General features: G+C 40.1%; 1 protein-coding gene and 1 pseudogene across 1 annotated transcript; one reads left to right on the top strand and one right to left on the bottom strand.

The window, feature by feature from the left end:
- Positions 1-19,146: 19,146 nt before the first annotated feature.
- Positions 19,147-34,857, bottom strand: PGRMC2 (progesterone receptor membrane component 2). Its single transcript, XM_065877732.1, has 3 exons — positions 34,391-34,857; positions 21,778-21,933; positions 19,147-20,358 (listed from the first exon to the last, which is right to left on the bottom strand). The coding sequence occupies exons 1-3, from the start codon at positions 34,806-34,808 to the stop codon at positions 20,261-20,263; spliced, it is 672 nt and encodes a 223-aa protein (XP_065733804.1). The 5' UTR covers positions 34,809-34,857; the 3' UTR covers positions 19,147-20,260.
- Positions 34,858-50,594: 15,737 nt separating this feature from the next.
- On the top strand, positions 50,595-51,349 carry LOC136123101 (14-3-3 protein zeta/delta pseudogene; annotated as a pseudogene).
- The last annotated feature ends 20,740 nt before the right edge of the window (positions 51,350-72,089 follow it).

Below are 72,089 nucleotides of genomic sequence, written 5' to 3' on the forward strand. Positions count from 1 at the left end.
ACTTCTCCTTTTTCATTTCTAATTCTGTTGATATGAGTCTTCTCCCCTTTTTTCTTGATGAGTCTGGCTAATGGCTTATCAATTTTGTTCATCTTCTCAAAGAACCAGCTTTTAGTTTTATTGATCTTTGCTATTGTTTCCTTCATTTCTTTTTCATTTATTTCTGATCTGAACTTTATGATGTCTTTCCTTCTGCTAACTTTGGGGTTTTTTTGTTCTTGATTCTCTAATTGCTTTAGGTGTGAGGTTGGGTTGTTTATTTGAGGCTTTTCTTGTTTCTTGAGGTAGGAGTTTATTCCTATAAACTTCCCTCTTAGAACCACTTTTGCCACATCCCGTAGGTTTTGGGTCTTTGTGTTTTCATTGTCATTTGTTTCTAGGTTTTTTTTTGATTTCCTCTTTGATTTCTTCAGCGATCTCTTGGTTATTTACTAGCATATTATTTAGCCTCCATGTGTTTGTAGTTTTTACAGATTTTTTCCTGTAATTGATATCTTGTCTCATAGTGTTGTTGTTGGAAAAGGTACTTGATACGATTTCAGTTTTCTTAAATTTACCAGGGCTTCATTTGTGACCCAAGATATGGTCTATCCTGGAGAATGTTCCATGAGCACTTGAGAAGAAAGTGTATTCTGTAGTTTTTGGATGGAATGTCCTATAAATATCAGTCAAGTCCATCTTGTTTAATGTGTCATTTAAAGCTTGTGTTTCCTTGTTTATTTTCATTTTGGATGATCTGTCCATTGGTGAAAGTAGGGTGTTAAAGTCCCCTACTGTGATTGCGTTACTCTCCATTTCCCTGGCTGTTAGCATTTGCCTTATTATTTTGAGGTGCTCCTATGCTGGGTGCATAAATATTTACAATTGTTATATCTTCTTCTTGGATTGATCCCTTGATCATTATATAGTGTACTTGTTTGTCTCTTGTAATAGTCCTTATTTTAAAGTCTATTTTATCAGATATGAGAATTGCTACTCCAGTTTTCTTTTGATTTCCATTTGCATGGAATGTCTTTTTCCATCCTCTCATTTTCAGTCTGTATGTGTCCCTAGGTCTGAAGTGGGTCTCTTGTAGACAGCATATGTATGGGTCTTGTTTTGGTATCCATTCAGCCAGTCTGTGTCTTTTTTTTTTCTGTACGCGGGACTCTCACTGTTGTGGCCTCTCCCATTGTGGAGCACAGGCTCCAGACACGCAGGCTCAGCGGCCATGGCTCACGGGCCCAGCCGCTCTGTGGCATGTGGGATCTTCCCGGACCAGGGCACGAACCCGCGTCCCCTGCATCGGCAGGTGGACTCTCAACCACTGCGCCACCAGGGAAACCCTCAGTCTATGTCTTTCAGTTGGAGCATTTAATCCAATTACATTTAAGGTAATTATTGATATGTATGTTCCTATTACCATTTTCTTAATTGTTTTGCGTTTGTTTTGGTAGGCCTTTTCCTTCTCTTGTGTTTCCTGCCTAGAGAAGTTCCTTTAGCATTTGTTGTAAAGCTGGTTTGGTGGTGCTGAATTCTCTTTAACTTCTGCTTATCTGTAAAGTTTTTAATTTCTCCATCAAATCTGAATGAGATCCTTGCTGGGTAGAGTAATCTTGGTTGTAGGTGTTTCCCTTTCATCACTTTAAGTGTGTCCTGCCACTCCCTTCTGGCCTGCAGAGTTCCTGCTGAAAAATCAGCTGTTAACCTTATGAGGATTCCCTTGTATGTTATTTTTTGCTTTTCCCTTACTGCTTTTAATATTTTTGCTCTGTATTTAATTTTTGATAGTTTGATTAATATGTGTCTTGGCATGTTTCTCTTTGTGTTTATCCTGTATGGGACTCTCTGTGCTTTTGGACTTGACTATTTCCTTTCCCATGTTAGGGAGGTTTTCAACTATAATCTCTTCAAATATTTTCTCAGACTCTTTCTTTTTCTCTTCTTCTTCTGGGACCCCTATAATTCTAATGTTGTTGTGTTTAATGTTGTCCTAGAGGTCTCTGAGCCTGTCCTCAATTTTTTTCATCCTTTTTTCTTTATTCTGCTCCCTGGCAGTTATTTCCACCATTTTATCTTCCAGCTCACTTATCCGTTCTTCTGCTTCAGTTATTCGGTTATTGATTCCTTCTAGAGTATTTTTAATTTCATTTATTGTGTTGTTCATCATTGTTTGTTTGCTCTTTAGTTCTTCTAGATCCTTGTTAAATGTTTCTTGCATTTTCTCCATTCTGTTTCCGAGAGTTTGGATCATCTTTACTGTCATTACTCTGAATTCTTTTTCAGGTAGGTTGCCTATTTCGTCTTCATTTATTTGGCCTTGTATGTTTTTACCTTGCTCCTTCATCTGTAACATATTTTTTCGTCAATTTATTTTATTTTTTTTTGATGGGTATATTCCTGTCTTACTGGTTGTTTGGCCTGAGACGTCCAGTACTGGAGTTTGCAAGCAGTTGGGTAGAGTTGGGTCTTGGTGCTGAGATGAGGACCTCCAGAAGGCCTCACTCTGACTGATATTCCCTATGGTCTGAAGTTCTCTGTTAGTCCAGTGATTTGGTTTCGGAGCTCCCACCACAGGAGCTCGGGCCCAAACTCCAGCCTGGGAACAAACATCCTGCAAGCTTTGTGGCATGATAAAAAAAAAAAAAAAAAGGAGCAGAATAAAAAATAAAATAGAATTAGAAAGATAAAAATTATATTAGGAAAAATAGAACTATAATTGAAACAACTGCAACAAGGTAAAATAAAACCACAACAAAAAAAAGGAAAAAAAAAAAGGAGGGGTGGGTAACAAGCCAAAAGGAGAGAACATTAACAAAATATAAAGAATAAAATAAATTAGAAAATAAAAGATTTATTAGGAAAAATTAAAATGTAAAAGAATCAACAACAGTGAATCAACAAGGTAAAACAGAACCCAGATCCAGTTGCTGGGGGTTCCTCCCGACTCCTTAGGTGTCTGTGATCCCCCTCCAGTCGGTGCCTGGTAGGTGCCCTAGTTGTGAGGAGACGCGAATTCCGTGTCCTCCTAGTACACCATCTTGACTCTGCCCCTCGAGATTTAAGAATTATTTCTTTTTAGAATAGACATTACATTCACACAGCTCAAAATTCATATCAGTATATGGAGGAAAGTCTTTCTTCCCCCTTGTTTCTTCCAGTTACTCCATTTCCTGGGTACCCTTCCAGAGGGTTTCTAAACATGCCCTTTAAAAACAATAAAATAAGATTATTTTTCCTAGAGCAGTTTTAGATTTAAAACAAAACCGAGAGGTAGGTATAGAGATTTCCCATATGTCCCCTGCTCATACACATGCACAGCCTCCCCCGTTATCAACATCACTCACCAGAATGGTACGTGTTTTACCAAGGATGAAGTTATATTGACATATCATAATCATCCAAAGTCCATAGTTTACCTTAGTGTTTGTTCACTCTTGGTGTTGTACATTCTGTGGGTTTGAACAAATATATAATAATATGTATCCACCATTATCATGTTATATAGAGTATTTTCACTGCCTAAAAATCCTCTGTGCGCTACCTAGTCATCCCTCCCCCAACCCAGGCAACCACTGATCATCTTACTATCTCCATAGTTTTGCCTTTTCCAGAATGTTATATAGTTGGAATCATGCGGTACGAAGCCTTTTCAGATTGGATTCTTTCACTTAGTAATATGCATTTAAGGTTCCTTCATGTCTTTTCATGGCTTGAAAGCTCATTTATTTTTCTTGCTGAATAACAGTCCATTGTCTAGATATACCACAGTTTATTTGTCCACTCACCTACTGAAGGGCATCTTGTTTGCTTCCACGTCTTGGCAATTATGAATAAAGCTGCTACAAACATCCAAGTGCAGGGTTTTGTGTGGACATAAGTTTTCAGCTCCTTTGGTTAAGTACCATAGAGGGTGACTGCTAGATTGTATAACAGTGTATTTATTTTTGTAACTTCCGAACTGTCTTCCAAGGTGAGGTGGCTATATCATTTTGCATTCCCACCACCAGTGAATGAGCATTCTTACTGCTCCACATCCTCACGTGCATTTGGTGTTGTCAGTGTTTTGCATTTGGTCATTCTAACACCACTAAGTGTTTGTGTCTAGAAGGAGTAATTGCAGTTTGACTTATCTGACCAGATTTGGTCAATCCCATTTCCCTTGAGAGGAGGGGCTTTCAAAATGATCTGATTTGTAATAAGATTAAGAACATTCTGGCGTCCTGAGAAGGAGGATTACTATGCTTTTGCAAGAGTGGTCCAGTGAAGTTGGGGAAGGGGCACGGGCCCCTTGGGGAGCAGCTGTCTTCCTTCCCAGCTGCCCCTCAGGTTGCCCCTGAAGGAATGGTTAACAGAGGTTGCAAGAAACACCTGATGTTAAGATGCCTGTCCTCTACCCAGTTGATAGCCTCCAGAGAGCCTGAGACTGGTCAGATAAGTCACTTTTGTGGATAACATTCTTATCCTGAAAACTGAAAAACACTAAATGGAGTGAAAATTATCTGTCAGATATAACTCACCAGCTTGGAAGACCATATGGTTATATTATATGAAGATTACATTCTAGTTCAAGAACTCCCCAAAATATCAATTTTTTTGGTATTTTAAAAATTTATATTTGCCTACTTCATTCTGTAAAGGAATTGAAGTAATTTACAAGAATTTTAACCTTATAATAAATGGAAATGTAAAAAAACAAAGGGTTTAAAGCTAGGATAGCATGAAGATTTATAGATCATAAAGTAGTTTATTGTTCTTAAAATTGGGCTGCCAGTATTTTTTTGAGCTGCCTAATAGCCAAGGTAAAACGAGAAACATGATAGGTTAAAACTTCACATTTCACTAAAGCAATAATGATTCAGTTTCTTAGGAGAAAGGAAACTTTTATTGTTTCTTAGGTCCGTAAGACATTTGTGTGGGGTTTCATGTGTTGGCATCAAGTGCCACATGGACATCTTTAACAACATTCCTCAATAAACACAATGGTGGATCCTGTCAGAAGTTTCCTCTACCATTCCTCTGTGTAAACCAAAGATATAACAGTATGCATAATTCAAAAACGTGTTCTGAAGGAAGACAGTAGATTCCATATGCAACTCTGTGATAATCCAGGGAATAAAAGTGAGCCGTCTAAGGGGATGGAGTAACTGTATGTTCTTCAAGATGGATTCCTTACATATTTCCTTCAGTTGGACTTTTGATAACAGTTGAGCAGGAGCCTGGTGGATGTGTTAATTAACTAGATGTGGGAAATCCTTTCACCGTGATGACCATTTTAAATATCTTACAATTTTATATGTCAACTATACCTCAATAAAGGCTGCATTTTTTTTTTTAAGTTGAGCAGGAGAGAATTCAATGCATAAAATTTTACATAGCCTGACATTCAAATATTCTCTGTAGTTGTCTAAGAGAAGATCCATAGACTTTCAGAATCAACCAAGAATGGGAGGATGGCAATCTTTATAAAAACTGAGGGCCTGGTGTCGTGAGCGCAATTTTGATTGCAACTTCCAGGAAACCAAAATAGCTTAAAGGCTTAGTTAATTTAATATTTATTTCCTAAAAATTTATTTAAAGTTATAAATTTCCTTTTAGTATTGCAAAGGTGAATCTCATAGTTGTTTGGCATATACATAGTGTTTCCATTATAGGGCTATAAGTGTGACTCACATTTAGTAATATTTTTCAGTTTCTAAACACAAGAGATTTTTAAAAAGGTATCCTTTGGTAATTTCTAAGTTTATTATATTATGGCAAGATAATTAAGTCTGCATTGTAATCCTTCAGAATTATTTAGACTTCCATTTGACCTAATGCATGAAATATTTTTGTCAGTTTTTCATGTGTTCTTGAAAGTGTATTCTCTGTTGAATGTAGAGTTTTATATAATAGCTTGAGCTTATCAAATTTGTTCAGGTCTCAGATATAGGATTGTATGGAACTTTACATGCCACTTCAGAGAGAAGGCTGTGGATGAGGAAATTCTGAATTGATTGAATTTAAATCAAACTCACTTTTCTGGAATTGACTACAATTATGGTTTCAACCACCAGGGTTGTATCAGTTATCTATTGCTGCATAACAAGTCACCCCACACGTTAATGGCTTAAAAAGCCATCATTCATTTGCTCACGGTTTCTATGGGTTGGCAATGGACTGGGCTTAGCTGGAGTGGCTCTTTTGCCATTCTTGCCTGAGATCACTCTTGCAGCTGCAGTTATCTGGGGATTGCATGAGGCTGGACCATCCAACATGGCTTCACTCACAGGGGTGGTGCCTCAGATGGGATGGCTGTCTTCTCTCTCCAGTCTCTCTCCAGTCTTCTTCACAGAATGCTGGAAGCTTTCCAAGAGGATAAAAGAAGCTGTGAGGTCTCTTGAGCCTGGGCTCAGAAGTCCCACGGCACTTCTACTACATTCTGTTGGTCAAAGAAAGTCACAGGGCCTTTCCAGATTCAGGGAGTGGGGAAATAGATTTCACCTCAGTGTGAGGTGCTACAAAGAATTTGGGGCCGCTTTACATCCATCACAAAGGGAAATGCAAGTTCAAAATAGAGTTTGAATTGGGTTATAGGGTTGTTGAAAGAGAGAAGTTCTATATATTGTATTCTTGAGTGCACGGTTTGAACATGTCACTGCTCCATATGGTTGCAAAGGGGCTGTGTTGAACAAAGTGTTCATGTCCTTGGGAGGCATGTTTCAACAGGACTGAGAGCTTGCAGAGAGGGTGTCTGCCTGACTCTTTCCAGTGAGTTATTTCTTGGCTGCTTCAGCTCCTGGCGGATGCCCAGGTAAGAAACCCATGTTTAGAGCCCCATAAACTTAGGCCCTGCTTTGTATGAGGTGATATATAAAGAGTATGACTTTTGAAAAGCCTAGGGCCATAATTTATCTAAGGCCTAAATGGGTAAAATTTTTGTGACATTATCTCTTCTTTATGTGAAGTTCACAGTATGTGATTTGTTTTAGCAAGATAAAGCCTGGCTGAAGGTAACTACAAGGGAAATCCTGGTGACTGCCAGGTTAATGTACAGGCATGAAGCTAGTGTAGAGGAAACTGTTGAATGCCCTTATTCTTTTTTTTAAGATTTATTTATTTTATTTATTTATTTGGCTGCACCAGGTCTTAGTTGCAGCTTGTGGAATCTTTAGTTACGGCATGTGAACTCAGTTGCAGCATGGGGGATCTAGCTCCCTGACCAGGGATCAAACCTGGGCCTCTTGCGTTGGGAGCACGGAGCCTTAGCCACTGAACTGCCAGGGAAGTCCCTGAATGCCCTTATTTAAATACCACATCCAGAATGACATGGGGCAGGATGGAATTGGAATTTGTAACATCCTCTGAAGAATCAATGCCAAAGAGTTTGGAATTTACACACTCAGCTCCTGTGATCTCACCAGGAAAGTAAAAGTCTCTGCTCCTAGGAATGAAGGTAGGGGAAGAATTCTTCATTTGAAAAATGCTGTTTTGGCCCTTTTCCTCTCTTTGAGTTGCCTTTCCTTCTACCCCAACAAATCAGATCAGCCCTGTCCTCCCCAGGAGTCTCTGGGAATTCATATCTGGTGTATGAAATGGATCTGGACCATCTAATCTACTGCTGACCTCCTTTCTGCCAACTGAGCTAGACAAATCTGAGCACTGCAAGGTGTGGTAAGCAAAAGAAGCAATCGTTTGCTAGCACACCTTTTTAACTTTCATCCCATCTCTTAGCTCTCACATTCACAGTACCATCCGTAAAAGTGAAAAGTTCAGTGTCTTTGCTGGCCCCACTTGAATGTTCTGTCCTATTCCTTTACTGGCTACATTTGGATGAAGAAACATACTATTCATTTGGCCTTGGGATCCACTTGAAAACTCTCACCAGGACTCAGATTTCTGTTCTTCTTCTTTTAAGGCACAGTATATGTCTGTCAACCTCTGAGCACCCTGGCGAGTGTGCTGACGGTGATGTTATTCTCTAAGAGTGCAAACAGTGTTTTCCGCCTGCACGGCTTCACGCTCTGTCTCCCACTGGGGCCTGGTCATGCACGCTGTGTGTATACTTCTTGAGAAGACTGATTGTTGTGAAAACCTTTGCCACAGAAACAGAAGTAAGGGATTAGGTCTTTCAGATGCGATCCCCAGCAACTTTTCTCTTATAACCTCTGGAACACCATTGCATCAGTTCAGACACGTGACTGGGAAGAAATATCAGCTCAGAGACCATCTGGTTAAAAATGAGGAGTACTTCCCAGCTTGGTGGATGGCAAAACAACAAAATGCCCCAGGTACATCTGCCTTGTTTCCCAATTCCTGCAGGATTCACAGACTGGCTAGTTTTGACCCAGCCTCACAAAGGTGGGTTTGCCTTGGAGGAAGCTGGAGTGACCCTCACCTCAGGTCTTAGGCCTTTTGGAGCAGTCTCAGGGGCTTTTGTGTTTCTGGAGTTAACCTAAAGATTACTGTTGCTTTATGACAAACCTAATTTAGCCAGAATCATTCATTCACTTGTTCATTAATATTTATGAGCAGATACTGTCCTACAGCTAGAGACACAAAGATAGATGAGATTCAAGTTCTGCCCCTTAGAGTTCATGCAATAGGGTGAGGATCTAAGAGGGGAAGGGAGGAGAGACATCAAAATAGATGCTGATAATACAGAATTCTTTCCCCCACCTTTTTAAAATGTGAACCACACTTTGTCCTGCTATGGCAAGTAAAGCTTTAATTGATTCATTTATTTAATCAGCAAACATTTGCCAAATGCCTGGTTTGTGCCAGGAGCTGTACCAGGTGCTGTGTCTACTTAAACAGCAGCCTGAGGATATTGTTAGGAAGATCAAAGCAGAAGCCTCCCTCATCTCCCTTTGCCCCTCTCCCTTGCCCTTTCACCTAGCCCTCTGAGGATGGAACCCAACAGCACCAGATGTGTGGCAGCAGTTCCTAATCCTTTTTTGGGTCGAAAGGAGGAGATGCCCTCAAAAGGGAACTTCAAAAGGAAGCAGAACTGCAGTGTAAACATCACCTTCAACCATGTCAATCATTTGTCCTCCCTTGCTTTTCTTTAAACACACATGCAGCTTCATTCAAGGCAATGAGGCAGCAACCCAACTGGAAGAAGGGAAAAATAGAACAGCCAGAGTATGGTAGCTTTGCCACTGACTGCTTACATCTTTGGTGAGTCACCATCTCTAGTAAATGGAAGCAAGCCTCAAAAATGAATGGAGGCTACCAAGGTTAGTAATGGGTATGACCCAGATAAGGCAGAGTCTTATCTCCTTCCCCATTTGATACCCAGTAAAGACATCTATACAAATATTTCCATAATGCTTTCTAGTTTACCAAACACTTAAAAAGAGAAAAACTATTTGGATAAATAAACGTAGATATTACTTCTAGGTACTGAGGTTGAAATCATTATATGGAAAATGAGACTTGAAATAGCTGAAAAAAGAAGCGGCAGATTTTATTTGTAATATTATGGAAATATTTCCATAATACATGAAGGGGTTAAACAAATTTTCAAAATAACATACAGTAGTAGGATGCCATTTATGATAAATAAAAGAGGTGAAAATGATAATAGCTAAGGGATTTCCCTGGTGGCGCAGTGGTTCAGAATCCGCCTGCCAATGCAAGGGACACGGGTTTGATCCCTGGTCTGGGAAGATCCCACATGCCGCAGAGCAACTAAGCCCGTGTGCCACAACTACTGAGCCTGCGCTCTAGAGCTCATGCTCTGCAACAAGAGAAGCCACTGCAACAAGAAGTCCACTCATGGCAACGAAGAGTAGCCCCCGCTTGCCGCAACTAGAGAAAGCCTGCGAGCAGAAACAAAGACCCAAGGCAGCCAAAAATAAATAAATTTATTTTTTTAAAAAAAGAATCTGCCTTCCAATGCAGGGAACCCAGGTTTGATCCCTGGTTGGGCAATTAAGCCTGCACGCCACAACTAGAGAGCCCACATGCCGCAACTACTGAGCCTGCACACTCTGGAGCCCACGTGTGCCACAACTAGAGAGAAGTCCACGGACCACAACTAGAGAAGCCTGTGTGCTGCAACGAAGAGCCTGTGTGCCTCAACCAACGATCCCACATGCTGCAACTAAGACCTGAGGCAGCCAAATAAATAAGGTTTTAAAAAATGATAATAGCTAATACTTTATAGTGCATACTACATGCCAGACACTGTTCTCAGTGCTTTACATAGATGAACTCATTTGATCCTCAAAACGTCTCCATGAATTAGGTACTGTAATTATCATCCCCGTATTACAGACTTGAAAACTGGGCATGGAGAAGTTGAGTGTCTTGCCCTAGGTCACACAGGCAGTTCGCCTATAGATTCTGGAACCTAAGCTTTGCAGTATTTCCACAGGTACAGCTATATGAATGTAAATGCTTAGAGAAAAGTTTAGAAGGATATACACTAATCTGAAAATCATCACTGTCTTTGGAGAGCAGTCAGGAATTGGAGTTCAGGCAGGTCAAATATTCTAACAGCTGCAATGTGTTTTGTTTTCCCCCAAAGATAGTTCCCCCAAGATAATGATTTCTTGTTACTTCTGTTAAATTAATTAAAAATGATTTAAAAATATTTTTTAAAATCTTGGGGTCAATAGGAGTGATTATTTATTTTTGGCTGTGTTGGGTCTTTGTTTCTGTGTGCGGGCTTTCTCTAGTTGTGAAGAGCGGGGGCTACTCTTCGTTGTAGTGCACGGGCTTCTCATTCCGGTGGCTTCTCTTGTTGCAGACTGCGGGCTCTAGGTGAATGGGCTTCAGTAGTTGTGGCACATGGGCTCAGTAGTTGTGGCTCATGGGCTCTAGAGCGCAGGCTCAGTAGTTGTGGCACACGGGCTTAGTTGCTCTGCGGCATGGGGGATCTTCTCAGACCAGAACTCGAACCCGTGTCCCCTGCATTGGCAGGCGGATTCTTAACCACTGCGCCACCAGGGAAGACCCAGTAGAAGTGATTTTGAGTCAGATTACTAGATTATGCTCTTCTCCTAAATTTCACATTGACTTTGGTATCTTTGGGAGCAGAAGGATTAATTGTGTTCATCTTTCCTCTTTGTCAGTCTCATGACCTTTGATGACCTCTATTTCAGAGATTAGATAAAATCCTATTTCAGATTTTATCTGGAACAATGGGAGACATATTGATAAAAGTAATATATTTCATGGCTGAAATGTCTTTCAGAATTAGAAACTGAAGCCCAGGTAGCCATGTCAGATCATTATTAAGTACTGAACTAAATCAAGAATGGATTTGTCATTTAATTACAAAAATGAAGTAAAACTTTTAAAGTCTCATATGTACTAATAATTAGAAAATAGTGTATTAGAGTTCTCCAGAGTAACAGACCAATAGGAGATACAAATAGATAGAGATATATGTAATCTTTGAACATAGATCTAAATCTATGGAGATTATGATAGATATTGAAAGAATATTTTATTTATTTGGCTGTGTCGGGCTTAGTTAAGGCACATGGGATCTTCGTTGTGGCACATGGGATCTTTCACTGTGGCATGTGAGCTTCTCACTAGTTGTGGCGTGTGGGCTTCTAGAGCGTGTGGACTCAGTAGTTGTGGCACGTAGGCACTCAAGTTGTGGCGCGCAGGCTCCAGAGCACATGGGCCTGGTAGTTATGGTGTGTGGGCTTAGTTGCCCTGTGGCATGTGGGATCTTAGTACCCCGGCCAGGGATTAAACCTGCGCCCCCTGCATTGGAAGGTGGATTCTTTTTTTTTTTTTTTTTACTTATTTATTTATTTTTGGCTGTGTTGGGTCTTAGTTGCAACATGCGGGATCTTTGTTGTGGTGTGTGGGCTTCTCTCTAGTTGTGGCGTGTGGGCTCCGTAGAGCGCAGGCTCAGTATTTGCAGCACACAGGCTCTGGAGTTGTGGCATGCAGGTTCAAGAGCACGTGGGCTCTGTAGTTGTGCCACATGGGTGTGGTGCACAGGCTCAGTATTTGCGGCGTGTGGGCTTAGTTGCCTCGCGGCACATGGGATCTTAGTTCCCCGACCAGGGATCAAACCCACATCCCCTGCACTGGAAGGCAGAGTCTTAACCACTGGACCACCAGGGAAGTCCAAGAATAATTTATCTTAAGGAATTAGCTTACACAATTGTGGGGGCTGGTAAGCCTGAAATCTGTATGGCTGCCCAACTGGAAACTCAGGTGAGAGTTGATGTTGACTCTTGAGTCTGAAATCTACAGGACAGGTCAGCAGGTTGAAAACTCAGGCAGGGTTTCTATGTTGCAGTTTTGAGGCAGAACTGCTTCTTTTTTGGAGAAATTAAGTCTTAACTGATTGTATGAGGCCTATCCACATTATGGAGGGTAATCTGTTTAACTTCAAGTCAACTGATTGTAAATGTTAATTACATATACAAATACCTTCACAGCAACATCTAGACTAGTGTTTGACCAAACAACTGGGCATCACAGATTAGCCAAGTTGACACATAGTTAACCATCATGAGTAAAGTCTAATTTGAACTTAATTCTGACTGCTCAAGAATGTACGTTAGGGGGCTTCCCTGGTGGCGCAGTGGTTGAGAGTCCGCCTGCCGATGCAGGGGACACGGGTTCGTGCCTCCGGTCTGGGAAGATCCCACATACCGCGGAGCGGCTGGGCCCGAGAGCCATGGCCGCTGAGCCTGCATGTCCGGAGCCTGTGCTCCGCAACGGGAGAGGCCACAGCAGTGAGAGGCCCGCGTACCGCAAAAAAAAAAAAAAAGAATGTATGTTAGAGATACATGAGTCTAGTGATTTTTTCATTTAGGATGCCTGAAGTTCTAATTTGCTTTAAGAGATGCAATCATTTGAGGAAAATACTGGAACAGTACATTCACAATATATTTAGCCATTCTAATCACCAGTTTTACTTAACACAAGCTAGGTTGTGAGATGATTCTGAATTATTTCCCAGCAGTTGAACTATAAGGTTAACTAAATGCACACAAATCTGTGAAGCTAAACAGCAAACACAATGAACTCATTGCTGTAATCTCACACTTTCAAATTTGCTCCTAAAGAGAGTTAACTTAGACACAATGTGCATACTGTTGTACAATGAAGCTGGTCAGTAATGAGGTGTTTTCAACTTGACATAATCACTCAGTTCTGTCTCTGACATCTCATCTGCAAGTTACACAAATGGTTAACTAAGTTATGCAAATGATTTCAGGACAATCTCCACCGGAATGTAGATTCTAAATTATGAGCTGGGCATTTGAGAATATTAATAAATGTGGATCTATGACTCCTGGCATTACTGCTTTAGTATTGCCTTGATTCTCTATTACTAAACACATCAATACTTTGTTAATGATAAAATGAGGAAAAACTAGTAATCGTTTTTCAGATTTAGAACTATCTATTTAATTAACAAAAGATTGTTACCTTTAAAGAAGAAAATTATATACCACTGAAAAAGATATCTGAATGTCTTCCTACCACTGCAAAGGAGAGGAAGGAGGGAATAGTGTGTTGTATATGTCAGGGAATTGGTGGCCTTTATCTTATTTCTCACCTGTGTGGTAGGTATTATTAGTCTCTGAAAATTAGGCTCATAGAATTTCAGAAACTTGCTCAAGGTCACCAGAAAGCAGCAGATTCCCTTCAAGGCCTAAACTCTTTCTCTACAGACCCAGCTGAAACACAGAAGGAATTAAAATGCTTGCTCTTGGGACTTCCCTGGTGGTCCAGTGGCTAAGACTCCATGCTCCCAACACAGGCAGCCCAGGTTCAATCCCTGTTTGGGGAAATAGATCCCGCCTGCTTGCTGCAAGCTAAGAGCCCGCCTGCTGCAACTAAGACCTGGCGCAGCCTAAATAAGTATTTTAAGAAGACCGCTTGCTCTTGCATTTCTTATGTAACAAAGGTGATTTATTCCTATCTTATCTTGCTTTTGTCTCCTTTCTCACCATTAGCACAGCTGTAAGGACAAAGGTGTTCCCCCACAAATAAGGCATTTCTTTCCAGGCAAGTGCAGCAAGTGGGGCTGTTTTCATTATGCTTTTATTACATTGCAGTTTGTCTTTGGCAAGATCATATTTAAACTTGCTTCTCACCTTAACTTGCCTTTTCCTAGTCCACCGGAGTAGACTTGGAACTGCAATCAGTGCCTGTGTGATGGCAGTGGTGGGGATGGAGACCGGGTTGGGGGGTGGTGCATAGAGGGAGGGAGCAAACGACTCCTTGGGTGGGATTTCAAAGGCATTGATGAGTGTTTTTAGTTATAAGAAAAAAAAAGAGGGAGTCTTCTCCTTCCCTCCGGTTTTCCTTTGGTCACGCCTTTGATGAAGCCTCTAAGCTGTCATTGCTGCGGAACAGTTTTGTTTAGATAGGCACTCAGGACAAGATTGCACGGTGGTGCTTTCATCTAGTTCTGTCATGAAGATGAATCTATATTTTGCACTCATATAGCATTGCTAGATATAAATAAGACTATATGGTTCTACCCTAGAATTGTATTCATAAACTGAAAGGGTACTAGAGATTATCTAGTCCAGTGGTTTTCCCACATTTTTTTTTTTAAATAGCACAAAACTCTCTTCAAACTTACTTGCAAGCCCAGAACCAAAACCAAGAGGTGCTGGTCCTAAGCTCTCTTCTCAGTTAACCTTTCCTTGGAGCCCTCACTTAAAATCTACTGATATTAGTCTATCCTCTCATTTTATGAACTTAACAAAAAGTTCTGAGTGAATACAATGTGTCTAGCTAGCACCGTACTAAGTTTATGAAAAGCACTGGGCCTCAAATGCTCTGGTCCCTGGCTTATCAGGAAAGACAGATGATTACAACACAACATAGCGAACTCAGTGATTCAGAATTACCTGTGACCCTATGGAGGCATGGAACTGGGGCTCTCTAATCCAGTCTGGGGACGCTGAGTCTGAGCCTGAGGCTCTAAGACCGAGCAGATTAGCTAGGAGGGCAGTTAACTTGGGAAGGTGTGGGGAAGAGTATAATACAGACGAAGAATGGAGAGGCTAAGTAGCTAGGGGTATATTCTGGAAGCTACAAGTCATTTTATGTAGCAGAGAGCTCTGTGGCAACTGGTGAAGAGGCCTAAGCCCTGTCTTGGAATAGGAAGTAGGGTGCCACTAAGGCCTTTAGGTAGGGAGACAAAGAGGTCAAATTTTTCGGATTGCCAACAGGGACTGTGAATTTGATGAGGACGAGAAGGGAGGTGGGAAGACAAGACAGGAGAGTATATAGCAGGCGCTCTCTGACGGAGAACGTGAGAGCAGGAGCAAGTCTGGCAGGAAAATGATGCATTCATGTTGCGCTTCCAGGCAGATGTCCAGCATGATTGGACGGGTATCTCATCTGAAGCCTCAGAGAATACACTATGATCCTACATAGAAAGGGACTCGAGCGAGATGTGGAGCGGGGGAATTCCCTGGCAGTCCAGTGGTTAGGACTCTGTGCTTTCACTGTCGAGGGTGTGGGTTCAATATCTGGTCAGAGAACTAAGATCCCGCACGCCGCGTGGTGTGGCCAGAAAAAGAGATGTGGGAAAAGGTTAACTTTGCTTAACTCTTAATTTGTGGTTAATTCTCACTTTCTTAAACTTTTTCTGTACACGTATATTACTTTTATAAATGGGTAAAAGCATAGTTGTTCTAAAGTCTGCCAACTCATCTTCCAAGCTTTGCTCTCTAACCCAACTGGCATCATACCATATATGCAATATCCTGCGTTTTCATGAACAGTACTATGTCGTCACTAAAAATCATGCTTTCAAAGGAAAAATGCAAATATTTACCCGCCTTCTTAGACAACTTCACAATCTGGTTTAGCTGGGCTCCATGCAGATATAGGAAGACAGAAAAATCTCTTGAGAATAAACCAGTGTTGACAGCACGTTAAGTTCTCTCTTGAAGGAATAATCACGGGCAGCCCTAATGTTCTGTCACTAGTGATGGCAGAACAAATGCAAACCTGAAATGTAGCTCAGGGTCTTCTCAAAGTCTGACTCGCAGGACTGTGTGAGGAGGTACGGGCTTTTCTGACATGGCCTGGGGATGATGAGCCCCGCTGAAGAGCGGTAAGGAAAAGCGGGGTGGGTCCACTTGAACTTCCTTCCCACAACAAATGGGCCGTAACCTGTGATTCGCATCATCGACCAGATTGATGGCTGACTTTAATGGAGCACACTCAAAAGCTGTCACTGAGCATTTGCTACTTTTAATTCATTAGAGGAAAAGAACCATCAGTACAATATTCAATAACTTATTTCCACTGTGCTCAAAGCAACTTACACATTTTATAAATCCTTTAGTATAGTATCACCAGCGTATCCTATTTAATTTCTTTAAACCATTAAAAAAAATCAAAGTATAGTTAATTTACAATGTTGTGTTTCAGGTATACGGCAAACTGATTCAGTTATACATATACATGTATATCTATTCTTTCTCAAATTCTTTTCCATTCTAGGTTATTACAAGATATTGAATCTAGTTCCCTGTGCTATACAATAGGTCCTTGATGTTTACCTATTTTATATATGGTAGTATGTATATTGTTAATCTCAAACGCCTATTTAATCCCCCCTCCCTTCCCCTTTGGTAACCATGTTTGTTTTCTACGTCTGTGGGTCTGTTTTGTAAATAAGTTCATTTATATCATCTTTTTAGTTTCCACATATGGTATCTTTGTCTGACTTCACTTAATATGACTGATAATCTCTAGGCATCCATGTTGCTGCAAATGGCATTATTTCATTCTTCTTTTATGGCTGAGTAATATTCCATTGTATATATATATATATACCACAGCTTTTTTTTTTTTTTTTTGGTACGCGGGCCTCTCACTGCTGTGGCCTCCCCCGCCGCGGAGCACAGGCTCCAGTCGTGCAGGCTCAGCGGCCATGGCTCACGGGCCCAGCCGCTCCGTGGCATGTGGGATCCTCCCGGACCAGGGCACGAACCCGCGTCCCCTGCATCGGCAGGCGGACTCTCAACCACTGCGCCACCAGGGAAGCCCCCACATCTCCTTTATTCATTCATCTGTTGATAGACACTTAGGTTGCTTCCATGTCTTGGTTATTGTACATACTGCTGCAATGGACACTGGGGTGCATGTATCTTCTCGAATTAACGTTTTCTCCTTACCAGCTTGTTCTAATCCATATAAACACTGTAAGGCTATACACTGTGTTTACATGCCAATGGCATCTATTTCTAGCAATGTGCTGCACTTCTCAGTTATCAGTAGAGGTAAATGGAATACTTGGGTGAGGAGAGTCTGATTTACGCCAAGTTTTCAAGAGAGTAATTTTCTCCAGTAATAGTTCAACATATTAACTTTTGCTTTCTAGATTGTAGGTGGGGGTAAAAGTGTCAGATTATGCAGATTTCAAAAAAGGCAGGTGGAATTACTGTCAGGAAAACATAAGCACCATAGTCAAGGTTTTAAAAACGTGATCTGTAATCTAAATGGGCTCACTCCCTAACAGAGAAACTGGCTAGTACACACAGTATAGACTTTATTTGCGAAACATACTGCCAACTTGGAGAAGTTATCAAAAGACAAAAAAACTGAAGAGAATGTTTGATATTAAAAAAAAATCACGTACTAGAATTTTATGTGAGATCTCCTAATTTTTAACTCAGAAATGCTACGGATGTTTAGGGAGTGAAAGAGAAAACCAAATACAGGGAATCAGACCAAAATTATCTAAGGTTAAGGTCCATTTCAAGTAGATGACTAAGAAAGATAACACAGCTGACCCTTGAACATTATGCAGGGGTTCAGAGGTACCGACCTGTGCTGAGTGAAATTCCCCTTACGGCCCTCTGGATCTGCAGTTCCACATCCACAGATTCAACCAAATGTGGATCATGAAGTACTGTAATACTTACTGAAGAAAATGAAGTGGACCCACACAGTTCAAACCGTTGTTGTTCAAGGGTAAATTGTATAACTTGAAAAGACTGGTGTGGTGTTTTTCACATTTGAAAATTCTGATCATAAGAATTACCCAAGGCACTTCTTACATATAGAGTCCGAGACTCATTCTCTTTCCATTCTGGCTCAGTGGGTGGTAGGTTTTGACTGGGGACCAAGAATTTGTATTTTAAGCACCTCAAGTGGTTCTAATAATCAGGCAAGTTAGGGAAATAGTGGTTAAGGGAGAAACAACAGCAACAATGCCACCACAGCTCCCGTCCCCTTACTCAATGACTGACTGCCCACCAAACTTCCTGAGAATGAGAACACTCAATTGAAATTGAGGAATTGTCCATAGAACACTTTATTTCAAGTCCAAAGCACAACATTACTCATTTTTCTTAACAGACTACATAATTTTTACTGCATGAATATTTAGGGTTTCTCTATTCACAAGTGTAGATTTACTTCTTAAGTTTAGGCTCAAATGATTCATATATATCAGTTTACTCCAGAGGACACATACTCTAACAAATCTGTTCAGAAAATATTTTACATAAAAACACACAAACCATTTACCAACACTCTTCAGTTGTTACAACCAGTCTTCAGCAAAGATCTGGCTGAAGTTCATCATTTTCTACAAAACATTCCAAGACTGAACACAATAGAATGTAGTATTTTACATACTTTAGCTTATTACTGCAGTTAAAAGTTCCTCTTTCTTTGATGGCTTCTGCATATATTATACTCGTAAAGCAGGAGAATTCTTTTCTCTAACTGCTGACTTATTAAATAAAATTGTCTTTTTTGGTATAACTTGTCTCCAATTAAGAATCTAAATAGTCATGATGCAATCAAATAATGGACACACATCGGGCTTGTAGTAAGAGCTTTTTCAAACTAACAATAGAAGAATTTAATACCTATCAATCAGTATAATATCCTTTATTGTTTTGTGTTCAGTAACTACCACCTGGAGTGCTATTACTTCTAGTATTATCAGTTGGCATCAAAATATAAAGAAAAAATATGTACATTTTAATATATCAATTCTTACCTGAATAATCTCAGATCTCTTGAGAATGTTCCACAAAGTGGAATTTCTTCCTAAAGTTACAGTGAATGTGGTACAATGTGTACAACTTGGTTAACCAGTGCCTGCCTTTCATTTCCAAGATTTTTCCTTATCTTGAATCAAATACACAATCTCAACTCCCATATGATAATGCACTGGCTTACAGTTTGTATATAAAGTCCAACTCAAGCTTATTTTGGTTTATTGTACATGCTTTATTAAAATGGTACGGGTATTTACAGTATCTGCAGATCCCTTCCAAGGCGCTCTCACACACACTCAGACACACCCACACGACATCCATACTACGGCCTCATGCACCCACACCAGTGAGATGTGAGAGTCAAGACTCCTAAAATTAGGCAGCTGTTAGGGGATAGAGTTGTTGATTTGTTTTTCAATTTTTTTTTTGAAAAGAGAAAAGCATGGGGGAATGCATTTGGCCATGACAATGCTAATTAAGTTTGTGTATATTAACATATATGGCAGTAACACTGAATATTCCTTTTACATTCTATATACACAGAATGACATCAAGGTTTTGCGGTCAACAGAATATTCCAACTTCAGTCTCAATGCTGCTTGTAGTGACTTCTGAATTCACATAGGGGCTTTTCCTAAAAATAATTCAAGTCTATGTAAGTGAAATAAGGCACAATTAATATTGATTTGATCTAGGGGAAGGAAAGGGATAAAAACCAGTTTCAAATGATCTTACTGTTGGGGAATTAGCTTTGACTTAAATACACCTGAAATCCCTTTTTCTAATTTCCAAAAATTTCTTAGAAATAAAAGTTTTTTTCTTTTCTCTGACAAAACCCAAAAAGAAAAACTCGGGGAGTCACATCTTAGTGTTTCAGTAGCCTTAACTACTCAGACTGATGGGCACCAACCCCCCTCCCTCATTGCTAAAACAGACCCAGCGCATGAAGTAGGAATTCCTTGCTGTTTTTTTAAGGAGATCCGTACACTTAAGTAGCAAATACGTATCAGGTTGTCTTTGATTTAAAAAAAAAAGAGAAAAGGAAAAGTAATCTTGTGACTTTCTTGCTCTTTAAAAAAATCCCTGTCTCCTTCTTTTCAGGATGAAGAAGCCCCACCAGACATTACAAACAACTGCAACAAATGAGTCTGGCAGCATAATGTCTAGTATTCGAATCTTCATAGTGAGACTCATTTAGCTTGTACAAACAATCTGTTGAATGTTTTTTTGCAGCAGGTGAACCAAACCCAAAGACGCTGGACATTCTGTGAAAGGGAGTAAGAATTGCAGTTCTGAAGGCCCCTGACTTTGGTTGTTTACAAAGTTCAATCCTGTTTATTGTGATCCTTGGTATCTTCTTCATCTGTATATTCTGATGGTTCTTCCCCTGGTTTTAGGAGTCTGCCTACATAATCATATTTTTCTGAAAGATACATCAAAAGAAAATCAGTAGCGATCAAATTTGTCTCACTATTCCATTATACAGCAGGGAAGGTGTATGCTTCCTTTAGAGTCATATAGAACAAGATAAGTTTTTCCTATTGTTTACCTTGTCCAGTCTTTGTACTCATGTAACACTTGAACAAAAGAAAACAAGGTCAGGGAACTCATAAAGCTTGGGAATTGTGCTTTTGCAGGAGAGTGTTGCATACAACCAGTTCCTAATCAAGGACACTGCATCAGAATCACTTGGAGACCTTTAAAAAAAATATATGCACATCCAGGACCCATCTTGGAGTCACCCATGCCAGGCTCTTGGAATAGGTATGAGGACGTGTACTTTGAAACTGGTTTAACTCTAATGTGCACTGTGAGTCTCAGAATAGTTCTTTACATTTTAATAGCCCAAAGTATTGTCATTAGATAGATAAGTTGGCAATGTAGGGCATTTCCAACAGTTAGAAGACCATAAAAAAGTTAATGGTTACTTTCTTGGGGAGAAAGAGTACATGAGGTGGAAAATCACATGGAAAGTAGATCCAACCAGGAAATATTATTGGGGAGAAGATGTGACACATGCTAGTAGTCCCTAAGAAAACAAACCAAATGAGAAGATGAAAATTCACTCGTTACTTATTATCCTGTGTTCTCTGAGTTCCCGATATGTGGTGCCTAGTACATTATTGTTCTTTCTCCTATCAAACTCTCTTCTTAGATCTCGGTTACATTGCTTGTTTTTATGTTACCAGGTGTTTAATTTAGAACATCGTTATGTCCAAGGTGATAACATGTTTAGTCATTTCTTGGTCAAGACTCTGAACCTAGTTTAAGCAAATTAACTGACAAACCGAGAGGATAAGACAGGAGGACTGCTTTGTATAGCAAAACCAGTATAAGTGCCAAGAAGCCAGAAGAAGTATTCCAAGGGATCCACAGGTCACATAAATAGCAGTCCAGAGTGTTCACAGAGGCGGTAAAAATTGATGTCATGAGCATGTAATGAAGGAGAATGACATTTTTCCTTTATGGTTTGAAGGTAAGATCAAGAAAATCATTTTAGAATAAACTAAAATTATAGTATCAATAGCACTAATTAATTGTTTTAAATAATTGTTTTAAATTCTATATTTAAAAAACTATACCTTAATGAACAAGCCTTATAAGACTAAAGGTGTCACAATTTTTATAAATTTTATAGTTTGTAACAAGCCAATTTTTAAATATGGATTTTATAAATAATAAGCACATGTAACAATCATTTTGATAGTTAGCTATGTTTATCATCAAATAATGATGGCAGTGAAAACAGACAGCATCCTTAGGCTCTTTAGTAATGAAATAGTATGTACTTTCTTTGGCCATATAGTTAATATTTGCAAAGAACCCAACAAAATGAAGGTACCTTTAAACTGCATTTCCCATTCTCGAACACTCTCCATTTGTACGGCATTCAAATCTGAGAGATCATCATATTCATCTTTAAGTGCATCTTTATCTAGGCAAAATGTCGCCAGTCCTCTGGAGGCATCCCTACCAGCAAATATTCCATATGGACCCGCTGGGAAAAAAAAGAAATTATTTAGATTATCTAACCCTATGTTAGAATGTCTCAAATGAAAAAGTCAAATAAAGGAAACCTCATGACTCTTATGTGGTACACAGCCTTAATTTCAAAACATGCACAGACACTAAATAGGATAATGAGAAGAAATTTCTTAGAATGAGGTAACTCTATATGTACAGGCGCAGAAAGAAGTCCATGATATAGTAATTGAAAAAAGCAATTCAGCAAATTATATAGTATGACTCACTTTGAATTTAAAAAAAGATATACATATATGCACATTTCACCCACGTTTGTATATGCACAAGAAAACACCAGGAAGAATACAGACCAAGCACTTTACAGTGGCAACGTTTCTGGAGAATGGAGAGGAAAGTTTTACTTCACATATAACAGAATAAAGCATTTTCTAATGAGAAGTACACAAGTAGAAAAAAATGGAAATCCCCTGATTTTTAAATGAGCAAAATAATGATTATAGCCATATTCATATTTGAAATCATTTAGGAAATTGAAGGTTATGTGTCAGAAAAGCATCTATACTTTTAAGAATAGAATTCAAAAATTAAATAGACAAAAATCTAAACATTTATGAACATTAATTTGAATTACAGAAAGCACTGCACCATAAAGTTCATTGGATGTAGGAAAACTCATTTCTTTTTTAATTGCATGGAAAAAGTGGCCTTAATAAATTTAAAAAGTAGCATTATTAGGTATTAATATATTAACATGAAAATAAAGGCAATACTTCCAATAAAGTACTTTTTCCTGCTTTCCTGTTCTTAAGTACTTTCCATATTGCTGCTTAATATTAGGTGACTATCACAATTATCATTTAAGGGTTATATATTTTCCCACTGAGTGGATACACCTATAATTTATTTAATCATTCCCCTATTAATATAAACTTAGGCTATCATTTTATACTTTTAAATTTGTCTTCTATATAAGAAAATGGGACACTATTTACAACTGGCCAACATTTGTAACTTTCAAACTTTGCCCATTATCTCAACTGACATTCAAAAAGGTATGACAACTGACATTCAAAAAGTGTTTGAGAGAAGGAAATCTAATACTGTTTCTATTTACAAAGTAAAATCTGAAGTTCTTTAATTGGATTTAATTATTTTGGAGAAACATTAACTTTTTTCTTTTTTTAAATTTAAGTCTGTTACAATGCTGTTAGTTTTAAGTGTACAGCAAAGTGATTCAGATATATATATATTCTTTTTCATTATAGATTATTACAAGATAATGAGTATAGTTCCCTGTGCTATACAGTAGGTCCTTGCTTACCTATTTTATATATAGTAGTGTGTATATGTTAAGCCCAAACTACTAACTTATTCCCCGCCATCCTCTTTGGTAACCATAAGTTTGTTTTCTAAGTCCGTGAGTCTATTTGTTTTGTAAAAAAGTTCATTTGTATCATTTTTTAAGATTCCACATACAAGTGATATCATATATTTGTCTTTCTCTGTTCGACTGACTTCACTTATGATAATCTCTAGGTCCATCCATGTTGCTGCAAATGGCATTATTTCATTCTTTTTTATGAGAAACATTTAACTTTTTTTTTTTTTGGCTATGCCACCTGGCTTGCAGGTTCCCGACACCAGGGATTGAGCCCCAGCCCTGGCAGTGAAAGCACCAAGTTCTAACCAATGGATCGCCAGGGAATTCCCAACGTTAACTTTTAAAACTAAGCAAGAACAGTCCCTAGGGAAAGAAAAGCAGTCCACCTTAAAGCAGTTGTGTTTTTTTGTGGTACATAACTTCACACGCTTTGTGGCAATGGCTGTTTTCAGGAGATGGAGAATATATATATATATATATATATATATATATATATACACACACACACACACATTTATGTATATACAGAGAGAACTAATGTGATTTTTTTCTTAAGAAGCAACAATGACAAAAATATCTGTGAATAATATATAGGCTCTTTTTTTTTTTTTTTTTGCAATATGCGGGCCTCTCACTGTTGCGGAGCACAGGCTCTGGACGTGCAGGCTCAGTGGCCATGGCTCACGGGCCCAGCCGCTCCGTGGCATGTGGGATCCTCCCAGACCGTGGCATGTGGGATCCTCCCAGACCGGGGCACTAACCCGTGTCCCCTGCATTGGCAGGCGGACCCTCAACCACTGCGCCACCAGGGAAGCCCAATATATAGCCTCTTAATGCTAACTGGACCAATGCGTACAAACTTAAAACAGTGATTAGTCAAACACACAAAAGAAAAAAATAAAATTGATCAAGGCTATAAAAAACTACAAATGTAAAATGATAATTTCAACTTTGTGGAGAATTTACTAGCAATCTCACTTTCCTCTCTCATAGTATTGCAAAGTGGAAGGGACAGTTTCTGCCCTCCCTATTTGGCAGACAAATAGAAACAGAGGCATTCAGTGCCTTGCCTAAAATTACTGACAGAACTGGGAAGTAACATTTCCACTTTTCTGACTACCCCAAACACAGCACATCTTGAGAAAACACACAGAGGACCCACAAACCCAAAGATGGAGTGACAATCCTGAAAACTGGAGCATTTCACTAATCACAAAATTTCAGGGAAATGGCTATTTTAGAATACCTGTTAAATCAAAATGGAAGAGCATTAACAAAAGAAGCTTTTTTTTTTAGAAATCATCAGCTTTTCTTAGCATTGTGTTATAATATTTACCTCCCTGGCCTACAAAAGTCAATCTACTTCAGGATACATATCAACCTTAAAACATATCCAAATGGTAAACAGGAGAGAAGAAAAGATGATCACTATAAAAAATAGGAGTCATAAAACCCTCCATCTTTGAGCGTATTAACGTATAACAGTGTATTCTTTAGTAAAATTGTCTGCCAACTTCCCTAAGAGGGAATGATGTTCTTTTTTTGGTTTGGCTAACTTAGAGTGAACTTGAGTCAACAGTTAATAACCCAAGCCTAATTCTAGACAAAATGATGTTTTGTTAACTCTTGAAAAGAATGATTCAGTGATTAACATATTTTCCCACTCTTTGTATTGCTGTCCTCTCCACATGTTTCCAATTTCCCCCAAGAAGCATTTAACTTCTGAAAAGGATTTTTTGAAAAGTTTTCTTTACTTTTTCCTGTAAGACCATAAAGAACGTAATATAAAGATTCAGAACTAGAGTTGGAAAAGGATGAGTTGCATACAAAAAGGAGGATTTGAGGTCCAGTTAAAGTATATTTCTCTGCATCCCTAACACAATCAAAACCATATCTAAGAAGTCAGTAATACCTCCCCTTTCCACTACCTCCTTACATAACAGACCTAAATGTTACTGATTCTAATATTTTGATAACTACTCTTGGCTATCCATAATACTATAATAGCAGAGAGCTACCCAAGGAAAGCAAATTTTAAATGGTATTAGGTCTTCAGTATGGTATAATTTACACACACACACACTCAAATCTCGCTTAAATTAATCAGATTGTTTTGATTAAGGCTCATTTAGATATTAACATTTCAGTAATAACTAAGCAAATTATACTCTTGCTTTATCAAAGACTAAAATATAGTGCTGATACAAAACTAGATTTACAGTTTCAAGAAAATTCTTGCTACAAAAAATGTACCCAATTATTTAGCCAAGACAGATTCTCTTAAATGTACATATATAACAAATATCCTAGGACATCATTTTAATGATAAATCTTATTTCCACGATATTGTTAAATACACCGAAATGACATTATACTAGTTAGAATTCAGATTTCATTAACAGTTTTAAGAGTTAATACCACTTATGATACAGATTTTTAAAGTTCAAAAATCAGTAAATCTACTAGTTATTGTATCCTGAAACTGCTTACTTTAATACAATCAAGTGACAATGGGGTGACATATTTTTGAAGGCAACAACATATGGTCACTGTAAAACAATGTTTTAAAGAATAATTTAATGAATAAACAATTCCAGGAGGAAGTAAATAAAATATCTAAAATATGTAACACATAATTTTGTGACTATTAAGGTGATTATGTATCTACATTAGTATTTATGAAGAAGAGAAAATTCCAGAATGTTTTAGTTATTTCCATGGTATAAAAACCATAGCTCTCAGAGACAAACTTTAATTCATTAAAGTTTATAAACAGCCCAGTTTTCTGGCATGTTCTGACAATAGTCTTCTGTGATTATTAAAGTAAGTTAAAAAAAATCTAATAATACTTGGTATTGAGTAATTTATTCCAAATAAGGTTATAATGTGCCTAGGAACAAATGAAACAATATGTAAAAGTGACTAAATGAAATCCAACTAATAGATATTATTTTTTTATACTTAGCTCTAGGAACTCCCAGGACTTTTAGAGAGAAGGTAGCATGGTAAAACTGAAAGAATACCTCTTAAGAAGTTAAGATACCTGGGTTCGAGGCCGCACCCTACACCTGACCTTGGGCAAATTTTACATGCCTAAAATTGGAGGTCAAACCAGATAATCTCTTGACTACTATAATTCTAAGAGGAACTGAAAACTCAACCTTGCTTCAAAAATTCAAACTAGGAGGCTCTCAGCAATACTGTGGGTTGAGCTAGTGGCCCTGGCCTCAGGGCTCAAGGCTGGGCTGGGGGCAGGGAAGACTTTGAAAAATTAAAACCCCAGGCCTGTGCAGTTTGTGGGGGTGGGGCCTGAGTTCACCTAGCCCAGGTAGAATGAGAACTCTAAGGTGAAAAAAATACAATAGCATGGATTTAAGTATCTGTTGGAATTTAACAAACAGTAATGGTAATACAGCAAGTATTGGGAAAAAGAAGTTATTCTATAAATGATGTTGGGATAACTGAACAGCCCTCTGTAAGAAAACAAAAACAAAAGTTGGATGCTTACTTCACTTCTTAAAACAAAATAAATTCCAAGTGGAACTAACAAACTAAAACCATAAAAGTATTAAGAAACTACAGATTTTAAAAAATAATCTTTAAGTGCAAAAAAGCTTTAAGTATGATACAAAGCCCAGCAGCAATAAAATAGTCATGATTGAAAAAAATGTGGCAAAAAATATATGAATAGATAATTTGTAGGAAAGGAAACATAAATGACTCAAATTTTTGAGGATGTCCAACCTCACTGAGAAATGTAAATTAAAATAATATTGAAATACTATTTTAACTGCTCAGATTGACAAAGACCAAAAAGTTTAATATCACATTTTTGGCAAAAGGGTGAGAAACAGGCATTTTCGTGTGAGTGTAAATTGGTCCAATGTCTCTGGAGGGCAATTCGGAAATAAGTCCCCAAATTAAAAATGTCCATACCCTAAGACTCAGTAATTTTACGTCTAGGAATTTATTTGATAGATAATTATGATTTTACTCACGTTTAAAATGATACATGAATATTTAGAGCAGTACCATGTAATAACGAGATTGGAAACAAATGTTCATTAAAAGTGGACTACTGGGCTTCCCTGGTGGCGCAGTGGTTGAGAGTCCACCTGCCGATGCAGGGGACACGGGTTCGTGCCCCGGTCCGGAAGGATCCCACATGCCACGGAGCGGCTGGGCCCATGAGCCATGGCCGCTGAGCCTGCGCGTCCGGAGCCTGTGCTCCACAACGGGAGAGGCCACAGCAGTGAGAGGCCTGCGTACCGCAAAAAAAAAAAAAAAAAAAAAAAAAAGTGGACTATTATGATATATTCATATAATAGAATTTATGCACACATTCAAAAGAATGAAATGGTTCTCTTTAAACTGATATGAAAGGCTCTCAATATATTAAAATATTGTTAAAGGTTTGTATAGTATGCTACAATTAGTGCATGGGAGGGGTGTACATACCCACATGCCTTCACTTGCAGAGAATAGCTCTGGAACAAGACTCAGATACTCAGACTGGTTCCTCACCTCTAGGGAGGGGAACATGGTGGCTGGGTCGTGGGAAGGAGACTATCTTTTACTATATACCCTTTAAAATTTTTCTATCTTGAGCACGTATTACCTAATAAAAAAATTTTTTTTTTCAGAAACTTCCATTGAGGCATACCCCAAACCACTCCACAGGGAGACTTCCACAACCCAGGGCTCATGGAACATCACAGAAAATATTCAAGAAACAAAAAGACAGCAATTTCTGAATTTTGTAATAAAAGTTATAACTACATGAAGAAACAAACTACCATGGAGGGGTGAGCACACAGAACAGATATGAGAAATGGTATCCCAAGAATAAGATAACAGAAGCAGATTAAAGAGATATAGTATGTTTACTTAAAATTATTAAGAAATTAAGGGGACTTCCCTGGTGGTCCAGTGGTTAAGAATCCACATTCCAATGCAGGTGATGGTTCGATCCCTGATCAGGGAAATAAGATCCCACATGCCGTGGGGCAAATGAGCCCGCATGCTGCACTACCGAGCCTGCGCACCTCAACTATAAAGCCTGTGTGCTGCAAACTACAGGGCCCACGTGCTCTGGAGCCCACACGCCACAACGACAGATCCTGCGTGCTGCCGCTAAGACCCAACGCAGCCAAAAAAAAAAGAAAAAGAAAACAAAAAACTAAAAAAGCCATTATCGAGGATATGAGTTAAAAAAACAGTTAACCCACAATTTTATATCCTACATCTATACTATTATTCCTGAGTGAGGGCAGATAGACACAGAATCTTTTTCTATCAATGAAAAAAGCTATAGGATGTACCTCACTAAAATGAAAACTGAACCCTGAACAAAGGAATGAGATGCAAGAAATGACAGTGAATAAAGAAAATGGTAACTATGTTGGTAAATTTAAATGAAGATCGACTCTTAAAAAAGAAGTTAATAATTTAACCAATTTGGGGGTAGAGTTTTAAAAACTGCAGTAAAACTAGAAGTCTAATAGTAATAACATAGAAAAAATGGAATGTGGGAGGGATTAGAGTTAATGCTTTCTAACCAGGGCCACAATATATGGCTATGTACCATATAACTCCAGGGGACACCACTTACATTTGTATACATGATAGTTTTGTATATTTAATATTAAGAAATATTCTGTCAAATGGCAGTGAAGTGTCTTAAAGAGTTCTTTCTAATTCATACAAAAATGTTTGGTTAACATTCTTATATTCTATAGCAAAAACTGAAGGAAAAGAATCTTATCACCAAAAGAATAGAAATAGAATGCATCCAAATCAGTAGGGGGATGTGAAACAGAAACAGACACACAGACCATAGAGAACAGACTTGTGGCTGCCAAGGGGTGGGTGGAGTTGGGGAGGGATGGATTGGGAGTTTGGGGTGAGCAGATGCAAACTAGTATACAGACAACGGATAAACAAGGTCCTACTGTATAGCACAGGGAACTATATTCAATACCCTGTGATAAACCACAGTGGAAAAGAATATAAAAAAGAATGTATATGTATGTATAACTGAAACACTTTGCTGTATAGTACAAATTAATACAACATTGTAAATCAACTATACTTTAATAAAATAAAATTTAAAAAAATCAGTAGGGGAGAAAACGTGGAAGGAATAAAAAAATAAACTAATTAAGTTGTTAAAAGACAATATTGATATTAAATTTAATGAAAAAATCAGCTATATGTTATTTATAAGGAAAAAAAAACACAGATTGGTTAAAAGTAAAAGGAGGGAAAAAGAAGCACTGAGGTAACACTAATCAAATGAAGCCTCAAGTCAAATCTGAAAATCAGTAAGGGTGATAAGGATGTTTCTTTCTCTGCCGATTAACACAGTATCAGTTCTAGATCTAGTGCTTAGATAGCTTCAATACATTGATATACCCAATCTTTGTAAGGCTGGCTCCTTCAGGTTTTTGCTTAGGTATCAATCCTCACTTTCTTGACAAACCAATATAAATAAGGTACCTTTCTTAACCGTCTGATCTAAATAAAGTCCTTTGTTAACCTCTATTACATATCCTATTCATTTATTTCACATCATATTTAATTACAGACTATAATCATGTATTGAATGCTTGTTTATCATCTGTCTTCCTCAACAGACCATAAACTCCATGAGGGTAGGGAGGCAAATGTTTTGAAGACTCTCATTTCTCAAAACATCTTATCTAGGCAACAATGTAATGAAATCCAGGCAATTCCTTCTTAGAGTTTAAAAGTGGAGATGAAATCCTATATTAAAGATCTTGAGACAAGATGCTGGCTCTAAGAGTACAGCAGTTATTTAGTGATGTCTGTCACAAGTACGTGGGGGAGGAGTGATCTATGTTACACTGTTGAAAGAACTATTATAAAAGAACTTGAATGGCTAACTCCAGATGTTACTAAATGTACTCCTTTCCTCCAACCTGAATAACATCTTCTGGTCTTATACATGCTTTAAGCTATCCTATTATACTTTGTGTTAGTATTTAATACAAATACAATTCCCTCTTAGATTAAAAACACTGGAATGATGTTGAACTCAGAAGAGCCAAACAAGAAGGTACTGTAGAAATTACTAGTATAAATTTGAGCAGAGTATCAAAATTCATCAGAAGACTTAGCTGATCCCTTTATCTGATTGGCAGGTAATGAATAGTAGGTAATGAATGTGTATGGGCATTAGACCTAACACAGACCCAGTTGGCTTCAAAGAAGCTAGGATGAGAGCTGGGTAGTGTCAGTAGGACATTGATGAAGGAATAGGTTTGTCTATATGCCTAAACTGTTGCTTCACCTGCAATTCTTCAAACTACAAATAAAACTCACATATTGAACATAAAGTTAAAAAAGGAGGAAAGACACATGAAAGGTAAATGTGCTCCTTTCCCCCACCTCCTAAATATTAGGCATCTCATGGGGTACTTCGTATATACTTCTTTCCTTTCCAGTGGAATTTAAATGGTATGTTGGAGAAAATACAGCTTTGGTATATGTCAAAGAATACATGGAATAATGGGGGAAGCTATATATCTAAATATCAGAAACGCAGATAAACTATTAGAAAGGTCAATTGTATAATTTCTTGCCATTCTAAATAAAAAACACTGTTTTAATTCCACTGCAGTAATATTACATCAAATTATTTAAAATTATACTATCTGTTGGAGTCTTCCTCATCTATTATGACTATGGAAACGTGAAATTATATTACGTTGTGATACAGTGGGAGGGGATAGCCTATGAAGCCTGTTAGACTGGGTTTGATTTCTAGCTTGGCTGCTTACTAGATATGTGACTTGGGGCAAAATCTCTCTGAGTTTCAGTTTCCACGTTTGTAAAATGGGAACATTACTTATTTCCTAGGGCTGTCTGAAAATTAAATGAGATAATAAGCCCCAAATGGAGTTTCCTACTCCTTCTACCCTGACCTCTAGAATCAATGCTGTTGAACAGAACTCAATGGGAAGACGGAAATGCTCTATAAAGTGCACTGTATAGTACGGTAGCCATGTGGGTACTGAGCACTTGAAATATGGCTAGTGCGACTGAGGAACTCAATTTTTAATTATATTTAATTTAAATTAATTTAAATTTAAAAAGCTACATGTGGCTTGCGGCTACCATATCAAACAGCACAACATAAAGCCATGAAGTATGTTTCTTTGAGGCTTTAAATCGTTATGGAACTAGGAGAGGGTATAAAAAATAACAGCAGTGAGATTCTCTTTAAGTTTATCCCAGAATGCAGTATACCTGAAATAGAACAGATAGGCTTTGCGGTCAAATATGTCTGGATTTGAATACCACGTCTGTGTGACCCAAGCCAATTTACCTCAAATTCCTAAACCTCAGGCTCCCCATCTGAAAGACAGAATACTCACTAATCTCACTGAAGCATTGTGGAGATGACAAATTAATGGATTTGATGTAGTAGGTGCTTAACAAATCTGGTTCCTTTCTCCTCCCACATTCACTGTTTCTTACATGACCACTTTCCTCACATGCTGGCCAACTGCCTGAACTGTTACTAAATTTAATATTGACAAATGTAGTTAATGACAACTGTTTGCCAATATGTGTTTACTCCACTAAATTAAACTGCCAATATTTAATTTTTTAACAACCCAAACTTTAAAAATGTATGGCTAAAAATATCTTCGACACAGAAAAAGCCTCACAAAACAATCTAACTCTAAAACCATTACTGATAAATGGGAGTAGATATTGATTAGGCACAGAAACTAGGTTTTCTAGCTCCCTTAGCTCATTCTTTCAGCTACTAAGAGTCTCAGGTAAGGATTTTTACTTCTGAATTATTCTGCTACAAAACTGCTTAATTGAAAATAAAAAATTAAAACCAAAACCGAACTTATGTCTGTTTCATAGCCAGAAATTTGGCTTCAAGACTTTTGGGAAGTGTTTTATCTTCTCTTAATGTGAAATATATTCTCAGCCCCTAAGATGATCTGGCTACCTTTAAGGTTCCTTTCAATAATAAAATATTCCAAATATCTCTGTTAGGTTGTTAATTGATAAGTACTTAGAATAAAATAACTGAATATCACTCTTAGCCTGTTCATTAGGACCTGGAAATCAGTGGAAGCTAAACTAAAGCTGACTCCTCTGTTGTTACGAGGAACCCCCTCACTGGCTCAAGCCACACAAAGGCTATCTACATTACAACTATGACTCAATTTTAAAATTTCTGTTGCAGAACATTTGCCACTGGATCCTGCCAAACTGTGTCTAAGGCTGTTTCTCCTAGCTATTTTCAGATAGTGGCAAGGCATAATGTGTGAGGACCGATATGCTTCTTTGTACTAATACTTTGGTTGCTTCACTGTCAGTTTAGATAGGGGTACAAAGGCAGAGTTTTTAGTTTGGTTAAGCTCTGTATTAAAAATCTAAACCTGTACACAATTTCTAATCATCGAACACACATACTGTGTAAATCCTTGACTAAAAAAAAAAAAACTATTTAATTTGGTCTGTCTGTTTAAATATTGTACTTTGGCCCTATTGTCTTATCCCCCATGCTCATAAGTAAACAAAAAAAGTATTAACTATTTCAGCTGATATGAGTAGGCAGACATCTGGTTTTCATTTTTATACAACGAGAAGCAAGTACTTAATAAGCTATCTGTGACTTGGTTGGATTGCATGTACTATAAATATATACAGAAAATACAAGGCACTAAGAAATAAATAGTTCAACATGTAGAATCTCCAATTTCTTACCTCTAATTAACAACAAACCAAAGCACTTCTAAAATACCTTCCAGCCACTAAGCACAGAAATCCTAAGTATATATTTGCAAGTATCAATAAATCTCATGGACTAACAGATTACAGAGGAAACCAACTTGTTTTTAGACTTGCCAACCCCCTTGACTTCAAGACTTGGATGTACTCTTTCGAATAACAGGTCACTCTAGGTCTCTTATTTACTTTTATTGTAGTCACTGTTTTAAAGCTCAGAATAAATACACAACCAGCATGTACAATGTTGATCAGTTTTATGGTATACCAACAGGTTCCATGAGTCTGAACTGAAGTTTATTAACATAATCTGAAATGTATGCTATAACTACATTGTAAAGGAAGGGTTTCTAAACCAAACACCCTACACACACACAGTTCTCTGAAAGCAAAGTTTTAAAAATCTTTAACTTGCAGCACTGGTGCCTGGGGGGTATGAATTTATAGCTGTTTTAAGTTTTTGCTCCTCAGTGAAAACACAGTAAATCATAACGTGTAGTTGAATACTTGCCTTCCAACTAAAAAAAAAAAAAAAAAAAAAAGATAAAAGAGAGAAACCGGACAGGCACGCCTGCTGGGTATATGAGCTCCACCCCCAAAACTCTGGGCGAAGATCCTTGCCAGTATTTATTAGGATCTGCATTCAGGTTTGCCTCATCCCACATATATTGTTAATCTTGGAAAGCATCTTCGTACCAAAACCCGTTTTTAAAAAAAAAAAAAAAGAGTCGAGGTGTTGCTTATATGACAGGAGTTTACAGAGGGCTAGGACTTGGAACTCCGTGTACCTAAATGTGGCCTTATGGGGAGTAGTAGAGGGAAAAGGAAGCTCAGTGGCGCGTGCACACACACGCGCACACACACAGAGTAAAGAAAGGAAAGCTATGAATTACAGCGCCTAAAACTTTAGGTCCCTACTTTAGAAATCTTTCTTCTCTCCCGCCCCCAACGATCCCAGGAATCAGAAAACGCAGGAAAGGCTGAGGGCCAGCGTGACTGGCGACAACTAACAGGATTTTGAAAAATTCAGCACAAGAAAAGGCTGCGAGGAGAAATGGGATAGGAGAAAAATGAAAGATGAGAGCTGGCTCCTGGGGCGACACTGGGACCCCGACTTCGGGGGAGTAAACGCCGGAGGGGCCCGCGGCCGAGGCGTGTGGGGGGCGGGCCGTCTCAGGTGCGGGAGACAAGGCGCGGGGATCCAGATGTCGAGAAGGATGGCAAGCTAACCCTTTGCCCAGGGGCCTCCCCATCATAAGATGGTCACGCTTGAGCTGCAGGGGGTCCTCCCCCTCCCCGTCCAACTCCTCACCGGGGCCGTAGAACTTGCTGCCTTTGGTCACGTCGAAGACTTTCCCATTGACCGCAAGCAGGATGCGCGGGGTGCGTGACCCGTCGTACTGGCGCAGCTGCTCCAAGCTGAAGTCCCGCTTCTTCATACGAGGAAGAGAGGCAGCGGGGCTCTCCTCGCCCGCCCCGGCCCCAGCCCCCAAACCCCGCCGCCCCCAACGCACCCACAGCCGGTAGGCCCCCAGCAGCACCAGCGCCACCAGCGCCACGTTCAGCAGCATCTCCCCGCCCCCCGTCAGAAGGGCCAGCGCAGCAGCCGACCAGCCGCCCCCTTCTGCTGCCGCTCCCGCGCCGCTCGGGCTCTCGCTGCTACCGTCGCTGCTGCTCTCGCTGCCACTCCCCAGGGTGCCTAAATTCACGTCCCCATCACCCGCCGCCATCACTGCCCGCCAGCGCCTTCCTCTCCTCCCCGCCCCCTGCCCTCCCCAACCCCACGATCGGCCCCGCCCATGTGGGGCCTCCCAGCCAATAGCGTGAGGGTAGGGGGCGGGGTCAGGCCGGCTCCCGACTGGGTGTTAACGCGGTAACGTTGTCTTGGATCTCTCCCTCCGTCCCCCTCCCTCCTTTTGCAGGCCGCGCGCGCGTGCGACGCCCCGCCCACCTCGCCCCACACTTCCCTGCTCTCGTTCTTCGCCTCTAGTTGAAGTAGAAGAGGGGGGCGGGTCTGAAGAAAACACGGTGCGCCGGCCGCGCGCGCGGGCGGGGCGAGACTACGGCGCGTGCGCGTGCGCCGCGGCGCCACGCGCTCTCCTTTCCTCTGCAAGCCCTCTGGGAGACACGCTCCTCCCAGTCCCCTCGCTGTGCGCGTGCGCCCAGGGGTCGCTTTTCTTCCCAGGCCAGGGTTCGCGTCCGCATACTCCCGCCTCTTCGCTTTGGCTCCGCCCGAGAGCTTCACGTGCGCTGAGGCGGGCGCTGAGGCGGGACCCTCCCTGACGCCTTCCCGAGGGGGCGGGCTGGTGACTAGTGGGAGGCCGCGGCATAGTTATAACTGCTTTCGCACACTGAGGAGGGGTGTCTCTTTCTCCCCCGGGCGCTGTCGCGCCTGTCCGGAAGCCCGGAGCGTGGGCGCGCAGGCAAAGCTACAGCCTAGAAGTTTTGGCGAGGAGCTGGAGTCGCCTGGCGCGGAGAGCGCGCGCGGAGCTCGCCCAGGGATTGTTTGGCAAAAGGAATCTACGTGCTGTCTGCGCCATTCCCCAGTGGTTTTAGCCAAGGCTGCTCTTGTAGAATTTTCTTTCAGATTTTGTACTAAAGGTGTCGTTTTTCCTTGAAACGTTCTCATTGGTGCGAGAGGCAAGTGAATAGGATGAGGTGGTCCTTTTTTTCGCGCATTTAGCTTTATTTACAGTTTCTTTTCATCTTCCTGGGTCTTGTAGAGTCTTTTAGCCTCTCGAGTCCTTAAAATTCCTGTGTAAGTGTCACCTCTGAAGCCTCATTCTGAACTCCTCACCTCACGCTCTCAAGTCATCTGATGTGCTCCTTCTCGCCCCAGTCTGTTTTGTGTCGCTAGTCCCCGCCCGCGTGTGAACTACCCTTGTGGCGAATGAAGGTTTATCAAGGGAGTAACAGTTTTCGTTTTATCTTGAGGAACTGATGGGATGGAGGAGAGACGTGGGCAAGCAGTGGGGGCGTATGGTATGCTAATTAGGGAAACAGCAAGTGGTCCATTTTGGCTTTAAGTAGTGAAGAGGAACAGTCTGGAAGACTTGAGGTTGGAGTCTTAAGTATCGAGGGTTAGGCTTGGACTTCATATTGCCGGTTTTGGAGGAGCCTCTGAAGATACGGAAGAGGCAAGTGACAGGATCAAAACTCTTCTGTAGAGAGTTCTCTACTAGAATTGGTATGAAAGATTGGAGTGGGGAAAAGAATGGGAAACCAGTTGTAGGCTACCATATTGGTGCAAGGAGTAAGGGAAGTGAGGGAACGCAGGACTAATGACAGCATTAGAGCAGGGGTCTGCAAGCTTTTCTTCAAAGGGCCAAACATTAATATTTTAAGTGTTCTCTATCATAATTACTCAACTCTGTCTTGTAGTGAGAAAGCAGCCATAGACAATACTTCAAGGAATGAGCTTGGCTGTGTTCCAATAAAACTTTATTTTTGGACACTGAAATTTTAATTTGATATAATTTTAGATATCATGAAATATTCTTTTAACTTTTTAAAAAAATTTTATTTTGGCTGTGCTGCCCAGCATGCAGGATCTTAGTTCCCCAACCAGGGGTTGAACTCATGCTCCCTGCATTGGTAGTGTGGAGTCTTAACCACTGGACCACCAGGGAAGTCCCGTTAACTTTTTTTCAATCATTTAAACATGTAAAAAACTTTTTTTTTTTCCCACTTTCCAGAGGTACAAAAACAGCCTATAGGCCATAGTTTGCTGACCCCTGCTTTAGAGGTATTTTCTTGAGGCAGAGTGAACAAGATTTAATTGGGGGTAATGACCATGTATAGTCTGTACTCCTCCAATCTAGAATACTTTCCGAAGTTAAAGGGGGCACTGTTAATTACACTGGGAGAATAGGAGTAAAATTAGACTGTCCTAAGCCAACCTCAAGTGGTCATCCTAAGGTTAATGGTTAAGAGAAGTCAAAATTGCTTCAGGACCTGGTAAAAGGAAATGAAAGTGGCAATAATGGAAACAGGGAGCTTGGGAAGACACTGGTTTTAGGGAGAAGATGGCTGTAGCAGTCCCAGGTGTCATATGGTTGGGACAACATCGATAGGCAGGAAGAAACCACCCCAGAGGCTTCATAGCTGGCCACTCCTTATATCTTATTTACCAGAATTGGGTTGCTAGCTAGTCCCTAAAACAGTGACTGACAAGGAGCATGGGATTACCATGATTGGTTAGTGTTTATCTGGCTTTTGACAGTTATTATACAGGACTGTGGCATGCGTTGCAGGTCATTTAGCATCTCTGGTGCCTTTCTACTAAATTTAATAGCAACCCAAGGCATTGTGACACCAAAAAAAGAAAAAAAAAAAACCCTCTTCCCCTCCATCCCACACACACTCCCTAGAGAAATGGTGCTGGTTAAGAACCACTGGCTTAGACCAGTTGGGATTTACCTTGGTACTGAATTATGTGTGTATAGTTTTCTTTTTCCTGATTGGTTTGGAGGGAAGAGAGGAACTAAGCCGTACTGAAGTTCTGTTGTCAGGGGAGTAGGGTGGGAAATGGTGGGTAGGTAATTAACATTCTGCCATGAGAATTAAACATTTTCTTTCTTTGTTTTTTTTTTTTGCAGTACGCGGGACTCTCACTGTTGTGGCCTCTCCCACTGTGGAGCACAGGCTCCGGACGCGCAGGCTCAGCGGCCATGGCTCACGGACCCAGTAAACATTTTCTTTTATATCCTTGATAAAATAAGCATTTCAACTTCACACTTGAAGCCCCCCCCACTCCCCACAGGAAAAGTCTCTCCCAGTAGGATACTCTTGTTTTGAATACTGTAGTAACTTTCAGACTGGTGGCCTGCTCTGTCTTTCCCTCCTTCATTACTACATGAAGGGACTAGTCCTGTATACTGATTTCCTTTACTCAGATACCTATCTCCAGTGGTCCTCAGCTATCTCAGAAACTCAGTTGGCACTCAAAGGCCTCCATAAATCCACTGATGACTTCCCTGCCTTTCCCTTACAAATGTAATCCGCTGCTTACTGATTGACTTGTCATCTCTATGGAAGATGTACCTCTCTAGGCCTGACCCCTCTCTGGAGGTATCCATACTACCCAACAAATTTTTCCATTTCTTTTCTTTTTTTAATAAATTTATTTATTTTATTTATTTATTTTTGGCTGCGTGGGGTCTTCGTTGCTGCATGCGGGCTTTCTCTAGTTTCAGCGAGCAGGGGCTACTCTTCATCGCGGTGCGCGGACTTCTCATTACGGTGGCTTCTCATTGCAGAGCACGGGCTCTAGAGCGTAGGCTCAGTAGTTGTGGTGTGTGGGGGCTTAGTTGCTCTGTGGCATGTGGAATCTTCCCAGACCAGGGCTCAAACCCGTGTCCCCTGCCTTGGCAGGCGGATTCCTAACCACTGTGCCACCAGGAAAGTCCCTACGGTGGCTTCTTTTGTTGTGGAGCACAGGCTCTAGGCACACAGGCTTCAGCACTTGTGGCTCGCAGGCTCTAGAGCCCAGGCTCAGTAGTTGTGGTGCACGGGCTTAGTTGCTCCGCAGCATGTGGGATCTTCCCGGACCAGGGCTCGAACCCGTGTCCCCTACATTGGCAGGTGGATTCTTAACCACTGCACCACCAGGGAAGCCCTCTTTTCCATTTCTTTTCTCACGTAGCCAACTTGCATTTCCCTCCTTTCAACTGAGCATGGCCACTGAAGTGTGATTGAAGTGATCTGTGTCACTTGCGAGCAAAAGCTTTAAGAACCCGTGCACAGTTTCTCATGCTCTTTCCTTCTGGCACAGTGACAGAAAGTTTTAGTTACCTATTGCTGCATAACAAACTATCCCAAATCTTAGTGACTTAAAACCGTAACCATTTTATTATCATCAATGGTTTTGTGGGTTGAATGGGCTCATGGGCAGTTGTGTAATCTTGCTTGGTGTCTCTCATGTGGTTCCAGCCAGGTATTGTTGGACTGGAGTAATCTGGAGGCTCAATGGGGATGCTAGAATGGCTGAGCCTTTCTTTTTCCAGTGTTATTGCAGGGCCTCAGTTTAAATGGCTTCTCCTGCAGAGTAGCCTGACTTCTTACATGGTGGCTCAGGACTCTTCAAAAAGCAAAAGCTTCCAGGTGTTTGTAAGACTTAGGCTTGGAAATAACACATTCTATTGGTTAAAGCAGTCACATGGGCAACTCAGTTTCAAGGGGAGGGTAAATAAACTCCACCTCTTGATGGGGATTGGGGGGAAGAGTGACAAAGAACTTGTGGCCTTATTTAATCTACCGCCCCAACAATGTTCCACATGGTGGCTGCTTCCATCAGCCAGGGTCCTAGGGTCAGTACAAAGTGGAAAAGAGTCCTTAGCTAATACACATGGTTGTATGAGTGAGAAATACGTTTCTGCTGTTCTAAGTCACTGAGATATTTGTGGTTGTTTGGTAGCAAATAAAGCCTGATCGATAGTAATAGAAAAATTGGTACTGGAAGTAGGGCACTGCTGTAACAGAAACCTAAAATATATGGCATTGACATATATGACTATGTTACAAATGTTAGTGGTTGGTTGTTAGGCAGCATCCAGCTCTGATTCACTTAGGAATCTCTCAGCAAATGTAGCTTAGAAATTTGAGCTCAATAAATATTTCTTAAATAAGATAGACTGTTTCTTGTAATTCTGTTCTATTTCTCTATTTTAGGGGAAAACACTTCTTTCCCACATCAGATGTTTCTTAAAGTATGGAGGGGGTGCCACTAACATAACACTCGATACCTCATTCCAGCGCTTCTAACAAGTTTCCTGATGTGTAAGTTTGGCGTGTGCAGCCCACCTTCTTCCTCTCTCCTTTCTCATGAGAGCCAGGCCGCCCACAGAGAGTGTGCTTTCCACTCTGCTGCTTCATACCACAAGTTTCACAGGTGTCTGCCCATGCCAGGGGGGCCTGCCCAGGACAAGGGAGGCTTGGGGTAAGCTTAACAGGATAGGCGCTCTGCGGGAAGGGGAGCTTCAGGCTTGGGAGCTAAGCTCACTGCCATGGAGTGAAAAAACCTGTTGTTTGAACTTTAATCCACAAGCGCAAGAGTGTTAACAAGTTGGAAGTTAATAATTTTGGACTTTAACATGAAGTCGGTACTGATTACTTTGGGCTGTAATTCAGAAGAATAAGATAATGTAATGTCTGAACTTTTCATTTCTTGCTGGAAAATTCATATTGGAAAGGGGTCATAATCAGATTGAGGATGTCTTTTTGGCTTTTAGTTTTTAGAGTATTTTTATGTTATCATTTGATCTTCTTTTAGAACTTCTGATAATGTTGAACAAGGTAGTGAGACATAATTTGAGGTGGCAATAGAACAGGTTGTGAATTATAGCCTTGCGTACAGAATAGCATGGGAGCTGATTTAATTGACGTATTGTTCTGACCCATTCAGGGCATTCTGGGAACAACACCTACCCTTTACCAGTGGCCCCCTGAGATTCCACAAAAGAGCTGAAATCAGTATTGAAGTGGCCTTATGAAGATGGGAGCAGGACTACGCTAACTGACTGCTGACTTCTTACCCAAGGGGGATAACCATGTCCTAAGGTGATCTCAGTGGGTAAGCTGAAAGGGTCAAAGCAATGGTCTTCATACATTTTTAATGACATACCACCCAAAATAATTTTTAGGTTCACATGTAAAATTTTTTGACCTTAGTTGCAAAAGATGTAATTTCTGGTGTAATCTAAATATGAATATTTTAAAGTATAAAGGGTTATAGCACTTAAAAATGCATTTAGTGAAATTAAATCCCATAGAAATTGAATACTCACCATCATCCATATTTACAGAAATTTTACATTGCTCTTTTTTTCTCTTTGAATTTGTGTTTTTATTCTACTTCCCCACAGAAGTCTTAAAAATATATTTTATGCTCAAATGTATTTTATTGCTTACCCTATCAGTCTTTGTGGCAGTCAAAAAATTGTTTATAATTTTAAAAAATTTCTACCACCAAAAGGTTCTAAATGCCAAAAATTTCTTTTGGATTGAGTTATTTTTACAATTATTAGTAGTAATACATAATTAATCTTAAGTACATTACAAATTTTTCCAAATAATTGCTAAAGAGAACTAAAATTTTCCTGGAAATATGTCTCTTAATGAAATGGATGGAGCTCCTCTTCTCCAGTTAGTTCATGAATGTAATTTCCTGCTAGGACACAATAAGAAAACAAGTTGGGGGACTGTTAGGTGCAGGGCTTACAAAAGATGAATAAATGATGTTCAATGCATTATTTACAATAGAAAATTATATATCTAAATCTAAGTTTATTACATAAAAGATAGGAATGAATAATGAGGTGAGAAGTGGTTAACAAATAATAAGCAGAAGTGTTTGGGTAAGAAAACAAGTATAGACTTACTATATTCAATAATCTTCAGGTAAAAACTAGTGAAAATATTTTCTCCCATGAGTCTGAATAATTGTTCAAAAAGCACTACAAAACATTAATGTATCTGTGATACATGTTCCTTTTACATGTAATGTAATGATCTGTTAGAAGGAAATTTGGAATTTTTTTAACATCCTTTTCCTTGAAATCATCTGAAATATGCAGTTGAGACACAGGAGGATGGCACCAAGTTCTCTCTCATTACTGAGCACATGTGCCTTGTAACTGGTATTTCCCAGAATGTTTTCTACATATATTCCATCTTTGAATTCTGAGAGAGATAGCTGGAGCATGAAACTTTGCTGTGGGTTTGTTACCCACATGAAATAGGGCTCAACCTCCTTCAGAATTTCTTTTTGCTATCTCAACAGTATTGTTTGACACCATCAGGAAATGGCATTAGACAAAAATGATCGTAACTCTTGCCACCCTGCTCTACAATTATCTGAACTCAGAACATTCCCGTACAGACCAGAATACCCAATTTCTAGCACCATGCTTTTCTCTTAATAGAAATATATTTAAGATAAGGAAAACCAGGAAATCCTCCTGCTACTTATAATGCATTGATTAAATTAAATATTGACATCAATATTTAGAATTGTTCCTTTGTACGGTGCCTTAGAGGCTTTTTGCACATGGGAGCAAATTGTCATAGTAATATCTGGGATGGGTGAGAGGATGCCTGTCTTTTATAAGTGAGAAAAGACTGATTTTAAAATAGAATTGGAAAAATTGAATTGTTGTGAAATCTCAACCTCAGTCATATTTTAGACAGCTCAACTTTAGGAAGGAGTAGGTGAAAGTTGAATAAATGGAATTGATTTCCTTAAAATTATCTGTGCTTGTATTCCTCTTGGAAAGTAGAATCCCAGGGTAGGTTTATTCCAGTTTGGAGATTACTAGGTTAAGAGAATAAAATTATATGGGGAATGTGGTGTAAGTTGCAGGGGGTTTTATTAACATTCCTGGTGTCTTGGGCCAGCCTTTCCTCTTCCCCATTGAGTAAGATACTACATAGTGAGAAGCTGCATGAGAAAGCTCAGCCCTTTGGCCAGTCTTACCCTTGGGGCCAGGCTGCCATCAGGAATCATGACTTCTAGTCTATTCCTTTATGCTGCAGAATTTACAGGGACAAGTCTTTGGAGTAGGTGGAGGGGAGAGTTTCTGTAATCCCGTTCTGCCAGTCAGCAACCCAGTGGTAAGTCTGCCTTGTCCTAGGGTTCAGTGTTGGGAGGCCCACTGGCGCCATCTCGCCTCCAGCGTCAGCTTTATCAGGAAGAGCGACAGTTCTCAGCTGTCTACTTTTTTCCTGTTTTTCAGTTGGCTCACAACTTGGTAGGAAGAGGGATGTGGTTTACTGAGTCCCCTAAACGTTCTCAGTCCTTAACAGTGCTGTGCCTATTAACACCACAAATACTGTGAATTTTCCTATGTTTTTTTAGCCATGAAATTACATTCAATCCTACCTGTTATTTTTCTAATAATATTTTGTGTATATTTCATAGATTTGTACATCCTAATGAGTGTAGTTTGTTTTCAAAATGTTATTTTCTAAAGGACTGTTACTGGGCAATATATGAAACATCAGCATAGTTAAGTTCAGGAGAAAGAGAATTGCTCTGTAGCCTTAAACAGCTAGTTCTTCAAGACACATTGTTGCCAGACTTTCATAGAAGGTGAATGAATACATTAGGGGTTGATTGTAAGGAGATCAGGCGTGCCATTCTGTTTCTTCCTGTTCTGTAAGTTACTTGGCCTGCTAAGCCTTTTAACATTCATAAAACAATGATATAAAATATGGCCCTCATATGAGACAATAAGATTATAAAGCACGAATCTTTGTTTTGTAAGCAACTTGGGTCTTTAGAAAATGAGCTGCTTTTTAGATTACAAAAAAAAAAAAATCAGGAGCTTAAAGCTTCAGTTTAATGAAGAATAAACTGTTCTTGAATCCTCTGTCATAAATTGGCATGCATAATTCAAATATTGTCATACACTAGCGGAAATTTTGACTGGCTTTGACTTTGTTATGGTTACTGAAAGGAGGTTCTCCGGCAGAACATAAATTTTTATTGGCAAGCAGGTGCAGGAATTCCTGATGAGAAGAACCAAAAGATCACAACTTTGATTCTTCTTTTTTCTCTTGCCTGCAACATCCAATCGAAGATCAAGTCCTGTTGATCCTACCTCCAAAATATGATCCCAAATTTGATGGACCACTTCTCACTATGTCTACTGCTACCATCCTGGTACAAGCCATCAGCAGCTCTCATTTAGACCATGACAATAGCCTCTTGTCTGGCTCCTGGGTTTCCACTCTTGCCTTCCTAGAATTCATTCTCAATCATTAGCCATTTAACAATATAAATCAGACTATCACTTCCCTAACGTCTTTCCCTTGCAATTAGAATAAAATCCAAGCTCCTCATCATGGCCCTTATGATCTGTTGTACATCTACCCTCTGATTGCTCTTAACTCACATTCCTTGTTCATTATGTTCTAGCCAAATTGGTTTTCTATCTTACTTTGAATGCACCAAGCTCATTTCTACCTTTGAGATTTTGCATTTGCTCTTTTTCCAGCCCGGAATTCTCTGCTCCCAGATTTTCTCATGGCTGATTCATTCTCATTACTTAGGTTGCAGCTCAAATGTCCATCCCTCAGAGAAGCCTTTTATCCTGACCACACATCTAAAGAGCTGTCATCCCTTCTCCCCAACTTTAATCATTTCCTATCCTGCTTAATTGTTTTCACAGTATTTAGTACTGCCTGAAACTCTCTAATTTTTCACATGTTTATTATTTGGCCCTCTGCTAACCCCCACTAGAATGTGACTCCATGGTGGGTAGGGCTCGTCTGTCTTGTTCCCTGCTATATCCTCAGTGCTTGGAATGAAGGTTGCCATTTAGTGGGGGTTTATTACATATTTGAATGAGTGAATGACTCAAGGTCCAGATGTAGCCAGAGAAGGCCTCCCAAGAGGTCTTTACCTTAGTAATTTACCATAGTTCAGAGTTGTGGCCCTTTTGTTTTAAATGCTCAGATGTCAGCTTTTGCCAGCACATGGAGGTTTTTTCCTCCAGGGCAGAACTTACGTTAATGAAAGTATAAGACTGTAAAATCCCTATACTAATTTATTAGTTTTCAGTGAGCAATATAGCTGTCACATGGACCCAGACTCGTAGTAATATGATCTGTTGTGGATTTTCTGCCTGTGGGCTAGCACACATAGGATAGGGCATTAAGTGAGAAACTTTTTGGGAAAACATGGAATACAAAAATGGGGAAAGAGTAAGATGCCTTGTATGTTTCAAGACATTTGTTTATTTAACAAATATTTATAGATTTCTGACTTTGTTTTGTGTTCTGTGCTAGGTACTGAAGAATCAACAAGTAATACTATTAAGCACCAGCAGTTTAGTTGGAGAGGCAGACAATAAACTGACAATTACAGATCAATGTCAAAAGTTCTCTTTCTAGGTTCATGCCAGGGTGATGTAGGAGGACCTAGAAGGGAAACTGAGCCTCGGGGGATCAAGGTGAGCTTCCCAGGAGTTAGGATTATTTGAGCTGAACTCTGAAGAGTTAGCCAGGCAGAACAAGGAAAGGTGTGGGGGGCACTGCTGGCAGAAGCTGCAGCCTGAGCAAAGGTCAGCTGGAGAGAGCAGAACCTTCTAAGAACTACAAGTAGTTCAGTAAGGTTGGGGAAAGGTGGAATGAGAAGCCTGGCTATCAGACTCACAGACCTAAACTAAGTAGGTCTGGACTTTATCCCTATGAGAGGGAGCTACTGAAAGTTTTTGTTTTGGTGAAGGGGCAGAGTACATCTTTCAGACTGCCCTAGTACAGCCAATACTTTGCATTCCTTTCTTCCAAAGAACTTTCCTTGAATATCTGGAGAAAGTCCACGCTCCTCCTCCGAGAACACGCAGTCCTTCCTTTACTACCCCCAGCCTTATACCTGCTATACCTGCTGCCTCCACAGCGCCCTCTGCGCTCCAGACCCACCAAACTTCCCAGCTTCCAGACTCACTTCCCGATCTTTAATTATGCTTTCGTAGCCTCCACCCCTGCTAGCACTCTCAGCAGGCCACTTTCAAAAAGTGTTACAGGATTAGTCTTCCAACCTATAAAGGCAATACATGTTCCTTGCAACACAGAGACATGCAGAGGAAGAGCTAAAACCTTCTCCTTTCCTCTCACCACCACACACACATACATAGTGTGCTTTAAAACATATATACACTTTTAACTAAAATATATCTATGCTATACAATTTGTACAGTTCTTCCCTGCTCCCCCAACAGAATATCCAGTATTTGCTGGATGCCAGGCCCTATGCTTTATCTCATTGACCCCACAACTACCATACAAGGTAGGTACTGTGATCCCCAGTGGATAGACAAGCAACTGAGATGTGACTAATTTGCCCAAGGTTGCCCAGTTAATGGGAGCAGCAATTTGAACTAGGACAATGTGGCTCTCAAGTCCACTGCCTCTTGCTATCTTCCAAATAATGCTATTTTTGTTCTTTTCAATAACTACAATATTTATATGGAGGTCCAGAATTTATTCAATTATTCCTCTGTTGATGAATGTTGAGGCTGTTTTTTGCCACTTAAAATGCCTCAATATGTAATTCTCCAAAGCGGGATTTGAGGTCAGAGGTCATACTTATTTTTAAATCAGTACATGACCAAATAATGTTCCAAGGATTGTGTAGCATTTTCATATCCCCAAGAATCATGGGACAGTATCTGTTTCCCTATACCCTCATTAGTTCTAATACTGATATTTTTAGGTTTTGGGTTTTTTTTTTGGCACTTTGGTCAGTAGAAACAGTGCAACTTTGTTTTGATTTGCATGTTTCCTGACTACAGGTGCAGTTGAGAATTTTTCTGTGTGTTTTTGAGATATTTACATTTCCTGTTCCATGATTTGTCTATTCATTTCCTCTCCTGTTCATTTTTTCTGTTGGATTGTTTTTCCTTGATCATTTTTTGGCGGGAGGGAGCATGTTTATAGTAGTAGTAATATTAACCCTTTTTCTGACATGTGTTCAAATATCTCCTCCTCTTCTATGTTCATTCACCTTTTGACTTTTATAAGGCATCCTTTAATTTAATTTGTATGTGCTCAAATCTACTGGTCTTTCCCGTCATGGCTTTTGGGCTTCTTGACATTGACAGGTTTTGGGCATCTCCCTTTATTAAGGATTGGACCAGCCAGCCAGGACTGTCCTTGGAGGCTGCTTGATGGGCTTTGATGACTTTTCTCAGACTCTTATACCTTTGCTGCTACCTCGCAATCTCCTTCTGAGGGATCTGTTTTCTTGAGATTTGTTATTGCATTCAAGCAAAGCCTTTCTAGTCTGGGAATCATTTGTCACTTATAAAAATGCGTTTGCATATCTTTGCTCTGATTCACTGTGTGCTCATTTTGTTTCTCTCTTCTAGTTTTAAGAAGCAATTACCACGGGGTCTTCTATTTTATGTATTGAGTTTGGGGCCATCTTTAGCCTCTGAGTTCTTAAGCGTTTTAGAGACAGTTTAGAGGGAAGATGTGCCCTTGGTATAAGACGTATGGATGGTGAAGATAAATTGGTAATGGGGATGTTGTGGGCTTGAGAGTGAGTTTGATTCTGTCTTTGATTACAGCTGTATAATCCTGGGGAGCTTGTTATAAGTCTCAGGGCCCTTTTTCATAAAATGGAAGTGATAATAATACTGCTTTGAGGCCACTTTTTGACATAGGATAGGCCTCCAACAGTTTGCTTAGATGTTTCTTCCTTTTTGGTCACATTTCAAGAATATTTTAATGAGGTCAGGTCTTCACAAATTACCTTGGTATCCCTTTTGGTGAAACAAACTCTTTTCATTTGCTGTCAGCTTGTAAAAGAAGGATAAAAGTTCTTGGCCTTAAAGACTGACACTCTTTACAGCTCTCTGGAATGAACTGCCCATATTTCATTATTGAAGAGAGAAACATTTAAACTCTAAGTGGAAATTAAATTTGAGGCCATTTTACACAAACCATGGCTTAGGGCCAAGGCTACAAGACAGAGCATGTGTGGGTTGGGGGTAGACACTAGGGAGGAGTCTGGCCTGCATTTTGGTGGATTTCAAAATGTGTACCAGAATTTGTTCCAAGTCGTCATTAATGGGCTCATAGAAAAGAAAGTTAGAGGGAATCTAGATTTATCACCCAGGCCTCTTCCCCTGCCCTCAAGCTGATGATCGTGAAACCACTTAGCGAAGGCAGTTGGTTGAATTGCTCAACTGATAGTATTCCTGAATGATAACTAATTTTAGAGGATTTGGGGCTGAGTACTGATTCTGAGAAGCTAAAAAGGAGAAATGGGTCTCAGGAGAGCTTATGCTTCATCCTGTGTAATGATCTTTGTTCTTTGTCTCCCACCTCCACATTTGAGGCAGCATTGACCTGCTCTTTCATCAGGATCCAATAGACAAAGGGAAGGAGGCCTAAACCAGTTCCTAGCTTAAAAGGCTTGCTGTCCTTCAAGCTCAGGCCTTGAAGGATTCAGACTTTATGCAGGTACTCAAATCAACTAACATAGTTGAGCGCTATGTGTAAGATACTGTGTAAGATGGTGAGTGTGTATGTTTGAGAGAGGCAGAGAGACAGGGGTTGGAGAGGGAGAAGGAGGTGTATAAGGCAGGTTTCTTGCCCTCAAGTAGCAGAGGTTGCTAGTAACTCGAATGCTTAAGAGGTCAGGCATATTAGGTTAGTTAAGTGACTTTGCATGTGTAAGAGAAACAAGAGAGTAAGCATGATAGTTGACAACAGATACTTGTGTCACTGACCATAGGATGTGGTGTGGGCTATGTTAAACTGGAGTGTGCATCCCTATTGAACAGGAACAGCCCATGCAAGGATCTAGCACAGTGGTTCTCAAAGTATGGTCTCTTGACCAGCAGCATCAAAATCACCTGAAGCTTGTTAGAAATGCTGTTTGTTCGGTCCTATCCCAGACCTAAGGAATCAGAAACTCTGAGGATGGGGTCTTGCAGCTTATGTTTTAATGATCTCTTGCTGTGATTCTTATGCTCCCTAAAGTTTGTGTTGCCTTGTGGGAATTTGGGCCCAGTGTTGCTAGATCTTTCGGTTTTTCAAGAGAAGTTAGAAAACTAAACTTTTTATGGGAATTTCGTGATTTTTAAATATATATATATATTTAAATATATAAATATATAGAGAGCATATATCTAATTTTTGTGGGGGAGGGAGCAGAGGTACCCTTTGTAGGCCAAACAGCAGGCCAAGGAAAGCACATCTTTGGACCTTGGGGTCTCCATGCCTCCAGTTTCAACTACAATAAAGTAGTCACATATTTGACAACAGAATAATTGAAAATACTATTGGGCTAGAGGAATGACTCTCAGTGTGTGTTTGTGAGGGTGTGGTGGGGTGCAGCAGGACATTGGAGTTTGGCAGGAGGAGGCTTTTTTTTTTTTATTTTTTGCGGTACGCGGGCCTCTCACTGTTGTGGCCTCTCCCGTTGCGGAGCACAGGCTCCAGACGCACAGGCTCAGCGGCCACGGCTCACGGGCCCAGCCGCTCCGCGGCACATGGGATCTTCCCGGGCCTGGGCACGAACCCGTGTCCCCTGCATCGGCAGGCGGACTCACAACCACTGTGCCACCAGGGAAGCCCCAGGAGGAGGCTTTTAAGAGCTGCACAGATTCTGATACTTTCCCAGTCCAGGTGCTTCCCCACTTCCTACCATGGTGAAAGTCCTAACATTGTCAGCCACTCTTCCTCTTGCAAGTCCAGAGCATCCCTTGGATATGCAGCAAAGGAGGAAAGAAGCCATGTCACAAGTCTAGAGCACTGTGGTTTATAAACTGCTTTCACATCTGTCCTTTCATCAGATCCTTACAACCCTGTGTAATAGGTGTGATGGTTATTGTCTCCATTTAAAGCAGCTAAACTAGGCTGAGAGAGGTCAAGTGATTTGTTGAAGGTCACTTAATTTGTAAGGGGAAAACATGAGACTAGATACCTAATCTTATAATTTTTAAACTAGAGTTTTCCTCCCATGTATAGTTTTATGTGTTTATCCATACCGTCACTAATGTTTTCTTTTTTTTTTTTTTGGCTGTGCTGAGGCATGAGGGGTCTTAGTTCCCTGAACAGGGATCGAACCCACGCCTGGTGCAGTGGAAGCAGAGTCTTAACCACTGGACCACCAGGGAAGTCCCTACCATCACTGATTCTTGAAAGGATCTGATGTGGCTCATTTCACTATAACTGGTGACTAGTTTTTTGCCATTCCCATGACCAGGCCTCAGATGGTCCCCTCCCTGGCTTGGTGTGCTGCCTGGGACCCCAGATCTTCTTCTGTGGGCTGGGAAAGTATCAGCTTTTAAAAGTCCCCTCCTGTCAGACTCTAACGCCCTGCTGTTCCCCCTACCCCTGCAGACACACACACAGTCATTCCTCTAGTCCAACAGTACTTTCAGTTACTCTGTTGTAAACAAGACATTGAATCGTCCAGACCAGTCGTCCCTTTTGGGACCCTTCTCCATCACCAGCTTTCCTCCTGGGCTCTATTTGTGGGGTTCTGGGTCTCCTTGTTCTGGCCTATCTTGTCACCTACTAAGCCTCAGGGGGACACTCTGAGTCCAGAGCTGTCCCCAGTACAGGTGATACGTGACATGCACATCAGTTGTCTGGAACTGGACTAAGCACCGGGACTCAGAGGGCAAATTTGGATGATAGACAAAGGACATTATTAGGGGAGCTAGAATTTAGGATTCTTCAAGTATTCTCCCCAGTCTAGCTTAAAATGCAACAGTCATGCATCTGGGTAGCACTAACAGAAAAATTTTAGTAGTTTGATATTTCCGGGGTTTGTTAAATGCTACAGTTGACCCTTCAACAATGGCGGGAGGGGGCTGGTGGAATTGGGGGACCCTCCTGGTGGAATCAAAATTCTATGTATGGCTGCCTCTCCCGCCCGCTCCTCGGCGCAGCCTCTGCGCCCTGCGCTGTGGCAGCGGCACCCAGCTTTCCCTGACCCGGATGGCGGCACAGCGGGCAGGCCGGGCCCGGACACCGGGCTGCAAGCCGAGGCGGCCCGGAAGCGCCCGCCAGAACACCCAGTCATGGATAAAAATGAGTGGTGCAGAAGGCCAAAGTGGCCGAGCAGGCTGAGCGAGATGATGACATGGCAGCCCGCATGAAGTCTGTAACTGAGCAAGGAGCTGAATTATCCAATGAGGAGAGGAATCTTCTCTCAGTTGCTTATAAAAATGTTGTAGGAGCCTGTAGGTCACCTTGGAGGGTCCTCTCGAGTACTGAGAAAAAGACGGAAGGTGCTGAAAAAAACAGCAGATGGCTGGAGAAGACAGAGAAAATTGAGACCGAACTAAGAGGTATCTGCAATGATGTACTGTCTCATTTGGAAAAGTTCTTGATCCCCAGTGCTTCACAAGCAGAGAGCAAAGTCTTCTATTTGAAAATGAAAGGAGGCTACTACCGTTATTTGGCTGAGGTTGTTGCTGGCGATGAGAAGAAAGGGATTGTGGATCAATCACAGCAAGCATACCAAGATGCTTTTGAAATCAGCAAAAAGGAAATGCAACCAACACATCCTATCAGATTGGGTCTGGCCCTTAACTTCTCTGTGTTCTATTATGAGATTCTGAACTCCCCTGAGAAAGCCTGCTCTCTTGCAAAGACAGCATTTGATGAAGCCATTGCTGAACTTGATACATTAAGTGAAGAGTCATACAAAGACAGCACACTAATAATGCAGTTACTGAGAGACACCTTGACATTGTGGACATCGGATACCCAAGGAGACAAAGCTGAAGCAGGAGGAGAGGAAAATTAACCTGCCTTCCAACTTTCGTCTGCCTCGTTCTAAAATTGACACAGTAGACCGTTTGTCATCCATGCTGTCCCACAACTAGTTTTTGTTTATGATTTATGACAGGTTTATGTTACTTCTATTTGAATTTCTATATTTCCCATGTGGTTTTTATGTTTAATATTAGCGGAGTAGAGCCAGTTAACATTTAGGGAGTTATCTGTTTTCATCTTGAGGTGGCCAATATGGGGATGTGGAATTTTTATACAAGTTATAAATGTTTGGCATAGTACTTTGGGTACATTTTGGCTTCAGAAGGGCCAGTGTTAAAACTGCTTCCATGTCTAAGCAAAGAAAACTGACTACATATTGGTTTGTCCTGGTGGGGAATAAAAGGGATAATTGGTTCTAGTCACAGGTGTAGCTGTGGGTACTTTAAGGTTTGGAGCACTTACAAGGCTATAGTAGAAATAGATATCCCATGGATATTACATGTTAAACCATGTGTTATCTGTGGAATACTCAGTCTCAGTGTGCACACCACTGACTACAGCTACTGAAGTGTTCCTTTAGTTGTGACCCAATTTACTCTGGATAAGGGCGGAAACGGTTCCCATTCCATTATTTGTAAAGTTACCTGCTGTTTTCTTTCATTATTTTTGCTACACTCATTTTATTTGTATTTAAATGTTTTAGGCAACCTAAGAACAAATGTACAAGTAAAGATGCAGTAAAAATGAATTGCTTGATATTCATTACTTCATATATATCAAGTGCAGCAGTAAAACAAAAAACCCATGTATTTAACATTTTTTAGCTTTTTGTTTTGTTTTTTGTTTTGTTTTTGATACTTGCCTAACATGCATGTGCTGCAAAAATAGTTAACGGAAATAACTTGAGATGATGGCTAGCTTTGTTTAATGTCTTATGAGATTTTCATGAACAATCCAAGCATAATTGTTAAGAACACATGTATTAAGTTCATGTAAGTGGAATAAAAGTTTTATGAACGGACTTTTCAAAAGAAAAAGTCTATGTATGACTTAAAGTCGGTGCTCCCTATATGTGTCCACTTCCTCTGTATCAGCGGTTCTGGATCTGTGGTTTGAACCAACTGTGGATCGTGTTACACTGCAGTATTTACTACTATTAAAAATCCGTATATAAGTGGGCCCATGCATTTCAAACCTGTGTTGTTCAAGGGTCAACTGTACTCTGAAGAATTCTGGAGCGTGCAGGATTGGGTGGACATTGTGGCTTCCTCCCTCCCTTCCTTCCTTCCTCCCTTCCTTCCTCCCTCCCTTCCTTCCTCCCTCCCTTCCTTTCTCCCTCCCTTCCTTCCTCCCTCCCTCCCTTCCTCCCTTTCTTTTTGTGGCTGTCTTCGACATAATCTTTTGAAGGGGTTGTTTCCTTCATATCTGGAAACTGGCCAGGGAGGGATGGTGAGGAGAACTGGTTACTGCTGGGTATCTAGGTACTTACAGCAGGCCTCTGCATGTCAATTGTATGAAAAGCTGTTGTCTTCTCTTTCTTATCTTCACTCCAAACCATCACTGTGACTGACGCTGTGTGTGTTTGAGAGGGAGAGAGATAGAGACAGAGAGACACAGAGAGTGAGAGACAGAGACAGAGAGACAAAGGGGGAGAGAAAGAGAGAGAGAAATACTTAGTGACCAAGAAAGCACTACAGTGCCGAAATGTCTTGGTACAACCCTGCTGTGAATATTTGTAGAAAGACATGGAACATTTTGCCAGGACCTTGCTTTGCCCAGGATTGGCTTCAATTACAGTTTTTTATCAGGGGTGGCAGATCACCAGTAGGAAGGGTGTGTTTCAGCCTTATCTTGGATGCTTCCTTACTTTACTTGACTTAATTCAGAAACTAGAGAACAATTTAGTGTGTAGCTTGTACCATTTCCTTTGCATAAAATGAAAGTTTTATTTAAAGTCCTTATAATCATTTCCACTGTTTTTCAGCAGTGAGAATAATCAAATGAGAATTGTAAACACTTTTGAGACCATTTTTATTTGACAAAACAGTTCTCCTAAGCTAGATCTTTCCCTTTCACTGTCTCTGAAATACTTAGGGGCAGGAGAATCAGACTTTTATAGGAAGACTATGAATTCTTGTGCATTGTCACATACTGCTCAAGGCATTTTCAGTTTAATAATAAATATTTTAAAACCAGAAAGGGACTTATCAATATGCTGGTCTCCAACTTCTTCCAAAAGACATACAGAGCAAAGTATTTCTCAGATTATTTGAAAAATATAACAAGATATTTTAAATTTCCTTCAGTGACCACATAGAATGTCATTTATCTGTCTACTTCAACACAGAGGTGTTGGGTAGCAAGTGAAGGCTGAAGCTAGTTTATACAGTTATGTGCCAGACCTGTTCATATATGTTTGTGTATAAATTCATACACACACACACACACACACACACACACGTTCACTTAATCCTCGCAATAATGTATGGGTCAGGTACTATTATTATCACTACTTTACACATGTGCAAACTGAGCTACAGTGAGGTTAAGCAACTGTCCCAAGTCACACAGCTAAAAACTGATCACTTGCACCCAGGTGGTCTGTACTGCATGGACCCCCCTGACATGTTATTGCAGGGCTCAGTTGAGGACCAAGATTCCCCAGTGCTGGCACCTGTGCCAGGGTTGGCCCACAGGCCAGTTCTCCAGTGGGACATGGCTGCTATCACTCAGCAATCCCCATAGGCTGCAATAGCTGACACCTACTGAGTCCTTACCATGTGTCAGCTAATGCAGGAAGTGTTTTACCTACATTTTCTCACCAGTTCTCCCAACAGCCTTATGAAGTAGGAGCAGTTTCACCTCCATTTTACGTAGGAGAAAACTGAGACCTAGAAAAGTTAAGTCACTTGTTCAAGATCAACAGCCAGTAGGGCCAAGACTTATCATTGTGCTATCCTACTCTCCTGCTTAGGAGCCAGGCTCCTAACTTCTTTGTGTTCCTAGGGAGTCTCCACCAGCACACATTTTCTATATGTTATGACTGTTTTGCTAGGAACTTCCTGAAATTAAGGGCTAAGAGTACTTTCAGAAAGAGAAAGCCCAGTGTAACAGGGAATGTGGAAGAGAGGAGGTGACAGGGACTCTTCCCTTTAGGGGGATGTGTGCAAGCACATTACAGTGTGTTCCTGTTGGGGAAGGAGAGCACTGACTATGAAAATGGGAGCTCTCAAAATATTCACTGTGGGCGGTAACATCTTGGCCTTCATCCTTAGTCAACAATTAGCATTTGGTTCCACTTTATTTAATATACAATGTATCCTTTTCTTTTATTCTTTCATTTGGACACTGTTGATGCCTTAAATATTATAGCTGCCTACCTCAGCTGTAAAGCTCTAGCAGAATTACTTGAAAATAGAATCAACTCATCTACAGACATACCTCAGAGATATTTCAGGTTCAGTTCCAGACCACCACAATGAAGTAAATATCTCAGTAAAGCCAGTTACACGAATTTTTTGCTTTTGTAGTATATATGCAAAAGTTATGTTTACGCTATAGTCTATTAAGTGTGCAATAGTATTATGTCTAAAAAAACAATGTACACACCTTAATTAAAAAATACTTTACTGCTGGGACTTCCCTGGTGGCACAGTGGTTAAGAATCCACCTGCCAAAGCAGGGGACATGGGTTCAATCCCTGGTCCGGGAAGACTCCACATGCTGTGGAGCAACTAAGCCCGTGTGCCACACCTACTGAGCCTGCGCTCTAGAGCCCATGAGCCACAACTACTGAAGCCCGTGTGCTGCAACTGCGGAAGCCCAAGCGTTCTAGAGCCTGCATACCGCAACTACTGAGCCCATGCGCCACAACTACTGAAGCCCGTGTGCTGCAACTACTGAAGCCTGCGCACCGCAACGAAGAGTAGCCCCCGCTCGCTGCAACTAGAGAAAGCCCGCGCACAGCAATGAAGACCCAATGCAGCCAAAAAAAACCCCACAAAACTTTATTGCTAAAAAATGCAACCATCATCCGACAATGCAGGGTTGCCACAAATCTTCAACTTGTGAAAAACGTGATATCTGCAAAGTAGAATAAAATGAAGCACGATGAAATGAGGTATACCTATATATAAACTATCAATATTATATTATAAAAAAGAATAATTGTAGTAATGCCAATTATTGTAAAATGAAATTATAAATATTAGATTTTACCTGAGAATAATAAATGTTTAATTCTGGCATCTTCCCTAGATACCTCTTATTTCAACATCCTGTAAGCCCTTACTCTCTCTCAGCCTCCCTGGTAGGTGCTGGGGCTATAAAGATAATAAGCCATGGACCTTGTCTTCAAGGAATGTTCAGTCCCTATTGGGACACAACTGATAAAGGGTTTTGAAAACACAAAGGGCGGGATGCAATTCAGAGCAGAGGAGTTGGGGTGCAGATGCTGGCTGGGAAGCGTACTGGAAGAGACAATCCTGGAGTGTCTAGTGTTTCACACTGATGGGGCAGGGTTCGTTGCTGAGCAAGTAGGCTCTGGTGTCAAGGGGATTCAAATCCTGACTCTGCCACTTACTAGCTCTGTGGCCTTGGGCCTTGATCTGGTCTCTCTAGGCCTTTGTTTCCTTAAGTGTAAGACGGGGTGACACTATGACGTTTACAGGTGGTTATGGGAATCGGGGGATGAAGCACTTAGAATACTTACAGAGTTAGGCTTAGCACAACGTAAGCATTCAGTATATGAGAGCTGTTGTTTTATAATGTGTAACAACATGAAAGCATTCTACATTTTCAAGTTTATGGACTTAGATTCTGCTTATCTCCTCAAATACTAACCACTTATCTAGGTTTTCTAGTTTCTAGAATTCTTCTACAGTGCCTCCATTTCTAAAACTACTGCCTACCATACTAAGGCAACTCTAGGGAAATACAGCCAGGGGAGGTGGTATTTGGGCTAAGGTGTGATATCAGTGATAACCTTACCCCAAAATGTCAAGAGTCTCTCATTTAAGACTTGAAGGATGTATTCTGGTCGAGGGTTTGGACAAATCTGACTGACTCTTGGGTAAGGGTAGATTCTAGAATTAAAATAGATCTTGTTCTTTTCTTTTCATTAGGTGTAAAGGTAAAACCCAATAATTATCCTCAAAATAAGGAGAACACCAAACCTCAAACCAAAGTATAAAAAGAGAAATTCCTAATTGTTTCCAACTTAATTCTTTTAGTGAAAATATTAATGAGAAAAGTTGTCATCTAGGATCCCTGCCATTCTTTGGAAAATTAAGTTTAAAAAAAAGTCATCTTGGATTTCAGTACAGATTCCAAATGTCATATTTTTAAACTTTGAAAGAGATGTGTGAGTTCAGTTTTTCCCATTGGCCTGGACTCGAGCACCTGTCTTTTGGACAGATATATCACCATTAACAAATGCTCTGGGAGCTAAGATCCTTTGATAGTCAGCTGTGGTCATACAAGAAAATCCTCATGAGACATGCCAGACAGGATAGCATGAGCTCAGCCAGGCTGAGAACAGCCTCACTGAGAACCCTCAGGCAGCAGCATCTGTCTCTCTGTCTGCAGAGCAGCAAGGCTGCAAGTCCTCACAGTTTTTCTTTGGGGTCTATATCTTTTCCTTTCTCTGCCATTTCCCTCTCTTGGTCATGATTCTCCCCACTGACACAGGGCTGGTCTCTAGCCCTTCCCTCTGATAACAGTTGTTTCCACCCATTCTCAGCCCCCAGACTATTTTTTCAGAAGCCTGGGATCCTCTTTGTGATAATTCTCCCTGCCCCACCTTTAGTCACTACTTTCCTTCTCTCTCTATCAAAATGTGAAAGAATCATGAGGCCCAGATCAGGGCAGTGGGCGGGTGTGTGTGTGTGTGTGTGTGTGTGTGTGTGTGTGTGTGTTCCATTTGTACATTCTGCCACAGAGCTCTGCTGTCCTTGGGAGAAGGTGCCTGGGACTAACCACAGTGCACTTTCTGGAGGCCCAGGCCCCCCAGGCTGAGGTAGTGAAGACGGCAGCAAAGACCCTGGCCACTGGCACCAGTAGATTCCCACATAGCAGGTCCTGCCCACTTCTCTCTCTTGCATCTTCACCCGCTCAGATTTAACCTCTCCCTTCCTTCTGCCTCAGAGACTTCTGTTGCATATTTCATGTTTTTCAGAATGCCCAGTGCATTCTGATTTATTAAAATAAACATTTAATTCTGTTTTCATACTATATTAAATACTTTGCCTGAAATTGGGATGTGACTCTCAATGCTTCATGTTATTTCTATGTCTGCAAATGAAGTTTTTTTTTTTTTTTTTTGCTGTACGCGGGCCTCTCACTGTTGTGGCCTCTCCCGTTGCGGAGCACAGGCTCCGGACGTGCAGGCCCAGCGGCCATGGCTCACGGGCCCAGCCGCTCCAAGGCATGTGGGATCTTCCCAGACCGGGGCATGAACCCATGTCCCCTGTATCAGCAGGTGGACTCCCAACCACTGCGCCACCAGGGAAGCCCCCAAATGAAGTTTTTGACCAAGAAATATGTTGGTAAAGTATAATATCTCCATCAATAGGAGCAGTTAATACTGACTCAGTTGTCATTAAGGAATATTTAAATTTGCTTTTTGACAAAATAGTGATTTATTAATAGTGATTAGAGAAGATAAACAGTAACGCATCAACAATTGTTAATTTATTTATCACATCTACATTAAAATAACAATGAGGGAAATAAATATAGAAAGATTTCACTTATAATTCTCCCACTCCATATAATTACTATTTTTATCCTCTTGTGTTCTCTTCTAGGCCTAGGCCATGTGTTTGTGAAGCTGCCAAATGGGGTTCCTATTGCAGTTCTGTGGTAGAGGAATTCTTGTGAAAAACTGTGTTCCATTTGAGGGTTGTACTTCAAACTATCTCTAGTAGTACCCACATTCTAACTTGCTGTATTAGCCAGCTGTAGTCTGTTATATAGAACTCTGGCTGCACCATTATGGTATTGAGATGCATCTTTTTTTTTTTTTTTTTTTTTTTGGTGGTGGCAGTGGAGCTATGACTTTACCACCAGTACGTGGAAGAATAGTTGCATGACACTAGGTTTTCATTGTATGTTTCATTGTATATATTGAGTTTGTGGGTATTAATAGGCCTTTACACATAAGAGTTGAATTCCCTCTTTATCTTGGATTCCTGTGTACTGTTTACATCATGAAAAGTTCTCAGCTCAAGGTAGGCAGTGGATAGGGCCTAAAGTAATAATCTACCTTATCCTCCAAAAGGGATAGCAGCATGTATTCCCAAGCTCAGTAGAGAAACAACTCCCTCTGGCCTCTCCCTTTTCCTAGTTTTCTTTCTGAAATTGTGGATTTCTTATCTTAGTATTTATAAAACTTGCCTGATTATAAAAATCATCTGAAGTGCTGGTGAAAAACACAATTTTCTGGATCCTTTCCAGACCTATTGAATCAGAATTCTGAGGAACTGCTTGGTTTAAACAAGCACCCTGGATAATTTTTACAATCCAGGCAGATTTGAGAAACAAGTTTATTTGAAGTAAATTCGTAGCTGCTGGCTCACACATTTGCTTAGCCCAAGTTTGAAGAGAGATGGACAGTAATTCCATCCTCAGGAGAATAGCAGCTGGGCAGGTGCTGTCCTTATTCTATTCCAAATATGGATGTGGTCATGGCTGTATGAATTGTAGCACAGGAGGTCAGACCAGTGTGGGAAGATCATCTTCCCCACCCACCGTCATCATACAGAAGACTGCCACAGCCTTCACTTTGCCTCAGTGAAGAGGGAGAAATGTACGGATGAGGTTATTTTCTCTGTGTCACTTGCAACTTCAGAATTCCATTTCTCAGTGAAATTATAGTTATGTATATGATGGGATGTGTGTACATTTAGAATTTTTACTTACGCTTTCTTCATGTGGTTATTGGGTCATTTAAAATTCAGTTTATGCACAGAAAAATTGCTCCCTCATTAAGCCCAGTGGAACTAATTTGAAAGATAAGCAGAGTTTATGCAATTCTAGGTCATTGCCCAGATCTGAAGTAGTATTCCCTGAAGTAGGCTTGTCCCAAAGTTGGGAAATATTGGGGCTTTTTGAGTTTGAACTCACTTGCTGGGTTCCTCTCCTCACCCTGGGGCATCAGGGCTCTCCTGCTCTCCTCCAGCTGCCCCTTCCTTCTATGGCTGTACCCCATGCTCCAAAATCACCCTTCCCTCCCTTTTAAGTTCTTCTCCTGAGTCAAAAGATAAAATAGAACGTGAACAATAAAGTGTAACCCAATAACTCTCATCCTCTAGATTTGGTGATTTCAGCCAGTTGGTAGAAAGAAAGGAATGGATGAAATGAACACATGCCATAGTAGGAATGACTGATTGATGACTTAATGCATTAACAAACTGTCCCACATTGAGAATAGACTGATGGTTGCCAAGGGGGAGGCACATGGGAGAGGGTTGGATTGGGAGTTTGGGATTAGCAGATACAAACTGGTATATAAAGAATGGATAAACAACAAGGTTCTACTGTATAGCACAGGGAACTATATTCAATACCCTGTGATAAGCCTTAATGGAAAAGAATATGAAAAAGAATGTATATTTACATAAAACTGAGTCACTTTGCTGTATAGCAGTAATTAACACAGCATTGTAATTCAACTGTACTTCAATAAAAAATAAATTAAAAAAAAACTGTCCCAAGGACATTGGCATTCTAAGACAATGCATATTAAACTAAAGGAATAAGTCTCAAATACAGGCTATCAGGCAGTTTCAAAGGAGAGTGAGAGGAAATTTGGGGCAGAGGGATCTTTAAATCACACCACAAGGGCCATAGTTCACTCTGCTACCTGAGGTCAGCCGTTGTTCTTGGAAACATGGTGATATGGTGTTCAGCCAAGAAGGACAGGGAAACATGCTTGGGTCTGGTTAAAGGGCAAGTCCAGACCTTTCTCCCCACCTTCTTGATCTCTCTCATCTCTAGTAGGGCATTGCATGGGTGCACTCTCTGCAGGGTGGGTTGTTACAGGGAGCAGATAGTTCCACAGAGCCCGGAACTATGCAAATCCACACTCAGGTCCTCACATTTTTGATATTTAAGGCTGTTGACTTGTGGACTAAATGATTGTCAGTTAGAGCCCTTTCACGTAGATAGAATCAAGAACCTTTGGCACAGGTGCTTATCACTGTGTGTAAAGGTGAAAAATTGATTGGAAGAAAACGTGGTACTTTATTCTACCTCGTGTCAGTTGAAAGTTTAGTCTCCATGTCTTTCTGTATCACTGAAATAATAAATTCAAATCCAACCAGGCAGGCTTTTTTTCTTCACTAAAGGATTCTGCATTAGGAAATGAAAACATCTGACAGAGTAAATGCAGTGTGAATAATAGAGTAAAGCACATTGTATCCCCCTCCCCTAAGCCTAGATACAAAGCTCATTCATCAGGCTGTGTGTTGCAGCATTTTATGCTATCCTTGGGTCCTTAGGTATCATGACTGCTTGGTGATTTTCAGTGATGGGGCAGACCTACAGAGACAAGACTGGATGTGGCTCTATTGAGTTTCATTTTTCACCCCACCCTCACCCATTTAATGCTTTTCATATTAAATAAAAATCTGAAATGTCGATAACAGCACTTTGATGGGCCTGGTTTCCATCTACAAGGTGTACTGAATGATACTGAAGAAATTTTTTGGCTCAATACCAATGATTAAATATTCCAAGAGACCTATTTCCCTGAGTGCCTTTGTATTTAATGTAGTGTTTTGAGTGACTTTGAGTTACAGTAAGTGTTTCAATTACTTATTCTTCAACTGCATTGAAAGAAGCAAGCGTAGATATTTTATTATGAAAGAGTGAAGAGTTTATCAGTAATGAGTGACAATTCCTGGGTGCCCGGCTCTGTTCTAAGGGTTTTATGTGTATCATGTGTTATTCTCACAATAACCTCATGAATGGTTGCCATTTTTGCCGCTCTTTTTAGGTGGGGAAACTGAAGCACAGGGATTTTGGATGACTTCAACAAGGTCTACCCTGGCTAGTGGTGCTACTGGGCTATGGACCTGGCAGCACGAGTCCACAGTCCTCATGCTTAGCCAGAGAGCCATACTGCCTCTGCAGCAACAGCAATGAAAAAACCTAGAAGAACACACTGAAACCTGGCAGGACAAGTCCCCTCTAGGATTATGAGAAAAGGGCCATAACTTCTGTTTATGTTGATAATGGATTCGTGTGTTAATGTACTTGAAACTTGTAAAGTTAAAATTGTCAAAGTCCTAAGTCAGATTATTAATTTCCATAAGTTTGTTGCAACTTTAAAAATTGTCAGTTAGACTTTTAAAGCTGGTAAAGAATTTAGGGATTGTGTTAAAGATGGTTAAACACAATCCCCTTGTTTTTCAGATAAGGAAGCTGAGGTTATATGACTTGCTTAAGCACATAGAACTAGTTAGTGACAGAGCGGGTCTGCTGATTTGGTGTGCTTTCTATTGCATTTTAAAAATTTTATTTATTTATTTATTTATGGCTGCGTTGGGTCTTCATTGCTGTGCATGGGCTTTCTCTAGTTGTGGCGAGCGGGGGCTACTCTTCGTTGAGGTGCGCAGGCTTCTCATGCCGGTGGCTTCTCTTTTTGTGGAGCACGGGCTCTAGGTGCTCTACTGAAGCATGGGCTTCAGTAGTTGTGGTGTGCGGGCTCAGTATTTGTGGCTCGTGGGCTCTAGAGCACAGGCTCAGTAGTTGTGGCTCATGGGCTTTGTTGCTCCGCGGCAATGTGGGATCTTCCCAGACTAGGGCTCGAATCCGTGTTCCCTGCATTGGCAGGCAGATTCTTAACCTCTGCGCCACCAGGGAAGTCCCTCTATTGCATTTTTGAGACATATGTTACAGGGAGTAATTTACAGGTCTTAAGTTAATAGTCTGAGAATTTCATCAAATGTAATGTAACCAATTTCAAAGCCATATAGATCATTTAGATCCTGTGATATAGATCCTTTCCATCACTCCTGAACATTCCCTTGTGCTAGGCAACTCTTTGAAAACTTTACCCTTGTTCATTAGTGTGTATTAGTAAGAATCAAGTACTTACATTTTATATGTATCCATACATTTTATATTTCTCAGCAAAGATAGACCTTAGTGTGTATGTGTGTGCATACTTCCTTAAAGACAGAATAGGGTTTTCACAAAGTCCCATGCTCTTCTTATCCTTTTACAGACCAGATCCTAACTGGTGAAATTGCTAATTGGTGTTCCTTGTTTACAATCATCGCTGAAGTTGGTCTTTAGCCTGACATAATAATTATCATTACATACAAGATTATTCTTCAGTTATTTGATGCTCAAGCTCCCCAGACACATTTAGAGTCAAAGTACATGGTTTTTTTGGGTTTTTTTAAACTCAGCAGTTTCTATATTAAAACCTTGGAAGTTTTGTAAGAATAAGACATATTGACTAAAACCAGTGCATCTGAGCATGGGCAAGTTTGGTCTGCTGTGCTTTGTGTTAACTAGAAAAGCTTTCCAGCCGAGTTGGTGGTAAATCAACACAGCGATAGTCTGTCAACTTGGCTCCTTGAGTATCCTTTTCTTTCTCTCTTTGTTTGCTCTTCAGACTTGGTGAATGGTGTGTGTGTGAGAGAGAGCTGTTGTCTGGCAATGGTACCAGTGTGTTGATGAGTAATTTTCAGAACTGCCTCCATATTCAAAAGTATGGAAAATGTCCTCTGGTATGAGTGGATCTCAATCCATATAAGTTTGACATCTAAAATGGTATAGTCTTCTTTTTGATCTTCTTCTACAGAATTATTCTAAAATCCCTAGGAAATATCCCCAAAGGAAATAATTTTTATAGCTATGTTCATAGCAGTGATACTGTAATTGAGAAAATTGAAGATAACAGAAATGTTCAATAGAAGAATGATTATATCAGAGTGAATATGTAGTTACTAAAAATGATTGAAATGTAACCAAGTTGATACATGGAAATGTTTAAATAAGACAATATTAAGAGAAATAGAAGATCCTAAAGTTTCAAGTACTATAAATAGTAATTTATACTTTTGTAAAAAGCTTATATCTTAAAAGAAATTGGTTGTGAAACTTTTATGCATGAAAATAATTTTGACTTTAATGTTTTATAGGGTTTTTAAAAGAGTTTTTATTTTGAAATAATTTCAAACTAAAGAAAAGTGCAAGAATGATGCCAAGAACTCCCCTGACCCTATATCCTTTACTTGTAGTCACGAATTTTTAACATTTTGCTACATTTGTTTTATTACTCGCTTTCTCTCTTTCTGTATATATGTACATATTTGTTTCTGAATCATTTGTGGGTAGGTGGCATACATCATTCCCATTTACTCCCTTAATCTTCAGTGCATTTTTCCTAAAAACATGGATGTTCTCTTATGTTCCTACAGTAGAGTTATTAAATTCAGGAAGTTTAACATGGATATAATACTTTAAACAATGTACAGTATGCAGTTCAATTGTCCATTGTCCCAGCATTGTCCTTTTCTAGCATTTCCCCCCTCCAGTTCAGGATCCAGTCCAAGATCATGTACTGTATTTAGTCATGTTGTCTCTTTAGTTTCCTTTAACCTGGAAGAATTCCTCACCTTTCTTTGTCTTTTATGACATTGACATATTTGAAGAACATGGACCAGTTATTTTATATCATATTCCTCAGTTTGGATTTGTGTGATGTTTCTTCAAGATTAGGTTCGGATTTCTTCATGAGGAAATGAGATGTCTGACTAGAAAGCTACAAAAGAAATATGTCCTTCTCAGCGTATGGCATCTGGAGTCATGTGATATCTGTCTGCTCCTCTTTGGGCATGTTCATATTGATCATTTGATTAAAGTGTTATATGATTTCTCCACAGTATAGTTGTGATTTTCCCCCTTACAGCTGATAAGCATTCTGAGGGGAGATTTGTCCTACTCTTCCTTCTAGACTTAGCATCTCTCTTGGTTCCTTTATAAAGCCACATTTCCCAAGACTCACATATAGCCTAGGTAAAGAGGAAAGCTTGAGTGATTTTGCTGAGGTTGTATATTTGCCTGTAATACCCCCATTCAAACCTGTCTGGTTTGTACCACAATTTAAGGCTATCTCAAAATGCTATCTACTTCCCTATTTGTAACTAGATTTAATGTCTTCCTCTTTGACCTCCAGGAGCACTTTGTACTTTTCTTGGGGGACATATTAACTTCTACTTTGTGCTTGTAACTAATGGTATACTTCCTTTATCCCAGTTACCAGACAGCAAGTGTCTTGAGGGCATGGACTGTGTCCTAATCGTTTCTGCAAATTTTGCTGGGCTCAGAAGAGGCAATCAGTGGGAGACATGTGACCAGTGTTTATTCATGAAATGTGTATTTACTCCTACTACTCACTGCTTCTGATGTGCTAGTTGAATACCCAACTGCATATTTCAAAAACTCAATTTCATCCGTTGGACATCTCTACACCTCCTGTTTAACATGTTGCTATTTTGCCCCTGAAGGTAGAATGGAAACCCTTCAGTGTCGGTCATTTCTGTATTCTTAGCTCAGGTGTTAAGAAAAGTGTTGTTGAGTCAATGAGTTGCTTCCATACTGTGAGGATTTGTGTTTCATGTTTCCATCTAAATCTCTTATTAGGGCACTGGGCCAGCTTCTCATGGCTTTGACAAGAATGTATGATGAGGTCTGCTCTTCCTCTAGGGTATTCTTCTAACACTCATTAAGAATAACTCTGTGAGAGAGTGGCATGGACATATATACACTACCAAATGTAAAATAGATAGCTAGTGGGAAGCAGCCACATAGCACAGGGAGATCAGCTCAGTGCTTTGTGACCACCTAGAGGGGTGGGATAAGGAGGGTGGGAGTGAGATGCAAGAGGGAGGAGATATGGGAATATATATATACATACATATATATATATATATATATACATAGCTGATTCACTTTGTTATAAAGCAGACTAACACACCGTTGTAAAGCAATTATACTCCAATAAAGATGTTAAAAAAAAAAAAAAAAAGAATAACTCCGTATGTGTATAGGTAGGAGAGCAGATCCCCACCTCAGGACTCTTCTGTGTATAGCCTTTAGAAACTGAAAGTATAACCTGCCAAAATCACAGGAGTTAGGAGCCAAGGTTATTAATTTGTTCAGATAGTATTAATTTGTTCTGCCAAGACATGTAAGAACAAGCATTAATTTAGTTTGTAAGTTTAATGAATGATTAGAAGAACCAAAATTCTAAGTAGGTCAATCAGGTCTTATGGTACTGATGCTGAGCAGGGCCCTGTGGGGTTCCCAGGCACGGAGGCTTTTTTAATCTCCCATTTCTTGTAGGCAAGACTCCAGCCTCCATGACCTTCCCTGAGTTCCAAAGGGCAGATTCAAGAACAGTTGCTAATCAAGGGAGGAGCAGCCAGGAAACCACCTGAGGCAAGATTAAAGGGACCAGAGAAGGTCCACCTGAGACCTGCACACACTGTAATGTTGTCAGCAGCCCCACCCTTTTGAAACTCTGCAGAAGAAAGAAGAATGCAGGACTGTTACTGCCCTGATCCTTATTGCATACCCCTGACCACTATAAGACCCGCCTATAAGACTTCTCCCTATTCCCCAGGGAGTGGGCACAGTTCTTAAGGCACTAGCCTGCTGTGTTCCCCTCTTCGCCTGGCAAAGATTAATGCCACCCTTTCTTTATCCTCCAAAACCCTGTCTCCATATCTCATTTTGGCATCGGGGTACAGGGAGCCAATATTTTGGCAGCAGTACAACTAACTTGCAATTATACTGGGAAAAGTTGTCCAGACAGATGACACTAGACTGCTTGTTACTTTATATAGAAAATGTATAAAATACGTAAAATCCATCTTTTCTAAAGTGTATTTTTTTATGTTAAGTTTTTGAAATGGTTGAAGCTGTATCTTTCTTCATAGTGAGGCTTTCCTTTAGAATATGAACTGGTCTATTATTTTAAAGATAATTTAAAATTTTTTAATAGTTTTAGATTTACAGAAGAGTTGCACAGATAGTACAGAGACTCCCATATACACCTCACCCAGTATTGATGCCGAAAGCTCAACTTCTCTGTATACTGGTGCTGAATCAAATCTCGGAGATGGAGTTTTGGGTGAAGTAGAAAATGATAGCTTTATTACTTTGCCAGGCACATGGGGACACAGCAGCCTTCTGCCTCGAAAAACTATGTGTCCCCACTTGGAGAAGATAGTGAGAAGTTTTATAGTAATTGTTCAAAGAGGACATGATCAGCTCATGGACATTCTTCTGATGGGTGGTGGTGAGGTAAGTAGGAGTCAACAGCATCAACCTTCAGGTCCAACTGGTCGGGGGTCTGCATGCTTGTGTACAGCATACCATCGTTAATTGTTAACTTTTCCCACCTGGAGGGGGTTTCAGTATCTGCAAAATAGCTCAAAGATATTGTTGTGTATCTGTTGTTGGGGAAACAGGACCTTGCCCCAGGGCTGCTCTTGACTGTTTCTCCCTGGTCTGGCATCGCCTCCCTTCCCTAATTAACAACTGCTTGGATCTGCCCATTGGAATTCAGGGAAAGTCATGGGGGCTGAATGAAGGCTGTTTCCCATAATCAAAGAAATGGGGGACACAGAAAGACTTCGTGCCCAGGAGCCCCACAGGGCCCTGCTTGGTATCAGTATCCTCTACTGTTAACATCTCATTTCACTATGTACATTTGTCACAAGTTAGAAATAAACATTGGTACATTATTATTAACTAAGCTTAATACTTCATTCAAATTTCACCAATTTTTTTTTCTCTAATGTCCTTTTCTTTGTTCTGGGATCCCACCTAGGATATCACATTCTGTTTAGTTAATATGTCTCCCTAGCCTCCTCTGGTCTGTGACAGTTTCTCAGACTTTTCTTGTCTTTGATGGCATTGACAGTTTTAGAAGTGCTAGTCAGGTTTTTTTGTAGAATGTCCCTCAATTTGGATTTCTTCAATATTTTTCTCATGGTTAGACAAGGGTTTTGGGGAAGAAGACCACGGAGGTGTAGTGCCATTCTTTTTACATCATATCAAGGTTACATACTATCAGCATGACTCATCATGTTGTTGTTAACGTTGCCAAGGTGGTCAGGTTTCTCTACTGCAAAGTTACTTTTTCCTCCTGTTCCATACTCTACTTTTTGGGAGCCAGTCACTATGGCCAACCTACTCTCAAGGGAGTAATGGGGTGGAAAATTAAGTTTCACCTCTTGGAAGGGGGAGTATCATCATGAATTCTTCTGTAAAGATTTGTCTCTTCTTCTTTTTTTTCTTTTGGCTGCACCGCACACCATGTGGGATCTTAGTTCCCCAACCAGGGTTCAAGCCCGCACCCCCTGTCTCTTCTTATTTATTAATTCAATCATTTATTTATATCAGTATGAACGCATTAATATTTATTTTATACTTTGGGTTATAATAAAATACTTTGTTATTTATTTTGTTGCTCAAACTGTTCCAGATTTGGCCATTGGGAACTCTTTCAGTTGATCCCTGTGTCTCTTTGATATGTGCCCATCATTTTTGTTTTTTGAGCACTTCTTTGCTTTCTAGTAGTACAAGATGCTCCAGGCTATCTTGTATATTGTCTGCTCCAGCCTTAGAATCAGCCATTTCTCCAAGGAGCCATGGTTCATTTTGTAGGAGAATGGTATTAGAAATAAAGATCTGGTCCATTTTTTGATAATGTAATAGTGAATTTTGGAATGGAAAGAAATGTGAAGAGGTAGAGAGCATAGGCTTTGATAACAAGTTTGAATGATTTTGAATCATAACTCTGCCATGAATAGGTTGATCAGCCATCCCAGTTTGCCTGAAACTGAGAGGTTTCCAGGGATGTGGGACTTCCAGTGAGAAAACAAAGATGAGTTGGCCACCCTAGTCATGGAATTGGTTATGTCTCTTGGTTGCAAGGGACAAAAACCCAAATAAAGCTACCTCAGTTAAAAAAGGGAATTCAATGACTCATTTAACTGGGAAATTTAAGGATGAAGGATTTCAGGAAGAGCTGAATCTAGGGATCAAATTATGTAATTAGGGCTCCCTCTGACTTCATGTTTCAGCTCCACTTCTCTCTGTGTGTTGGTTCTTTCTTAGACTTTCTGCATGTGGTGGGAAAAGTGTGAGCTTTCTTTAATGGAGATGAACAGCTGTCCTCATCCCCTAGGACAGGGATCAAAACTGAAATGCCTAGAGGGGTGAGGCATCCAGTGTAAATGAGTGGAACAGGCTGGGTGGAGAACAATAGGGAGAAGCTCTAGTTATAGAAACTGTGCAGGAATGAAAGTTCACTATTGCCAGATACTTCAATTTTTCAAAAGAAGCCAGAAGTGAGAAAACCTGATTTTTAAATGTTGGCAACTAATTCAATTAAATAATGACAACAGCAGCACTATTTATATCAAGAAAATATACTTGTGGGGCAAATACTTGTAGGCTACCAGTTTATAACCTCTGCCTTCAGGAGTTCAGGGCCACTTCCTGGCTGCCTGAGGACACACTTGGGCATATACCTGTGGAAGGTGGTTCACTTCGTGTTCTCAGGATACATTTACTACTTTTGAAAATAGACCTCATTTAACTTAACAGTCACTAAATTCATCAAACACTTGCCATGTGCCAGACATTGTGCTAAGCAATTTACACATCTCTTTTAATCCTTAAAATAACCTATGAAAGAGTTACTATTATTTTTATTATTAGTATTTGGCTGTGCCGCACAGCTTGTGGGATCTTAGTTCCCTGACCAGGGATGGAACCTGTGCCCTCAGCAGTGAAAGCACAGAGTCCTAACCACTGGACCACCGGGGAATTCCCCAATAGTTACTATTATTACCATCATAGCCTTCCTACAGATGATGAAACTGGGAGCAGAGAGGTTGTGTATTTTCCTTGATGTTCACAGATGGAGGTGCCAAGGCAGGATTTAAATCCCTGCTAGATGTGACTCTAGTGCTCAGATTCTTTGCTCCTTTGCTGTATTGTTTCAGATGGCTGCAGAGAAGAGGCATCTTATCCCTCAGGGGCAGAGAAAGTCTGGGATGGAAAGAACCTTGGAGATTACCCAGTGTGTTAACCTCCTTATTTTATAGATGGGGAAATTGAGGCCAAAAACAAGCAGTGACTTTGACAAGGTCTCATAGCCTATCAGTGGCTGATCTGGGATAAGTCTAAAGCCCTTCTGCTGCATCATGTAGCTTTTGGGATTTGCTAACCGCAAGGACTAAGTCCGTGGTGGGTTTTACGAAGCATTCTGAAGCCTTGATAGATTATCCCTGCTATTGCTGTTTCTGAATTGACACATTCTTCATCTCTCCATACATTAGGCTCTTCAGAGGGGTGAATATTTTCTTGCCTTTTTAACCGGGAAAGAAGATTAAAACAATTATTTTTCTCTAAGTTGATAATTTAACCTATAAGCTCAGCCATCACTGTAATTTGAGTGCAAGGCCAGAGTGAGACGGAGAAGAAATCTCACAGCTATGATAAATATCTGTCTTTTAAGGCCTTTCTGTCAATTCCTAAGAGATATGTCACCAAGAAGCCATGAAAGCTACATTTTGTCTACACAGAAATGATCATAATATTCAGTTTCAAAAATATTAAATTCCAATGTGTGATTTCTTAAAGGTATATACATGTGAATTTAATAGATATTTAAAGACAGGCATTTCTTTTTCTTTAAATTGGAGTATAGTTGATTTACAATGTTGTGTTAGTTTCAGGTGTAAAGCACAGTGATTCAGATGTATGTGTGTATATATATATATATATATATATATATATATATACATTCTTTTCCCTTATAGCTTATTACAAAATATTGAGTATAGTTCCCTGTGCTGTACAGAAAGTCCTTGTTGGTTATCTGTTTTCTATATTGGAGTGTATAATACATGTTAATCCCAAACTCCCTCCCCCACCAACTTTCCCCTTTGGTAACCATAAGTTTTCTATGTCTGTGGGTCTATTTCTGTCTTGTATATAAGTCTGTATCTTTTTTATTTTAGATTCCACATATAAGTGATATCATATGATATTTGTTTTTCTCTGTCTGACTTGCTTCACTTAGTATGATAATCACCAAGTCCATCCATGTTGCTGCAAATGGCATTATTTCATTCTTTTTTATGGCTAAGCTAGAGTTTTGCTAGTTTTTTGTGGGATATAAAAATAAGGCATGATCCCTGTCTTCAAGGAGCTTATTACATAGTAGAAAAGGAAGATATATAAGCCCTTAATTACAATAGGATAAAGTAATAGTCACTAAAATAAAACCATTGAGGAAGTACTGAAAAAAGAACCATCAAATCCAACTCAAAAGATCAGGGAAGACTTCCCAAAAGATCTGAGCCACATTTTGAAGGCTAGTCAGATTTCAGCAGCTATAGTCGGGGATGAAAGCCCTATAGGCAAAAGGAAGCGCGTGAGTAAAGACATAAAGGTGAGAAACGTAGGGTGCATTAAGAAAATATTTAGTAACAAGTTTGGTCATATGTGCAAGGCTCTGTTTGCCAGGCTAATGAGTCTGCTTCACTTGGTAAGCATGAGGGATCTATTATAGACTTTTGAACAGGGAAATGGGATGATTAGGGATTTTTATAGGAAAGTGGACTTTTTGGGATTGAAGTGGGAAGAATGAAGGTGAATAGACTACTAAAGAAGCTATTGTGGAGCTTTCAACAAGAGCCAGTACAGGTCTTGTGAGAGGCTTGGCAGTGGGAATAGAAAGAACATTGAAGGACATTGTGGAAATAGTTTTTGGACTTGGTAGTAGGCTATGGGAAGGGCGTAAAAGAATTAAAGATGATTTCTTTGGTTTGAAGCTTCAGTAACTGGGAGATGGTAGCATTATTATAGAAATAGGGAAGAGGGAGAGGAACTGGTTTGGAATAGAAGATGGGGTAGTTTCAAATTGTTGAGATTGACGGGCCACCTGGCTATCAAGGGAGATATGTACATTTGCATCTGGAGTTCTGGTGTGAGTATAGTTTACAGATTTAGGTCTGGGAGTCATTTACATGGGAAATAGAGAACACATTAGCTGTTTATATTATACTATATGCCTATTATTTTCTTTTTTAATTTTTCTTTTTTTTTAAATTGAAGTTACTCGATTTACAACATTCTGTTAGTTTCAGGTATACAGCAAAGTGATTCAGTTACATATATTTTTTTTTCCCAGATTATTTTCCATTACAGGTTATTACAGGATATTGAATATTGTTCCTTGTGTTACACAGTAAATCTTCTTTATTATTATTTTGTGTATAGTAGTTTGTATCTGTTAATCCCATACTCCTAATTTATCCTTCCGCATGCCCCTTTGGTAACCATAAAATTTTTTTCTATGTCTGTAAGTCTGTTTCTATTTTGTATATGATTCATTTGTATTATTTTTAGATTCCACATATAAGTGATATCATATAATATTTATCTTTCTCTGTATGACTTACTTCACTTAGTATGATATTCTCTAGGTCTATCCTTGTTGCTGCAGATGGCAATATTTCATTCTTTTTTATGGCTGAATAATATTCCATTGCATATATATACCCTTAAACCAGTCATCTGTTAATGGGCATTTGGGTTGCTTCCATGTCTTGGCTATTGTAAATAGTGCTGCTGTGAACATTGGAGTGCAAGTAACTTTTCAAATTAGAGTTTTCATCTTTTCCAGATATATGACCAGGAGTGGGATTGCTGGATCATATGGTAGCTCT

Source organism: Phocoena phocoena, chromosome 5 (genome assembly GCF_963924675.1).
Source record: "Phocoena phocoena chromosome 5, mPhoPho1.1, whole genome shotgun sequence".
NCBI classification, from domain to species: domain Eukaryota; kingdom Metazoa; phylum Chordata; class Mammalia; order Artiodactyla; family Phocoenidae; genus Phocoena; species Phocoena phocoena.

What these genes read in the sequence shown, in the direction of transcription:
- PGRMC2 (XM_065877732.1), bottom strand. Translation starts at nt 34,808, where the DNA reads ATGGCGGCGGGTGATGGGGACGTGAATTTAGGCACCCTGGGGAGTGGC. An exon ending in CAGCAAGTTCTACGGCCCCG is followed by an intron (nt 21,934 to 34,390) that starts GTGAGGAGTTGG and finishes TTTTTTTCCCAG; the next exon opens with CGGGTCCATATGGAATATTT. An exon ending in ATGGGAAATGCAGTTTAAAG is followed by an intron (nt 20,359 to 21,777) that starts GTACCTTCATTT and finishes TGTATCTTTCAG; the next exon opens with AAAAATATGATTATGTAGGC.